The sequence below is a fragment of the Panthera uncia genome, chromosome C2, assembly GCF_023721935.1.
Source record: "Panthera uncia isolate 11264 chromosome C2, Puncia_PCG_1.0, whole genome shotgun sequence".
NCBI lineage: Eukaryota > Metazoa > Chordata > Mammalia > Carnivora > Felidae > Panthera > Panthera uncia.
The window spans coordinates 112492-183683 of record NC_064810.1 but is presented as its reverse complement, the minus strand read 5'-3'; the positions used below and the strand labels follow the sequence as shown (position 1 = coordinate 183683).

Below are 71192 nucleotides of genomic sequence, written 5' to 3'. Positions count from 1 at the left end.
GACTCAAGCAACAGGAAAGGAAAGCATTTGCTTCTGAGTAGGGCTGACCTCACTCTGCTTGCCAGTCATGCTCAGCAGAAACCCTGCTCTTCAGAGAGTTAGGGAAGAAGCAACGTTTGTTAGTACCTTTGCGGAAATGTCAGCAGCCACCTCGAGCCACTGTCCTTGAGGGTTCTCTGATTTGTGGTGTAAAACTCAGGCAGAGTGAACCTCTAGCTGCCTAGAGTTGACGCATTCATGTCCACAAAGCAGTAATAAGGGAAGGAAAACTAAGATAAAAACAGAGACTTATGGCAAACCATAAGAGGCTCTTAAATACAGAGAACTGAGGGTTCTGAGGGTTGATGACGGTGGGGGTGGCGGAGGGGTGGGGGTGGGGGGTTAAGTGGGGGATGGGGGTTAAGGAGGGCACTTTTAGGGATGAGCACTGGGCGTCATATGTCAGAGATGAATCTCTGGGTTCTGCTCCTGAAACCAAGACCACACTGGATGTTAACTAACTTGCATTTAAATTTAAAAAGAAAAAAAGCTCCCCATGTATGAAGTGCTGCCAATCATCCGCAAAGGGCTTTCCAACCTACACCTAGTTCCCACCCCACCCCACCCTCTCGGTTCCCTCAGGTTCTCCCTGAGTGTCCTCACGTCAGTGGCTCCTGGTGGCCGCTCCTGTCACCTCCTGGCTGTGGCGTCCAGAGTGGCAGGAGTGTTGTGGGGCGCCTCTTATTCCTCCCGGGCGGTGGGGCGCGGCGCTGCAGGCCCGGGCAGCCAATGGGGGCGGTGGGTGGGGGTGGGGGCAGCTGGCGGCCAGGCCCGCACACAGGGCCGCTTTGACCGGCGGCCACCCGGGGACTCGCTGGGGAGCCAGGACTGCGCTTGGGCCAAGGAAGAAAATGGCCCGTGGGGCAGGAAGTAGAGAGTCAGCTTTTTGTGCTATTTTTTAATTTATACATGAATACTGATGTTCCTCTAAAGGCAAGGTTGGGGGTGGGGCGAGGAGAGAGACCGAGTAATTGATTCAAACAAAGCAAATGTGCAGCCAAGACCGTGGCGCTTCCAAGGACAGGCTGAACACAAGGACGAAGGGCCCGCGGGCTGCTTTCCAGCGGAGAGGCCCCTGCGCCGTCTGCTGCCTCCCAGCCTTCCCCCTGCTCGCCCCCACTCGCCCTGGCCACCCCAAGGCCGCCTGGACAGCAACCCCCCCCGCCACCCTGCTGAGAAGGGCTGCTCCAGAAACACATGGCAAAGCAGATCCCTGATATTTGAGGGGAACAGCCTCATTTAATGTGATGGAGGACACTTGCCAGGTGCACCCCAAGGCCTCCTCCCTCACCCTGGCGCGACCTCACAGACTGTCAGCCTCTGTTTTGCAGAGAGGTGCTGCTGGTGCTCCCCTCGCTGGGGCCTCACAGCGGCCACAGGAAAGCGGGTCCAGACCCCCTGCCGTCCTCAGCTGTACCCTTCCTGAGCTGTTTCCAAGTGGAACCCCAAAGGCAGCCACTCCTTTAGCCAAATTACACAGAAAGCAGTGGCCTCAAACTCCTCAAAGGACATCTGAATCAGAATCAGGGCCCTTCTGCTGACTCGGGCTCACAGCCGCCACGTTCGAAGGATCAGGATGCAAGATGTCCGTGGTCACAGCTGTTTTGTTGTCATCTGTTTTACCAGGAAATTCTTGACTATTCGATACCTGGAAGTATGTCCTGGAAACAGCACTGAGCTGCGAGCCTTGGGGCTTGAGCTGTCCCGTCCTAGACCCCCAGCCTGCACCCACACCTGCATGAGGTAGGATCTGAGTGGTGTGGTTTGATCCTATGTCCTCGGCTGCCCCACAGGTTGATGCCTGGTGAAGGGTCACATGCATGTGTGTTCTGTAAAGCAGGGGCACTGGGTGGTGTGTGCCAGGCACTAGGCACGGGTTCACCCTGTGTTCACCCTTCAGTGTACACAGAACAGCTTCAGCCCACTCCTGCAGAGAAAAAAGGAGTTTGGAATCTATTCATTCAGCTACTGGATGCCCAAGCAAGGGGCCTGCCCTCTGGATACACACGGCACAGCCTCCTGGGACAGCCAAGTGGGACTTGTGCCTACTGTGTTTCAGGCTCTGTGGGAGCAGAGTTGGGGGAGAGGGGTGCCAGGGCTCACAGGCTGAGAGAGGTTCCACCCTCTGGATGAGAGGGGCTTTCAAGTGCTATGGGGCCCCCGGGGTGGCACCCTGTACCCACCCACAGGACCTCACAAACACAAGACTTCACAAGAACAGGGGAGGGTGCATGTGACCTCACCAGCTGTCAGCACCACCTCTTGACAGAGGAGCTACTTAGGGCAAATAAAAACCATCCTGGGAGAGGGATGCTCATGGCCCTCATCCACAAGGTTGTCTGGGGCCCACGGTTCCTCCTTGGCCTTCACACTTCCAGATGACCCTGGCCCCCTCTCCCAATTCCCCAACTTGGGGTCTCATCTCATTGGACTGGACCCCTGGTCTAGTCACATGTGACCTGCACATCTAGTCCCTACCCCTGCATTCCACAGGAGAGCCCTGCACTAAAGCAATGAGAATTATGCTCTTGAGTAGAACACGTAGGAAGCTCTTCATAGCCTACAGATGACCATGTGAGATGGTGCCTTTGGGACAGGCTTCCTGAATCTCAGTGGGGTGATGGCAGAGGGGCATACCAGTAGTCAGAATGCTTTGGTCCATGGAGATCTTTGGCAGTGGTTGTCTGATTACAGTGTCCCTGGGAATGAGACAGATGCACAGCCTACTCAAGCAGTCCTTAACCCACACGACAGGAAAAACTCCAGGTCTGGTAATCAAAATCTGACTTGAATCACCAGTGTGGAGAATCGCAGCCTGTCTCCCAAGTTTCCAGACTTAAGTTGGGTTGGACCCCGAGTCTCTTGATTGAAGGTGAGGCCAGGTTCCCTTGAGACAAGGCCCTTGTACTTATTGCCAGTACACATTAAGAACCTTCATTTATACCCTCCCCAAGGGACCTGCAGCTACTCCCAAATGTGACCACATAGTGAAAACATTTAGATCTGAAAGGAAACACTTAGACCTCTCCACGGGTTATGAGATATGGGCTCTGAGTTGGTCCTAATTCCTGGGGCAACAAAATGGCACCATGGCCCACTAGTCCATGTAGGAATTTGTGGTGGTCAGGTGATAGAGTCTTAACTAGACCAGCTCACAGTGGGCCCAGGAGGTGCACCTGAAAGTATAATCGAAACAGACATAGTTGGCCACTGGCAGAATCCCCTCACTGGCACTCTTACATACCAGCTGAGGACCATTATGACAGGCAAAGCTAGGGGAACATTCCTAGAACTTCCCCTTCTTATCGTGACAGTAAACTGAGAAACACTGCACCCCTGGGAGAATTCAGAGATGAATGCCGTTCTCAAAGAATTGACATAAGAAGGGGTGGTGATACTAAGCACAAACCCATTTCACTTGCCAGTTTGGCCTGTGCAGACGGCGTGTGGATTAGGGAGAATGGGGACTGTCGCAAATGTGGTCAGCTGGTGGCTTCAGCTGCTGTGCCAGATGCAACATCTCTCCTGGAGAAGATCATCACAGGCCCTGGCACTGGGCATCTGTTACTCAAAACCAATGTTAAGACCCACCAGAAATAGTTTGCTTTTACCTGGCAGGCTGCAGGCAGACCCTCACAGCATTGCCTCAGGGATACATCCGCTCTCCTGCTCAATGCCAGAGTATTGTCTACGGAGACCTTGACCAGCAGCACACTGGCCCACTCTACTGAAGACAGGACGCTGACTGGGTCTGATGCCTTCGTAAGACATCTGCAAACTGGACGGGGGGAGAGAAGGCCCCCAAATCTTTAGGGGCCACCACCTCAGTGAAGTTCCAGGGGTGGTGTCAGTGCTCTGGAGCGTGTTGGAGAACCCCCAGGCACCACCTGCTGGGAAAAGAGGCATAACATTTGGTTGAGGTTTGGGGGCTTTAGACATGACATATACTACATGTGCGTGTGCTACTTCCATCCATGAGGCTGGCATTTCCGGTGGGGACCAGAGCAAGTTTAGGCTGCAGGCCAAGCTGTGTTACCATTGGTTCAGAGGATCCTGCAGATCTGATGATATTTGAAGTGTCTCTGGCACATGTGGACGCAGTACGGACCCTCTGGCAAGCGCTGATAGGAGGGTCCTTCTAGGATTTTGAAGCAAGTCTGTGTCTTGTTTGGCAGCTAGCTATTCCCATTTTGAGAACAGCTTCTCAGGGGCACTTGGCTGGTTCAGTCGGTTGAGCGTCGGACTTCGGCTCAGGTCATGATCTTGACGTTCATGAGTTCGAGCCCCGCATCAGGCTCTGTGCAGACAGCTCGGAGCCTGGAGCCTGCTTTGGATTCTGTGTCTCCCTCTCTCTGCCCCTCCCCCACTTGCAGTCTGCCTCTCTCTCTCTTTCTTTCTCTCTCTTTCTCTCTCAAAAACAAACAAACATTAAAACAATTTTAAAAAAGAAAAAAAGAACAGCTTCTGGTTTGCTGTTAGACCTCAGTGGAGACTGAACACCTAACCCTGGGACATCAGGAAACCATGCAGCTCAAGTGCTGTCTGATCCACGTCGCCATAAGTCTGGGTGTGTGTAACAGTAGCGTATTATCGAATGGAAATGTCTAGGAGGCATGAGCAGGTGGCTCTGAGTCCTTGGACACCAAGTCCTGTTGCATTGCCTCCTTTTTCTCAATCCATGTCTGTGGACTCCTGGGGTATTTCTGTCTTTATTTTTTTTTTAAGTTTATTTATTTATTTTGAGAGAGTCAGAGACAGTGAGCACGGGAAGGGCAGAGAGAGAGAGGGAGAATCCCAAGCAGGTTCTGCACTGACTGTGGGCTTGAACTCATGAAACCTTGAGACCGTGACCTGAGCTGAAATCGACAGTTGGAGGCTTAACCGACTGAACCCCCCAGGTGCCCCTCCTGGGGTATTTTTACAAGCTGTTGACTATGACAAAAGACGCTTGTGCTGGCTCACAGGTGGGTGCGTGTGCCATGCTGGCACCACCTGAATTGGATGGATACAGAGCGGCACCCCGCTCAAAGCTCACCCTGAAGGACAGTGGTAAAGGAATCCTCTCATGGCAGAACTTTGAGCCGTGCCTGTGGTTGTCCACTATGTCTGGAGTGAGCAGTGGCCAGAGCGTGGATCTGTATCCATTTGGGGGCAGTTGCTAGTGATTTGGTTGGTCAGCAACTTGGAAGGAACAGGATTGGAAAATTGGTGACAGGAGGCCCTGGGGAAGGCGTGTGGATGGACCTTTGTCGAGGAGCAGTCTGTGAACACATTTGTGTTCTGAGCCAATGCCCGCCGACGGGCGTGCACTGCAGAAGGGTCTCCTCATAATCAGAAGGAAAATGATCAGCCCCGTGTGTGTCAGCCAGCTCTCGCCACAGCCATGCCAGGGCTTGCTCCATGTGCCCGTGAACAGAGTGGCCACGTGGCAGGGGTGGAGGCGTGCGCGTGCTCGACAACATGGACTCCCCCTCACCGAAGCTGCCCCAGCTCCTGCCGCCCCCAGGTGTCTGGTCTGCCAACACCGAGCCCTGCGGTGAGCCGCCAGGCGCCTGGTGGCCGGTTACCCTGGGCCTCTTCCATCACAGACGGGGCGGAGACTTGTCCTCACTGGAATAGATGTATGTTCTGGGTATGGATTTGACTTCCCTCCACTGTATTGTTTCTGCCAGCACCAAAACCCATGACGTCACAAAAGCCTTATCTACTGTAATGGCGTTCTGGACAGCACTGTGTATCATCAAGGAACTGATTCCACAGCAAGGAAAATGCCGCGATGGGCTCAGGCCCGTAAGATTCACCGGTCTTGTCCCATGTCCACTAACTCAGAAGGGGCTGACAGTGAAAGGCGAGACAGCTTCCTGAAGAGTCAGTTAAGGGAGGTAACATCCTGAAAGGATGGGTTCTATCTTATCGGATGCCATACACACTTGGAATCAGGGTCCATTATGTGCGGCTGTGTCCCCATTGCCGGGATGTGCAGGTCTGGGAATCAAGAGTTGGAAGTACAGGTGTCCCTCTCATTAGTGCACTTCATGACCTACTTGCAGAATTTTTGTTTCTTGTCCTGGCAACTTTGAGATGGTTTGGAGATCTGTCTCCAGAGCGGAGTGCTTCCTCAGGGGTCATAGCAGTGGTCCCACTGAATTAGAAGCTGAGACTGCCACCTAGCCACTTTGGGCTCCTTATGCCTCTAAACTGTCAGGCAAAAAAAGGGTTAATCCACTAGCTTGAGTAATTGATCCCAATCATGGAGGGGAGAGTCAGAGAGGAGAGTCTGGTTACCTACACAGTAGAGGCAGGGAGGACTGGGGACACAGGACATTTGCTGGGACATCTCTCAGTACTTCCATGACCACCAGTAGGGATTACTGGAAAACTACAGCAACCAAAAAATAAAAATAAAGCAGGACTATTGAGGACCCGGGCCCTTCAGGGATGAAGGTTTGGGTCATCCTACCAAAATAAGGAATCCAGAACAGGTTCCTGCTGAGGGCCAAGGACATATGGAATGGGTAGTTGAAGAAGGAAGCCATGAGTGTCAATGGTGACCTTGTGACCGGTTACATAAATGGGCCTGTAGAAGCTTGCACAGCGTTTGCTTGTTACCCACACGTGTTTATTTACCAACCTTTTTCTTCTTTCTCCTTCCTATTTTTTATTTTACAAACAAGCTGTTGGAGGGTAGCATTTCATTCCTCTTTAGGTAACTGAATTTTCAGTGGAACCCTGACTGAACTTGGGGGGTAATTAATAGAGCCAGAGATGGGCACAATGACCGCCCTGGGACTGTGCACCTTCTCATTTGGAGAAGAACCACCAGTAACAGAATCGGTTGTGTCTTTTAAGGTAGAAACAGAGAAGCACTCAATTGTTGCCAGGGGTCCCCATGCATGTGGGTTGCTGCTGATGGATGCTGAGTCGACGAATGGCCGGACTTGCCCATCATTATCCGCCTCTCTGGCCGCCTCAGTGTTTGTGCGCTGCTCGCGGCCTGGCCCTCCTCTGCGCACCTGCTGAGTTCGGCAGAGAGGGCTTTAGCAGGGGCTTCTCCTCCTGCTCCTTGTGGGGCGGGTCTCGCTTTGTCTCAGTCCTGCTTCAGTGTCCTTTACAGCATCTGATGGTGTCCAGCCCCGTGTCCAGAGAGGACAGCCCTCGGTGACTCAGCAGCCTGGCCTGGACCCGGTGGTTACTTTGCCCTGGGTCTCTGACACGGACGCTGTAGAACTTGTGCTCACAGCAGCTCACCACCCCTCTGCGTGTCCCCCGGCCCTCCTCAGCCTGCCTGTGCCCTGGAGGTCTCCTCACCTTCTTGGAACTGTCACTGCACAGCTCAGGCTTGCACCCCAGCGTCCTCTGTGCACCTACCCAGCAGCCTGGGTTCACCTGTCCTCCGCAGGGGTGTGTCAAGGACTGGGGAGCGCTGTGATTTTACCCTGCTTGTGAGCTAAGGACATAGCGTGTCATTGTTTCAGAGATGTCGGTAGGCGGCCCACGGTTCTGGGTCGGAGATTGCTCATGGGCACATCAGCAGCCACAGCCTTATGTTCGCGTTGGTTCTGTGCTCCCAAGTCCACAGCTGCGATGCAGATAGGCCGGGATGAGGGTGCGCTCACGCAGGGGTTGTGTTCGCAGAGGGCGCCCTGAGCCTGAGTGGCTCTCTGCCCTCATTTGGAGTGGCGAGGAGACGACCCTGCCTCATCCCTCCTCGGGGTGCCCCCTGCAGCGCTGGCACGAGGCCGGGGTGGAGAGTGGCCAGGGTCTTGCATGCTTGTGCTGGCAGTAACACACAGGGCCCCATGGGCTGTGGACCGGCTCCAGCTTGGGCAGCCAGCCAAGCCCAGCCTTGGGCAAGGGTCCTTGTCGGTCTGTCTTCCTTTGGACGCTTGCTCTCCCTCATCCCTGGGGAGCCCTTGAGATTTCTCTGTGTAGTTACTTTGTTGTTGTACTTTCATAATTCTTTACATCCACTTGGACCCAGATCAATGCACTAGGTAACCATAAAAATTAAAATGTTTATTAATTTTTTACTATTATATCAGGCTAAGATGGTTTCAAAATAAAAAATTTTAAAGATATTGTATGGAGAGAGTAAGCTTAGCAGAAGGGACAAAATGGAGGAAAACAACAGCACTGTGCCTGAAACCAGTAGCCAGTTTTTTAATGTATAAAATCCGCCAACTGATGTGCTATGATCTGTATTTTACCGATAGAACATGTCTGACACCACATATATGTTTTTTTCCCTACATTGACCAGTTCTCTGACAACGGCTGCGTGTCTTACCGTTCGGTTCGGTTCTCACACAATCTGCCTGGAGTTCGCACAGACATCACAGGTTAGGGGCTCAGTCCCACAAGACTGCCCAGGACCACACATACTTCTGACTGACTGCCCATAAACCGGGGGCTCCCACGACCCCCTCCTCGGGTTCAGTACTTTGCTAGAACGACTCAGGAACAGAGAAATGGAAGAGGTGCACAGGGCGAGGTATGCAGTGGGAAGGGCCCAGAGCTTCCCCGCCCTCTGGGTGCATCCCCCTCCCCACACCTCCACGTGTTCACAGGCCTGGAAGTTCTCTGAACCCCATCCTTTTGTGTTTGGTTGAAGGTTCCATTTTGTAGGGATGATTAATGAACTCATTGGCTACTGGTGGTTGAGTCGATCTCCAGCCCCCCTCCCCTCCCCTCCCCTCCCTGAGGCTGGGAGAGGGGCTAAAAGTTCCCCCTGCTGATCCTGTGGCCTATTCCTTTAGAGTCCAGCCCCCATCCTCAAAGAGTCACCCACCTTATTAGCATAGTCCCGAGTGTGGTTGGAGGGAGCTTGTTATGAACAACAGAAGATGCCCCCCTCACCCCATCACTCAGGGAGTTCCAAGGCTTCAGAACTGGGGGGCACAAAGACCAAACATATATTTCTTATTATATCACAATATCACATGAGGTAATAAGACATTGTAAATATAAATATCCCACTATAAAAGGAATATGTACTATTGCCCAAATAATAAAAAAGCTTAGGGAGACAGTGTACCAACAAAGGGTTGGATGTTTTGGATAACCATCACTATGGGTGTTTTCCAGGGGCTGAAAGGGACTGCTGGTGTGACCCCTGGAAGACAGGTGTCCACTGTGAACAACTGAATCGACTTGTCTAGCTTTGCCATATCGATAGCCAACAGCCATCCACTTGGTTCGTGGTCATGGCGCTACTGATAAATGCCCAACGTTTCAGTCTGCAAAACTTTGGGGATAATTGGGAAAGGGTGAAGGGGGCCCAACCCTAGTGTGTCCACAGCACCTCTCGATGCCAAAGGCACCCCGTGTGACCTAATGGTGAGGGCTCCCTGGCTGAGGGTTCCCAGAATGGGCACTCTGTCAGTGGTCATGGAAAGGGGGGTCCGCTTCCCAGCAAGAGGGAAGTGGATGGAGTGGACGCAGAGGCTAGTGGATCTTTTGGGTGCACAGAGCTTCTGCCAGAGTCTTCCCCCATCACGTAGATGCTCCATCTTCCTTCAGCCACCCTTCGTGCACTCAGCAAACCCTTAGCACCAACTAATTCAGAAACTAGACCCAGGCCTAGCTGAGTCTGCACCGGGGGCAGGAAAAGGCATTCTGGTTTGAGTTTTCAAGGAGGAAAGGCCTTGGACAGAGACATTGTTCTCTGGTACAAAGGACAGTGCCATCCGCCACCAAGCTGCTCACGAGGTCCGTTACAGTGACCCATGTCCGTAGGGAGAATAGGACGCCTGTGTTCTAAAGGGACGTGGGAGAAGGGACAAAAGGCTTCTGTGGTCGTAAATGCAAGTGTCAAGGTGATGAGAATGAATTGCCTTTCCTGGTCTGAAGATCACTGCTACCAGCCAGCAGGAGGCCATGGGGCGATGGTGGGGGCCTTGTCGTGGAGCTCCCTCGGTTTGAGTCCTACCTCTGTGGAGAACCTTGAGCAAGATCTAACCTTCCTCTGCCTCAGTGAAAGAGGGGGCAAGACGCACCCCTGAGAGCATGGCTGCTGGGTAAATGAGATTTTGTACACGCATCACACAAATGCCTGTGCACATGTATGTGCCGTGCAGAGCACCTACTGTGCTGAATTTATCACAAAAGTTACTGTCCTTGTCCGTGGAAAGCTCCTGATGCAAAAGGGTGGAGGGACAGAGATTTCTTTCTGAGCCAACAGATTAGGGTCTAAAAATGCAGAAGGAACTCATTGGCTAATTTTGAATACTTAGAGTCCAGGAGGTCCCCAGTTTGGCAAATTGTGATGGAGTATCTGTATTTCATGGGTATCACATTTTATTATTTTTATACCACATCAAATTCCATGAATCCATTTGGTTTCTAACCAGTCATTTCAAAACCAGTGCTCCCTTCCAGAAGGGCAGGCCCAGCGTGAGCAGCTCTGGCATCCACTCTGGCGCTCGGGTTGGCTTTGGATCCATGGCAACGTTAGGACCCAGCTCAAAACAACAGGGCTTTTGTTTTTGTTTTTGTTTTTCAACTTTTTTTTCTTTCTTTTCTTCTTTTTTTTTTTTTTTTTTTTTTGAGAAGGAGCTGGAGGCTGGAGCATAGCGAGCGTGCCCCACACAAAGCCCCCCATCCCCCACCCCGCCCTGTCCTCAGCCTTGCTGTGTGTGTGTGAGGTCGTTCGTTGCCCGGGAACGAGGTCTCATCTCTGCGAGGAGGGAGAAGGTGTTGAACTGACTCAGGCAAAGGCACCGAGAGAGAACTTGACTGTTTTTCCCTCAGCAGAACTCTGCTACAGGTTATTATCTGATTATACTTTTTATAACTTTTAAGGACTCTTGGAAATTTGCCATAAACCCATGTCAGGTTTAAAGTTTGTAAAAAAAAATCACTGTCTTAGCCTATTTGTATTTTGCTAATGGGAACAGTTTTTAATTTAACTTGTCTGTAAGCATCACACATTTTTACGGCTTTGTGCCCTTGTGGGCCCAGAACAGGCACGCAGTACTCAACCACATGAAGCCAACTGATCAACAAAACCCTCCTCAGTTGATAAAACGAGCTAACTGATGAGGACTCACACACCTCGGTATGAAAATGCCACTGTGGGGTTGAACTGTCTCCAGCAAGAATGCCCATGCAGGTGGGCATGAGTTGGCTTACTTAGCGATTTCAGTGAAAAACAAAATGGGGAAGATGAAAGATACAGACGTGTAAATCGAGACGTCTAACTTCCGGTGGTTTTCTATTGTAGGACAATAATATTCTTTGTTTTTTATTTATCTGTATTTTTTAAGTCTTTATTTTTGAGAGACAGAGAGAATGCATGCTCATGTGCACGTGTGCACACACGAGCAGGGAAGGGGCAGAGAGAGAGAGGGAGAGAGAGAATCCCAAGCAGGCTCTGATGAGTTGGGGCTCGATGCCATGAACCATGAGATCATGAGATCGTGACCTGAGCTGAAAACAAGAGTCGGATGCTTAACTAACTGAGCCATTCAGGCATCCCTCTTTGCTTTTTATTCTATTTATTTATTTATTTATTTATTTATTTATTTTAACGTTTATTTTTATTTTTGAGACAGAGAGAGACAGAGCATGAGCGGGGGAGGGGCAGAGAGAGAGGGAGACACAGAATCGGAAGCCGGCTCCAGGCTCTGAGCCATCAGCCCAGAGCCCGACGTGGGGCTCAAACTCACAAGCTGCGAGATCGTGACCTGAACCGGTCGGACGCTTAACCGACTGAGCCACCCAGGCTCCCCCCTCTTTGCTTTTTAAAAACAAACTTTAAGTTAAAGATGTTGTAAAGAGTCAGCACTGTTTTAAAAATTTTCATATAACTGAAATATATCCAGAGGTATACTTATTATCTAATAGTTCAAATGAATGATAATATAAATAAAAATGTAAAGAATATGTGGATGAAATCATAGGAAGGACAAACTATTTTTGGAAATTAAGGACCTAAAATAATAAAATTGAATAAGTTGATATTAAATTTGTTAACATCTAAAATGATCTCTTCTTAGACTTTTTTTAAAAAATGTTTTTAATGTTTATTTATTTTTGAGAGACAGAGACAGAGCGTGGGTGGGGAAGGGGCAGAAAGAGAGGGAGACACAGAAATCTGAGCTGTCAGCACAGAGCCCAGTGCAGGGGCTCGAACTCACAGACTGCAAGATCATGACCTGAGCCGAAGTCGGATGCTTAACCGATTGAGTCACCCTGGCACCCCTCTTCTTAGACTTTTAAATGTGTCTTATGTAATATTTTTATATCACTAGCTCAAGTGATGAATTCTTAATATGTTGAAACTTTTTTAAAGATTTCTTGAGGAGGGCTCTTGCAGTATGCTCTGGGTGCAGCCTTGGGGGTCCCTGGAATGGCTGTGGCCTCCAGAAGGCCTGGGGTCCTCTGTCTGTCTGAACTGCAGGCTTGCTTCCTCCCTTTTCCGAGCCAGAGGCCAACTAGGACCATGGGAAGCAGAGGCAGACAAGGGCAGTGTTAGTTGCTAGCATAGTTTCTAAAATGCAAATCCCAGCGCTCATCGGGGCAGAGTGCACGTGGGTACGAGCCCCTCCAGGCGGCCTGCTGCCCTTGTTGCTTCCTGGAAACTAAAAGGAGGATGAGGAACCTGAGAGCCATGTTGGGCCAAGACGGTCCTGCAACCACAAGGCGGCTGAAGGGGCTCTTGGTGACTCTCTCAGGCAAACTCCCTCCTGGAGTGACAACCATCCAGCCCCCCCCCCCCCCCCCCCCCACGGTGAATTGCGTGCCCGGTGTTCTCTCACTGGGCAGAGCACTCAGCAGGTCTCAGACTTGGATGTGCTCTGGTGGCCCCGGGAACCGCGTAGCAGTGCGGGGTTTGGGTTCTGGAGGTGGTCGGGGCCCCTCATATGGTGGTCTGAAAAGCGTAGCCTAGGGCTTGTCCCTGGTCGCAGCAGGATTGTTTGAGGCAGAGACCCACCCTTAGTTTAAAGAGAGTGGCCCCAGTAACAGGAGTTACTACAGCGCCCACACGACAAGGAGACCTGAGGTGGGCACATGTGAAGAAACCCTTGAGAAGGGGGAAGAAGCCAGCAGGCGTTCTCAGAATTCTCAGCCTGTCCAGGCCACAAACCTTCTTCATCCTCAGGAAACGGAGGCTCACAGAAGGGAAATAGTTTACCCAGGTTACATCACTGACGAGAGTGAAAGCCAGGATTTGAGCCCTGGTCTGTCTTCAGAGTCCAAGCCCTGACCACACTGAAGTGCTGCCTTCATGCAGGACAGCATATGGAAACGCCCTCCTCTTCAGAGAAGCAAAAGAGAAATATTTTCTCTATAATATTTTGGAGGTAGGTATTTCTTTTTGCAAATTCAGTATCTCTTTTTAAAGTAAGTCTTTGGGGGAACATATGAATAAAAGTGAAAGGAAGATGGGCCTATATGTGATTCTTCAGTCTTTAGTCTTTATTTTCCTAACAGCATTTCTAGAAACAATACTATAGGAAGAGTTTTGTATGCATATCTGAGCTACCAAACTTTCATCAGATTCCTTATAAGTAAAAATCAATCATAATTCCATCATTTAAAAACTACTGTGTTGTTTGTGCTCTCAGTAGCCAAAAGCTTTGTTTATTTATTTTCAGAGAGAGAGAGAGAGAGAGAGAGAGAGAGAGCAGGGGAGAGAGGGAGAGGGGCAGAGGGAGAGAGGGCGAGAATCCTAAGCAGGCTCCATGTTCAGTGTGGAGCTTGATGCAGGGCTGGATCCCATGACCCCGAGATCAAGACCTGAGCCCAAATCAAGAGTCAGATGCCCAATTGACTGAGCCACCCAGGTGCCCCAGCCACAGGCTTTATTAAGAAGTGGCCAGAACTCCATCATCAGTGAATTACATCCTTCTGGATCACACATGTAGGAAGGATACTTTCTTACAGGACAGAATATTCCAGTTACTATTGCTGCAAGACAAGCTACCCCAAAACCTAGTGGCTGAAAATCCCCATATTTTATTAGATCCTACAAGTTCTATAGGTCAGGGTTTGGGCTGGCCTTGGCAGGGCTCTTCTTTTGCCCCAGGTGGTGTCCGCTGAGGTCCTTGCTGGTATTCAACTGGCACTTGAGTTGGTCTGGAGGGCCCACGGTGGCCTCACTCACATGCCTGGTGCCTTGACAAAGACTACTGGAAGGCTGGGCTGAGTTGGGACTGCCAACTTGAGTGCCGACACGTGGCCTCTCCAGCAAGGTGGTTTAAGGGTTGTCGGCTTCTCACACGGGGTCTGCCTTTCCCCAAAGGAAGCACCCCAAGAGAACCAGGTGAAAGTTGCATGGACTTTTTTGACCTAATCTCAGAAGTCACGTGGGTCACTTTTGTCACATTCTGTTGGTTGCAGGCAGGTGGAAGCCAAGCCAGAATCTAAGGGAGGGGTTTAGACTTCACCTGTTGGAGAGGTGGCAGGGTCACATTGGAGAGGATCATGTGGGAAGGGAGAAATTGCTGGGGCCAACACTGGAAAATACAGCCTGCTCTATGGCCATACCCCATGCACATTCAAAATAAACCCCCCGGGACTCCCAAGGCCCCATCCCATTGTGGCGGCTAGATCTCCAGGATCTCACCACCTACAACAGGCCCACGTGCAGATGAGTGGGATGCCTCGGGAACGACTTCTTCAGTGTGTTTCTCGCTCATTTTGAGACAAGTGACCTGACTCCATCCCCTCACCGGTGCTGGCACAGGGCCAGGATGGCCGTAATAAGACACTCCTACTCCAAAGGGGGGTTGTGGGATGTAGAGCAGGCACCGTCCATAGCAGTTCCGAAATCCACTGCGGCTCAGTGCGCCAGTTCCTTGACTAGAGGCCGGCAGTGTCCCTGGGAAAGATTCTCCATGGTTTCCAACTTTGCATTCTGGGGTCTTGGTTCCACCCTCTAAGTCATTGTTCCTTGTCCATACAAAGTAGCCCGTGTTTGCAGCGGAGTAGTTTTCTTAGTCTGCTGCAGGCCTGCCACGGCACAGGGGGCCAAATGCCTCTTTCCATTTTGTGCTATCTCTGGTGGTTTTAGTCCAAGCTGGTGTTGACGTCGTGAGTACAATTTCCCAATAACGGGGTCTTCTCTGACGTTCACTCCATGAGACACAACCCACGCCCAGAACCTCTTTGAAATGGGCCCCTTGCTAGTCGGGGCCTGCAAGACTGTTGTGACCGAATGCCCTTAGGTTCCCGGAAGGCTGTTAAGTGAGAGGGTCCGAGAGGTGCATGCGTAAGGTCCACAGAAGGCCTTGGCTCATCCGAATGGGTCTTTCAGATGCCAATTGAACTTTTTCAGAGGGCTTTACTGTCCCAGCCTGCCCCACTGTCACTCTGAGACCACATTTTCCCAACAGTGCCACAGATTCTGTCTTTGCCCTGAGCTCTCTTCTTTGAGAACGCTCTGTTGGGACGGATGGGGGTGAAGCATAGCTTCATGCTGAGCCCGGCCGCTCCTGACTCCTTCACAGTTCCTGGAAGGTCTATGTGAGCACAGAATCATTTCTTCTTTGGCTGCCCTCTCTCTAACCATTTCTTATTATGTGCAGCTGCAAGGTGCCTCGGGACCCTCCTAACACTGCCTGGAAACCTCCTTAACTGACCCCCCAAGTCAATGAGCCTTTTCTACGTCCTCCACACGGTGGCCGTGGTGCCAGACTTCCCACCACCTGGTAGCTAGAGGCTTTTCCTCTGGCTTCCAGTCACAGTTCCTTGCTCTTGTTGGGGACTGGCTGACGGCCTCTTCAAGCCTGCCCGCCTCACACTGACGCGGTCCACAGGGCCCTTCCAGCTTCTCTCTGTGGCCTGTCCCCGAGCTCCGCCACAGGTCCTAGCAGCATCCCACTTCAAGGTACTCAGTTCTGTTCCAGCTGACAGCACGAAAACCTCAACTGCTGTCTTGGTCTCACTGGGTGCAAGGGGTCGGGGCACAGGGCACAGGGGCACGGCTCAGCCTGGCTCCGAAACGCATGGGGTCTCCTCTGGGAAGACCAAACAGCTGGGATGGCTCAAATGATGGGGGTGGGATCACCTGGAGGCCTCCTCAGTCACATGTCCGCACCAGGTAAGAGACCACCCGAAGGCTGGTATCAGCTGGGACTGCTGTCTAGAGCACTAGGTGTGCTGTCCTCAAGTGGCCTGGGCTCTTCCAGTGACACTGAGAGGGGTGCCCTGAGAGTCAGAGTTCCAGGAGAACCAAAGGAAGCCACGTGGCCTCTTATGAGCTCACCTTGGAAGTCACTACTCGCCTTGTATTCTACTGGTTAAAGCAGATACAGGCCCACCCAGATTCAAGGAGAGGAAACACGGGGCCTGTTTCTTGTTGGGAACGGTGTCAAAGATTTCAGAGCCATTTAAAAAGTCACCACAGCTCACCATCTAACCACAAACTATTTACAAATAGTAGAGGACACAAGTCTTTTTAAAGACGTTGTAAAGATTAATTTCAATTGAGGTGTGCTTTATATTGTGTAAATTTCATAGCATACTACACCAATTTTATCCTTTTAAAGATGTGGAGCATTCCAGCATCCCAGAAGACTCCTTCGTGCCCACTGTCTTTACTCTGAAACTTTCTCGTGCTTGTCTTTGGATGGATACATGCCTGTGAGTGGGATTGTTGGATTACGGGATGGGTGTATGTTTATCTTTATGAGAAACTGTCAAATAGTTTTCTGACACAATTATACCTGTTGACCTCCCCACCCCCAGCAACATATGAGAACTCCGATTACTCAAGATATTCACCAACACTAAGTATTTTTGGTCTTTTAAAATTTAACCATTCTGATGGGGGTGTGGTGACACCACCTTGTGTTTTTGATCAGCATTCATGGATGTATCAGTTAGTGTTTGCTGCATACCAAACTGTCCCAACATTTGTTCTAAAACAAGTATTTATTTAGCTCGTGACTCTGTGCATTTGCCGTTTGGGATTTATTCTTCCAGCCATTTCTAATGCTGGCCTCAGCTGGCCTCACTGTTTTGTCTATAGTTACCATTGGGCATCTAGGTAGTTCTGTTTGTGGAGGAGGCTTGGTGTTAAGTGTGTGTATGGTTGTGTGTGTGTGTGAGTGACTCAGTCAGGAGTGTGACAATGGAAACTGAATGGCATGTTGAGATTACTTTTGCTACTTCTACAGGCACATCACAAGACCAGCCCAAGATTTATGGGCCTACCTTGTGCTGGGAAAAACTGCAGAGTCTTATGGCCATTTTGGCCACACTTAGCTCGCTGGCCACCAAATATTTACATCCCTCATCACAAAGCATTGCTCATGCTATCTCAGGAACCCCCAAAGCCTCCTCCAATTATGGCATCAGGCTTGCAATTCAGGATCTCATGATTTAAATCAGGTCTAGAGGTAGCTGAGGCTCGCTGGGTTCATTTCTTATTCCCAAGGTTTGTGCACAAAGAGAACAAGTCATTTGTGCCTCCTTGCACACACGCACACACACACACACAGCACATGCTGGTGATACACCGGGAGGAAGACACAATGGATGCTCCCATCCAAACAGGGGTATGTACAAAGCACATACTCATCACTGGTCCAGGGAAATCCTGAAATCCTGCAGGGTGGTGTTCCTGGGTCCCCAGGTCCAGGGAGGTAAATAGGCTCTGCTCCTTGTAAGTGGCTCACAAACGCCGTGTTCTCCAGCACTCTTTGGGAGTGGCGTCGCAGTCCACTGTTTTCAGGATGCTGGCCTCTGCCCCATCAGGTGTCCTTCCTTTTCCATAAGGAATGGCCCATGTTTGCTGCTGACTGGCTTTCTCAGAATGATAATTGCCCGTAGAAAGTTGGGGTCCCCACAGGCAGCATTCTTTCTTTCTTTTTTTAAAATATAATTTATTGTCATATCAGTTTCCATACAACACCCAGTGCTCAATGCCCATCACCCATTTTCCTTTCTCCCCCACCCCCCACTAACTCTCAGTTTGTTCTCAGTATTTAAGAGTCTTTTATGGTTTGTCTCCCTCCCTCTCTGTAACTCTTTTTTCTTCCCCCTTCCCCTCTCCCATGGTCTTCTGTTAAGTTTCTCAGGATCCACATATGAGTGAAAACATATGATATCTGTCTTTCTCTGACTGACTTATTTCACTCAGCATAATACCCTCCAGTTCCGTCCATGTTACTGCAAATGGCCATATTTCATTCTTTCTCATTGCCACGTAGTATTCCATTGTATATATAAACCACATCTTCTTTATCCATTCGTCAGTGGACATTTAGGCTCTTTCCATAATTTGGCTATTGTTGAAAGTGCTGCTATAAACATTGGGGTACAAGTACCCCTCTGCATCAGCACTCCTGTATCCCTTGGGTAAGTTCCTAGCAGTGCTATTGCTGGGTCATAGGGTAGATCTATTTTTAATTTTTTGAGGAACTGCCACATTGTTTTCCAGAGTGGCTGTACGGGTTTCACAGCCAGTCTTATTTCATTTTGAACTAGCTCAGTCCCTTTTAGTCCAAGCTGGCAGTGCTTTTGCCAACATAAATTTCCTGAGGTGTGTTCCATTGTATGAATATGCTACACTGTGTATATGCATCCTCCTGTTGACTGGCATTTGTAACGGTACCAACTTTTTTTGCTATTGTAGATAAAGTTACTATGAACATTCTTGGACAAGGCATTTTGGGGATGTATGTTTTCATTTCTCTTGGATAATGCCCTGGGGTTCTTTTTGTGAGCCACAGGGTACATATATGTGTTATGAATTGTAACCACTCATTACTCATATATTAAAGCTCCAACCCCCAATGTGACTATTTGGAGACAGGGCTAATAGGGAGGTAATGAGGGTGATGAGGACATAAGGGTGAGGCCCCCCTCCAATAGGACTGGTGTCCTTTATAAGAAGAGGAAGAGATACTACTAGACCTCTCTCTCTGTTATTTGAGGACCCTGAAAAAGCAGTCATCCACAAGCCAGGAAGAGACACCAGAAACTGAATTTGCTGGCATCTTGATCATGGACCTCCAGTCTCCAGAACTCTGTCAAAATAAATGTCTATCGTTTAGCCAACCAGCCTGTGGTATTTAATTATGGCAGCCAGAGTGGACTTGTGTAGTATGCTGAGCTTTGTAAGAAACGGCCATTTTCCCATAGTGGCTGTAATATTTTACTTCCTCAGCAACGTATGATAATTCTGGTTTCTCCACATCCGTGCCAACATTTGGATGTCAGTGTTTTTCAGTTTAGCTGTTCTGTGTAAAGGTATAGCATTGGGATTTTAATATTTATTTCTCCAATGATTAAAACTGTAGAGGGACTTTTTTAAAATGTACTTATTGACTATTTGTAAAATTTCTCTCACGAAGTGTCTATTCAATCATTTGCCCATTTCTATTTATTTAATTCGTTTCTGAGTTTTAGGGGTCTTATATATTCAGTATACAATTCTTTTGATATGCAAATTAAAAATGTTTTATTTATCTTTGAGAGCCAGAGCACAAGTGTGGAGGGGCAGAGAGAGAGGGGGGACAGAGAATCCAAAGCAGGTTCAGCTCTAACCACAGTTAGAGCTATGAGATCCTGACCTAATAATGTTCAATGGACTGAGCCCCTCAGGTGCCCCTGATATGCAGATGTTTTGCAAACACTTTCTTCCAGTCTATGGTTTCCTTATTCGTTCTCTTAATTGTGTCTTTTGATGAGCAAAGTTTAAAATTTTGATAGTCTGATACTGTGGTCGGCAAATGGATTTGTAAATAAAAGTTTTATTAAAACACAGCTGCACCCAAAATAAAGCGGGGGGAGGGTGCGCCTGGCTGGTTCAGCTGGAGGAGCATGCGACGCTTGGTCTGGGGGTTGTGAGTTCAGGCTCCCTGTTGGGCTTAGAGCTGCGCCCATTCATTAACATACTGCCCGTAGCTCTCTTAATACTGCTGCAAAGGCCGTGTCTAGCAGTCTGACTGACACTGCCTGCAGGGCTTAAAATATTTACTACCTGGCCCTTTACCAAAAAATGTTTCCTGACCCCTGGTCTAATTTCCCATTTTTTAATTTTATTGTTAGTGCTTTTTACATCTAAGGAAACTTTGCTACCTCTAAGTTTAAAGTTTTAGCTTTTATATTTGGGTCTCTGATCCATCCCAAATAAGCGTCTATGTAGTGGCAGGTAGGCATCTAGGGTTATCGTTTGTAAACAAATAGCCAGTTCCTGCAGCACATCTTCCAAGAAGACTTTTCTCGTGAAAATTGCTTGGGCACTTTTATTCGAAATCAATGACTATAAAAGTGTCTATTTCTGGATTTTCTTTTCTGTCCCATTGATCTCTTTGCCTATCATTTTGCCAATACCACACTGCCTTGATTACTGTATCTTTATAACAATTCTTGAAGTCAGAAGGTGTATATCTTACAATACTGTTCTAAGATTGTTTTGCTATTCTAGGTCCTTTGCATTGCTCTTTAAATTTATAAATAAACATTAAAAATTTTTTTCAATAAAAATTTACTCCTAAGCATTTAAGTTGATGCTTGTTCTGCATTGCTCTCAGCCTATCCTTGGGGACGCTATCGACTTGAAATGCCTGGAGACACTCACCGCACCCCCCACCCTGTTTGCCACAAGCCCCCACAGACCCCCCCCCACACTGTTTGCACAAACCCCCACAGACTCCCCCAGGTGCAGCCAATGTGGCTGGATCCGCCCTTGCTATCATGACTGCAAGATGCCCAGCTGAAACCACCTTCAGGGAATTTTGAAAATGTGTGTTACTCACAGTTCCTGGAGGGTAACCGTCCAGCACCCCATGGTGAGGTTGTGGTGGGGGGGCAGGAGGAAGAGGGGAGAGTATGGGCCTGGGGTTCTGCCTTTATTGAGGTCAAGTCCGGTAGCCTAGGGTTTTAGAGGTCTGGTGAATTGTAAACATAAGAGCAGGAATTGAATTTCAGGAAAGGAAAAGCAAGAGGTCAAAAAGTCAGGTCAGCTGGTGCTTTCTGAAAGAGGGAACTTCATGGGCAGGGTGTTGTGGCTTTTCATCTGGTGTGTAGCTGGCGATGTATTTATTGGAGATGGATGTCTGTGAAGTGGAGACCTTGGCACTCAGAAGCTTAACGTTAGGCACTTACATGATGCTTGAAAAAGGTAATTGTCAGGAGCTCACACTACAGTGCTGTTATACGTGGGTTTTAAAAAAGTTCATTTTCGGGGCGCCTGGGTGGCTCAGTCGGTTAAGCGTCCGACTTCGGCTCAGGTCAAGATCTCGCGGTCTGTGAGTTCGAGCCCCGCGTCGGGCTCTGGGCTGATGGCTCAGAGCCTGGAGCCTGCTTCTGATTCTGTGTCTCCCTCTCTCTCTGCTCCTCCCCCATTCATGCTCTGTCTCTCTCTGTCTCAAAAATAAATTAAAAAAAAAAAAAAAAAAAAAAAAGTTCATTTTCAATGTTTTGTTCCTAGCAAATAAAAATACACGTATTTCTCTATGCAGATCTTTATCCTCCTATTTTGCTAAATTCACTTATTTATTCTAGTAGTTTTGTGATTCCTTAGGCCAGTCTATGTGAGCAATCTAATTATCTGTGAATACACACAATTTTCTCTTTCGTTCTAATAGCTATTCCTTTAATTTATTTATTGCTTTACTTGCCTTCTTGTGCTGGTCAGGATTTCCTATAAAATGCTGAACTGAAGGAGTGACAGTGGATACATTTGCTTGTTTCTAATGAGGATTTTCAGTATAACATCATTAAGTATGATTTTTGTGTTAGGGTTTCTAAAAGATGCCTTTTTAGAGATAAAGATGTTCTACTTTTGCTGATGAGGTAGGGAAGCTGAGGAACTCCATTGTAGAAAGCCTCCATCTCTGCCGTTTTTCTGCCAGGTCCCATTTACTCATGTCCCATATTTTGCCTTTGAAAAAGCCAAAGAAGCTTTGTTCCCACTTGAAGGGGGAAGCAAAAAAGTTAATCTTTCTGAGTCTTGTCCTAGGCCCTGAACACCTGATAACATCTAAGAAGAGCCAGATCTCAAACATGTTCTGGGACATTAACTTTGAACAAACCTTGGCTGACACTGGCATCAATGCCCCCTACCTTTGGTGATTCATGGAATAACACCTATCATTCACCTGACACTTGCCTTTGATGGGACCCTACCCCGTATTCCTGAAGGAACACCTACATACCCTAGACCCCTTTCCAATATAAACCCCTAGCCCCCGGCGACGATGAGACTCCTTCTTTCTGAGTCTCCCAGACACTCCATCTCCTCTTCTCTGTCACTCACACTGTTCAGTAAAGTCTGTTTTCACTCCTTCACTTTCCGGCTCACATTTGATTTCTGTCCTGCAGGAAGCCCAAGTCCCTCTGCTGGACTCCCTCCTCTGGGTCCTTGGATCTAGCCTGCCTGCGTCGCTGATGTTTAAAAACATCATGATTGAGTATTGAGTTTTGTCAAATCCTTTAAAACATTTTTAAAGGATTGAATGATCATATGTTTCCTCTCCTTTATTCTGTTGAGATTGTAAATTGCATTGATTTGCAAGTGTTATAGTCCAACTTGGCACTACTAGGGTAAACTCCAGTCCACCTTAATAATGTATCACCCCCTCCACTTATCATTGGGTTTGATTTTCTAAGATTTTATTGAGGATTTTTGTGTCTATTTTTATGAGAGATATCAGTCTGTAATTTTCTTTTATTTGTCAGGTGCTTGTATCAGAGTTAAGTTTCCCTCATAAAACAAATGGAAAGTGTCCATCCCCTATTTTCTTAAAATTTTGTTAAATGTTGGTGTTATATCTTTTTACACATTTAATAGAATTCAGCAATGAAACAATTTGCGTTTGACATTTTCTTTGTGGGAAGGTTTTTAACAAATTTCATTTATTATATGTATTTTTCATTTTCTTTTGTGTCACTTTTGATAAAGGTAATGCCTTTAAAGGAATTTGTCCATTTCATACAAATTATCAAATGTGTTTGCATAAAGTTGGTCATGGTCTTCTAATTTATCTTTTTAAAAATGTTTTCTTTATTTTTTTAAGTAATCTCTATGCCTAACATGGGGCTCGAATTCATGACCCCAAGATCAAGAGTTGCATATTCCTCCAACTGAGCCAGCCAGGCGCCCCCCATTTTTTTGTTTTTGTTTTTTTTTGAAGATTTTATTTTAAGTAATCTCTGCACCCAATGTGGGCCTCCAACTCACAACCTGAGATCAAGAGTTGCCTACTCTACTGACTGAGCCAGCCAGGCCCCGCCCCCCCCCCCCATTTATCTTTCTAATATTGGTGTGATCTGGGAAGAGGTCCCCCTTTTTATTTCTAATATTGATAGGTTTTTTTTCTTTTTTTCTCTTGATAATTCTTGCTAAAAATTGATCAATTCTATTTTTTTTTTAAAGAACCAACTTCTGTCTTTGTTAATTTTTTCTGTTATTTCCTAGTTCACAGACTTGTTTATTTAACTTAACATTTATTTAGTTAATATATTTTCTTTCTTTGACTTTGTTTTTAATTTGCTTTTCTTTTTTAATTTTAGCTTCTTAAATTGGAATTTTATTTTTTATTTTTTATTTAAAAATTTTTTTTCTAATGCTTATTTTTGAGAGAGAGTGCAAGCAGGGGAGGGGCAGAGAGAGAGGGAAACACAGATCCAAAGCAGGCTCCAGGCTCTGAGCTGTCAGCACAGAGCCTGACGTGGGGCTTGAACTCACGAACCATGAGATCATTACCTGAGCTGAAATTGGACATCCAACTGACTGAGCCACCCAGGTGCCCCTTAAATTGGAAATTTAGATCACTGCTTTTAAATTTTCTTCCATTCTAGTGTAAGCACTGAAAGCATCAATTTCTTTCTAAGCTCTGCTTTATTTGCATCCCCCAAACATTAATGTACATGTTAGTCCATTTGGATAGTAATAACAAGGATACCATAAACTGTGTGGCTTACAAACAATAAACATTTGTTTCTCACAGTTTTAGAGGCTGGGAAATCCCAGATCATGCAAATTCAGTGTCTGGTGAGGGTTTACTGGGCCACAGAAGGCGGTTTTTCCCCATGTGTCCTTGCATGGTGGAAGGGGCAAGGAGCTCTCTAGGTAGTCTTTTATAAAGGCACTGATCCCATTTTTGAAGGCTCTGCTCCAATGATCTAATCTCCTTCCCCAGGCCCCACTTCTGAACACCATCCCAATGGGGGTTAGGATTTCAATGTAAGAATTTGGGGGACACAGACTTTCAAACCACAGCAGTACATTTTCATTATCACTCAATGAAAAAAAAATTTTTTTTAATGTTTATTTATTTTTGAGAGAGAGCGCGAGCAGGGGAGAGGCAGAGAGAGGGAGACACAGAATCCGAAGCAGGCTCCAGGCTCCTAGCTGTCAGCAGAGAGCTGGATGTAGGGCTCGAACTCACGAGATCATGATCGTTAAAGTCGGGCACTTAACTGACTAAGCCACCCATGTGCTCCATTAAAAAAATTTTTTTTTTAAATCATTAACACTCAATTTTTTAAAACTCTCTGGTTTCTTCCTTTGACCCATGGATTATTTAGATATATGCTGCTTACTTTCCAAATATTTGGAACTTTGCTAGATTTCTAATTGTATTTCATTACGGTCAGAGAATATACGCTAAGATTTCAATCTTTCCAATTTATTGCGACTTATTTTACGGGTCAGCAAGCATATTGTCTATCTTGGTTAACATTCCATGTGATCTTAATAAGGTATATTCTGTAGTTCTTTGGTGTATTACATGATGGTTAATTAAATCATTGGTGTGATTGTGTTTAGATCTACATCCTGTGTGTGTTTGTCCAGTTGTCAGTTACTGAAAGATGACATTTGATGTTACTTGGTACTATTATACATGGAATTTTTAGATTGCAATTTCTGTTGATTGCTACTATATTGGTCCTTCATCTCCAGCCTAGGATATTCACTTATTAATTATAATGCGTTATTTATAGATTATTTTGGATTATCTGCATACACAATCATGCCACCTGTGAATTGAGTTTTACTTTTTCCTTTGAGTCTTTACACATTGTCTTCCTTTTGCCTTCTTGCATTGGGGTAAGATCACCCTTCCACTGTTAAATAGAAACGATAGAGGACATCCTTCTTTTCTTCCTGAATCCAGGAGAAAAGCACACACTATTTTGCTATGTTATCTGTTTTTAATAGATGACTAAGATTAAGATACTCCTTTTTATTTCTAGTTTTGTGAATTTAGTGGGTGTCAAGTTTTATGAAATGTTTTTTTCTGCACCTATGTTTTTCATCCTATAACCTGAAATGTGGAAATAATTTTGATTTTTAAATTTTAAACAAGCTTTCATTCTTAGAGTAAACTACACTTAGTCATGATATGTAATTTTATCTTTCACTGGATTGATTTATAGCAGAGTTATGCTGGCCTCATTGAACCAGTTAGGAAGTATTGCACTTTTCTTTATTTTCTGGAAGAAAATGTTTAACACTGATATCATATTCTGCTAATATGTTTGGAAGCATTTACTAGTGAAGCCATCTGGGCTTCTTTGTAAGAAGGTTTTAAATGATAAAATCAATTCCTTTAACAAATATGGAACTATGCAGATTTTCTAATGTCTTTTTGAAATGTTTATTTATTTATTTTGGGGAAGAGAAAGACACACACACACACACACACACACACACACCATGAACGGGGGAGGGGCAGAGAGAGAGAGAGAGAGAGAGAGAGAGAGAGAAAGAATCCCAAGCAGGCTCCACACTCAGCACGTAGCCTTACACAGGGCTCAGTCCCACCACCACGAGATCATTACCCCAGCAGAAATCAAGAGTCAGTTGCGAACCGACTAAGCCACCCAGGCGCCCCATTTCGAAATATTCTTGTTCAGTTTTGGTAAGTTGTTTTTCAAGGAATTTTCCCACTTTATGATTTGCTAAAATTTTTGACATATACCTTCATCATATGTTCATTATCTTTTAAAAATTCACAGAATCCAGGGGAGCCTGGGTGGCTCAGTCAGTTAAGCTGTTAAGCGTCTGATACCGGCTCAGGTAATGATCTCAGTTCCGGAGTTTGAACCCACATCAAGCTCTCTGCTGTCGGTGTGGAGCCTGCTTCAGATTCTCTCTCTTCTCTCTCTCCCCCTCCCCTGCTCATGCTCTCTCTCAAATAAATAAACATTAACAAAAAATCTATAGAATATGTACTTAATTCCCTTTTCATTCCTCAGTTTGTTTTCCTGCTTTTTTTTTATCGTGGTCAAATGCACACAAAATTTACCACCTTCACCATTTATAAATGCACAGTTTAGTGGTATTAAATATATTTCCCTCGCGTGCAACCATTGTCAACATCCATCTCCCTAACTCTTTTCATCTTGTAAAAACGCAAACCCCATACCCATCAACTTCACCTCTTTACTCTCCTCTCCTCCCCTGGGCAACCACTACTCCATCGTCTGCGTGATTTTGACTACCTTTTCCTACCACCTCCCCCCGACCCCCCACCCCTACTACAGTGCTGCTACCTGCCCACCTTGAGACCACCACACAGTAAGGGCACTAACGTTTCCCTATTTCACTTCTAATATCAAACTTCTTGGTGAAATGAAAACTTAAATCAATGTCTGATTTGTCAAGTGAAAAGAATGTCAAATGGTTCTCACTTCACAGCATGGATGGGAAAGCTAACTGAATTATTACAGAAAAGCAGAAAAAAGGAGGGCCTACTCCAGAAATCTGCCATTTCTGTCACCCACAATGGGTTTCTGTTCCCCACTCCAGGACCGGCCGCAGCCCCCGCTGCCCCACCCCCTAACCCTGGTCCGGCCCTGGCCCCCGCTGCCCCACCCCCTAATCCCGGTCTACCCGCAGTCCCCGCTGCCCCACCCCCTAACCCGAGTCCGGCCCCGGCCCCCGCTGCCCCACCCCCTAACCCGGGTCCATCGCAGCCCCCGCCGCCCCACGCCCTAACCCGGGTACGGTCCCGGTTCCCGCTGCCCCACCCCCTAATCCGGGTCCACCAACAGCCCCCGCTACCCCACCCCCTAAACCCGGGTCCGGCCCTGGCCCAGGCTGCCCCACCCCCTAACCCGGGTACGGTCCCGGCCCCTCCAGCCCCACCCCCTAACCCGGGTCCATCCGCAGCCCCCGCTGCCCCTCCTCCTAACCAAAGTCCGGCAGCGGCCCCTGCTGCCTCGCTCCCAACACTGGGTGAGGCCTCCACTGTCCCCCCTCCACTAACTCGGGTCCGGCAGCCACCGCTCCACATCCCCAACTCGCGTACGGTTCGGGTCTCCGCCACCCACCGCCTCAACCAGGCTGGGGACCCACAACGGGCTGCAACCCCACCGCTGACCCCGCCCCTACAGGAGGCTCAGCGGGCACAGAAAGGGGCTCCGTGTTCCCCGTGCGCGCCACTGCGGGAGACGGGACTCGTGAAGTGCGCCTGCGCGACGCGCTTGGCCCAGAACTGGTCCTTCTCCTAGACGGGCCTGAGCGACTGCGCCTGCGTGGGGCCGAAGACGGTGGCTCCATTACCCGGACTTAGGGACGAGTGCGGACTGCGCAGGCGTAGGGAGCGGGGCCTAGGGAGGGGTTCTGTCCGCTGCCGGCCTGCGCGTACTGCGCTTGCGCGGGCCGAGGGCGGTGGCTCGGGCTCCTGGTAAGCGCTGTCTGCCCCTCCGCACCGGCGGTGTGGACGCAGAACTCAGCGGAGAAAGGCGGCTGAGGTAGGTTTCTTGTGGGCAGCTCAGGCGGCTGGACCGAACTGAGGTAGGACGTGCCAAGTGAGGGTCTTCGCCGGGCGTGTGCGTCAGTAGGCCGACCGAGGCCTCTATCCCCTTGAAGACCCCCGAACCTCCCTCTTATGTGCTAGGAGCTCTGGCCGCTGACTGCAAGCTCGGCGACTGCAGGGCCACGCCCCTTCCCGGCCACGCCCACCACCCTGGTTCCTCCCCCCCCCCCACCACGCCCAACAGCGCGGTGCCGCTTTCCCCAGCCACGCCTTCTCGGAGAGGTGCCCACCTCACTTTCGTCTGCGCGAGCCCTCATCTTCTGTGAGCCCCCTCCCTTTCCTCCTTACCCCTGGTAGTACTCCTGCATCTAAGCCCTGTGTTTCCCTTCATATCCCCCTCATTCTTTCTCCTCCCATCCCCTATTGCCTTTGGCCACTAGTCCCTGATCCTGGGTCGTCTACCCGCCCCCGCCCCCCCCCCCCCCCCCCCCCCGCCGCAGGCTGGTCAGCCCACCTGGCCCCGCCCCATCAACCGGATCCAACCTCACCCTCCCCAGCCCCTTCCAGCAAACCAGCCCTGTCCAGGCTCCATCCCGCCCTGGCCTCAGTGCCAGTGTTTTCCAGTGAAAATACAATGTATATATATTAGTGTTTGTTGTTAACCCTAAAACAAAAACAACAAAACCCTGCTAGGTATTTTGCCAGCAAAATTGGGTTTATTTAAGAATGGCAGATAATTACAATCCAGCATAAGCAGTCTATGGCTGAGAGTTGAAAGTGTAGTGGCTTCTGATTGGTTGGGTTGTGATAGTCTCTCATTGGTTGTACTGTTGCTGGGGGGAGGAGGAAATCCTTTCTGCTGCTAGAAGAGTGTAGTAGTATCCACTGCGGGATCTGCTCTTTCTGGTGGGTCTGCAGGTAGCACTCATTGCTGGCCTCCTCTGACTCCATTCTAAACGACTCTGTTCTGTTAATTTTCACATTGTAATTATAGATCCCACAAAAATAAGTATTAAGTCATGAATAAGTGAAGCATGCATTTTAAACAAAGAATTGTTATGTAAGAAAAAACACATTCATGTTGGAGTATAGTATGGATTATACGGTCACGGGGAAAAATGAGAACTGAGAATGAGAAGGGAAAGCCTCTGGAAGATGTAGACTTTTTGGTTCCTGTTAGTGGAAACACTTGAAAGGCCCAGGTGCTGTTGACCTTGAAAATAAAACAACCAGTTATTTTACCAGAAAAGTGGGTTTATTTGGAAATGACAGAGGAATTACAATTTCAGACCTGCAAACTATGGGGAAACTACTGGCAAATGGACTAGTGTAGGAGAGGAAGGTTACTTTATATAGAGAAAAAAGAGGTGGGGCACCTGGGTGGCTCATTCTGTTGAGCATTTCACCCTTGATTTGGGCTCAGGTCATGATCACAAGGTTGTGACATCAAGCCCCAGGACCCCATCATGGGGCTCAGGGCTGAGCGTAGAGCCTGCTTAAGATTCTCTTTATCTCCCTCTCTCCCTGCACCTCCCCTCCTCCTCTGCTCACCTTCTCTATTAAAAAAAAGAAAGAAAAGAAAAAAAGGAGGAAGTTGGGAGGAGCTGCTTTGAAGGAAAGTCCATTGGAGGAAAGTGAGTGTGGGTGGTCACCCTTCCTGATTGGCTGGGCTAAGGCTGTTTGGCTGTTTCTCATTGGCTGGGCTGCTGCCTGGGTAGGAGACCCTTGCTGTGGTAGGAAAGTGAACTTTTTCCTGTCTGGTCTATAAGGAGTGGTAGGGTGTGAGAGCTCCCCCTGCTGGTCTCCAGACTACATTTCAAATGAGGTTTCCTTGATTTTCACAGTAAGGAATTTTAATTGGAGTGAAGGCTATCAGGGTTCCAAGAAAAGATTTGGCATTAATTTGTTGTTTTAAATCAATTCAGTAATCTAACAGAAACTAACAGTATTCATTCAATAAATAAGATCAGCATCTTTGTAGACTAGTGAAGAAAACACACAGAAGTTCATAAATTTCAAATGCTTTCTATTGTTTTCATGAAGAATTTCATTTATAAATTTGATTTCTGTTTCATTTTTTAAAAACCAGTTTTACTTCCTTTTGGCATAGGATCTTTATCATGGACCGTAGAAGTGAAGCAAACTTAATTATTATGCAGGGTAACAAAGTATTTTCTCATTGTCTCTCTTTTCAAAAGTAGAAATGGAGGGGAAAATGAAACATTAAAAGCGGCAGCTATGCGGCAGATCCTAAGAGAACCATGGCAACGTCGGATGACTGCCCCAGAAGTGAATTGCAGGTAATTTCAGGTCTGGTATGTAAGAACCTGTATTTAAAAACTATGAACATTGCAGAGAGCAGAGCTTAGCCACCAACCATGGGATGCTTAAATAGAGGAAATTACAGATGGCATTCTGAATTGGGCATCATAAACACCTCCCAGGAAACCTACCTTTGGTACCTGTGCTGGTGAAGCAAGCACATTGTTTTAGTTGTTTAATAAGGTCCTAGGCATAATGTCTTACAAGCAGGTTAGACACATTAGAAGTGATTTATATATTCATACTTTTTTTTCTGCCTGTAACACATCTAGTTTCATTCAACTTATTAGTAAAAAGAAGATTACCCTACATTTCAAGGAATGTTGATTATATCAAATTAAAAACCAAATGAATACTCAAATAATCTTTTTTAAAAAATCAAACATTTTTAGATCTGTGATGTCCAATTTTAACATTTCTTTTTTTTCTAGCCTTCTAATGGTTGTTCTAATTTCATTTGGGTTTTCATATATAGATTTGATTCATAGTTGTGTCATTAATCTTTCTTAATCATAAAACTTTTTAATTCCATGGATGTCCTATTCTTTTGAGAAATTTTTAAAATGTCGGAACTTTATAGAATAATATTGCAAACATTATTTGTACATGCCACACAAAAGTGAAAACTTGTTAACATTTTGTCGTATTTGCTTTAGAATGTAAATATATATACATATATGTATATATTTTGAAGGAAACCATAGATAAAGTTTGTGCCCCAGCCCCATTCTTCTTCCTCTGTTTCCACAGGCAAATACTACTGTGAATTATAAATTGATCTTTGTGCTTCTGCACCATTTTTTTACGTTTTTATACCTAGTATAGGCATCTTTGACCAACATATGATACTCTTTGTGTGTGCTTTTTAGATTTTACTTAAGTGGCTTCATATTCTGTGTCATCTGCTGCTTGCTTTTTCCACTAATGTTACTGAAAAAAAATTTTTTTAACATTTATTTTTGAGAGAGAGAGAGAGAGAGAGAGAGTGTGTGCACGCTAGCAGGGGAGGGACAGAGAGAGAGGGAGACACAGAATCTGAAGCAGGCTCCAGCTCTGAGCTGTCAGAACATGAACTGAGAGATCGTGACCTGAGCTGAAGTCAGATGCTTGACCAGCTGAGCCACCCAGGCGCCCCTCCACTAATGTTACTTTTGGGGGATTTGCCCTTGATGTATGCAGGTCAGTTGCAGTCTTACTGTTATACAGTAGATGTATACCACATTTTATTTATTTCCCTTTTGTGGACACTTGATGTTTCCAGTTTTTGTCTATTTCCAGCAGTGCTGCAGTAAATATCCTACACATCTCCTTGTGCATACGTGCTCTCTGGTGTATACTTAGTAATGACATTGCAGGGTGGAAGGGATTGCATATTTTCAGTTTTACTAGATAGTGATCAGTTGTTCTCCAGTTTACGGGTCTGCCAGGAACCCATATAGTGCTTGGTAACACTTGAGAGCATCAGACTTTGAAAGTTTGCTCAGTCTGATGAGTTAGAAATGATATCTTGTTATTTAGTTCTTAATTACTTGGGCATCTGTCATGGAAGTATTTCTGTACTGTTTGTGTTCATCCGGTTAATAGCGCTCTTCATTACAGAAGAGATGCCTGCTATTCAAAATTTGTGTTTTATCTTTCCTTCCCCTGATCACCTTTAAGGGGTTTTATCACTTTCATCTTTTCAAAGAACCAGTTTTGTCTTTGTTGAATTTCTCTGTGTTCATCTGTTTTCTATCTCATTGGTTTTCTCTTTTCTCTTTTCTCTTTATCTCTTTTATACTTTGGGTTTCATTTTCTATTTTTATAGCATCTTGTGATGGAAGTTTGGATCACTGATTTAAACCTTCCTTCTCTTTAAGGGGCGCCTGGCTGGCTCAGTCGGTTAAGAGTCCTACTTGGGCTCAGGTCATGATCTCACAGTCTGTGAGTTCGAGCCCCGCGTCTGGCTCTGTGCTGACAGCTCAGAGCCTGGAGCCTGCTTTGGAATCTGTGACTCCCTCTCTCTCTGTCCCCTCCCCGCTCATGCTCTGTCTCTGTCTCTCAAAAAATAAATAAATGTTAAAAAAAAAACACACACACAAAAAAAACCTTCCTTCTCTAATATATGTTTTTAAAGGTGTAACTTTACCTCTGACCGTCAGTTTGCTGTACCTCACACACTTACATACATCATATTTTCATTGTTGATCAGTTAAAATACTTTCTAATATGTTATAGTGGAAATTAGAAAATTTCTGGGCTATTCAGACATGCGTTGTCTATTTTCAGACATTTAGGAATTTTTGCTTATCTTTTTGTTATTTAATTTTGGCTTGATTATGTTGTTCAGAAAAGATACTATTTAAAGTTTCAGCGTTTGGAAGTTTATTCAGGCCTGCTTTGTGACCTAGTCAGATGGGCTGTTTTGGTGAATGTTCCACATGCATGTGCAAAGAGCATGTTTGCTGTGGTTGTTGGTTTTCTATAAATGTCATTAAGGTCAAATGGGTTATTAGCGTTGTTTAAGTCTTTTGTGTCCTTTCTGACTTTTTGCCCGTTTGTTGTGTCAGTTACTGAGAGAGATGAGCTTCAAAAATGTCCTTTTTGATTGTGGATTTGTCTTTTTTTTTTAATTTCCTTTTGAGTCTATCACTTTTTGCTTCATATATTTTGAATCTGTTACTTGGTGCATGGATTTAGGGTAGATTTTACTTTCTAGATTGATGGATTTTTATGAAGTCTTTCTTTTTACCTATTAATATTTCTTGCCCTGTGTCTATTTTGTCTTATGTTAATACAGCTGTACCAGCTTGCGTGGTACACATACACCAATATTTTGAATCTATTTTAAATCTAAGTCCATATATTTAAAATGTTTCTCTTGTAAAGAGCCTATAGGTATGTCATTTTTCCCCCTTGTTGGGTAACTTCTGCTCTTAAATTGGAGTATTTAGTCTGTTAACATTTAACATAATGACTGGTATGGTTAAGTCTAACATCTTGCTGTTCTTCTATTTCTTCTTTGCATATTCTTTGTACCTTTCTCCATTCTTGCCTCCTTTTAGATTAATAAAATATTGTTTGCAATTCCACATTATCTCCTCTATTGGCTTTTCATGTGTATCTTTTACTGATATGTTAGTGGTTACCCAAGAAATTGTGATATGCATCTTTAACCTATCTCAGTCTTTTTTTTTTTTCCGACCACTTCATGATGCAAGATTCCCCCAAATTACTTGCCTTTACCAGTCCCCATTTTTGTGCTATTTGTACTATTGTTGTAACATACTTTACTTCTTTATATGTCATAAGCCCCATAATGAATTATTGTTTCCGTATACTGTTTAAGTCTTTCTTATAAAGGATAAGAAATAGTCTTGTTTCCCTACATATTTACTTTTCTGGTGTCTTTATATCTAAAACTCTGGAAAAAATTAAAGACTGTGATAATGCCGGTTGCTGGTGAGTATTCAAGCAGAGAGCACTCGCTGCATTGCCGTGAGGCGTGAAGTGCTGCACCTTTGATGGAAAGAATCTGGCAAACGTGTGAATGAAAACCATGCATATTCTTCAGCCCTGATAATCTATCCCACAGAAGGAAGATATCATTACATAAGGGTAAATGTGTAGAGATGTTTGTGGCCACGTTGTTTATGGTGGTAGAAAGTTGGACACCAAGAGAAAGTCCATCAATCAAGGGTGACTGAAGAATCAGGAAGAATTCCTTTTGTAGAGTATTATATAGTCATTGGAAATTATAAATTAGAGTTCTAAGAATTGGGGAGTTTTTTTTGCAAGTTATAATGTGAGTAAGAAAAACCCAAAATTAATAAAAGGGTTTGTGACATTCTTCACAAACAACTATGTCAGAAGAAAAACCGCATGTGTGTGGGTGTATGTGTGCATGGATGCGTGTGTGACACGAACATGGAGAAAGTGTGGGAGGATGTGCCAGGTGACTGGTAAAGGTTAGGGAGGGCGGTGAGAAGCTGATGATGTAGGTGGAACAGGGGCAGGGGAAGGGGAGCAAGCTAAAAAGGAAATTATACTGTGTAAAATGAATCCGATTACTGTAGTAAGAAAATGTGCAAAGGATACAGATAGGCAACTAACAAAAAAGATGACCAAAAAGTACTTGAAAAACATGTTTGACCTCGCTAAAAATTAAAGGCAGATGGAACCGGAGCACCTGGGTGGCTCGGTCAGTTCAACGTCTGACTCTTGATTTCGGCTCAGGTCATGATCCCAGGGTCATGGGATTGATCTCCAGCTTGGGCCCTGCACTGAGCGTGGAGCCTACTTAAGATTCTCTTTCCCTCCCTTTGCCCCTCTCCCCTGCTTTCTGTCAAAAAATAAAATTAAAATAAAATAAGATAAAATAATAAATTGTAAAATTATTAAAAAAATAAAGGCAAACGGAACTAACAAAGACAGTGTCTCCACATCAAACTGGCAGAGTTGAGTGATGATGCGTGTCCACTGTTGATAAGGGTGTGGGAAAACCATTCACTGTTTTCTTTTATGATTATTCAGAGACTAGAGAGTGAGAATGAGCGGGGGAGGGGGAGCGAGGGGCAGGGTGGAGAGAGAGCGAATCCCAAGCAGGCTCCATGCTGTTGGTGCAGAGCCCAGCACGGGGCTTGAACCCACGACCGTGAGATCATGACCTGAGCCGCTATCAAGAGTTGTATGCTTAGCTGACTGAGCCACCCCGGTGCCCCTCTTTTAGTCTTATGTAGGTCTGAGGAGCTACCTTTCTGGAGGGTATTTGGTGGTGATATCAGAAGTTATAAAAGTGGGGCACCTGGGTGGGCATCTGACTCTTGGTTTTGGCTCAGGTCATGATCTCACGGTCCGTGAGTTCGAGCCCCACGTCGGGCTCTGTGCTGACAGCTCAGAGCCTGCAGCCTGCTTCGGAGTCTGTGTCTCTTCTCTCTGCCCCTCCCATGCTCATGCTCTGTCTTTCTCTGTCAATAATAAGTAAGTGTTAAAAAAAATTAAAAAAAAAAGTTTGTCTTACATAATTTGTAGCGTAAAAACTGAAAACAGTTTAAGAATACATAATGAGATTAGATAAATAAATTAAGATTATTCATAGAATGGAATACTATCAGATATTAGAAATGTATTTAGAAGTAATTTAATGAGGAAAATACAATTAAAAAAATTTTTTTAATGTTTATTTATTTTTGGGACAGAGACAGAGCATGAGCAGGGGAGGGGCAGAGAGAGACACACACACAGAATCCGAAGCAGGTTCCAGGCTCTGAGCTGTCAGCACAGAGCCTGACGCGGAGCTCAAACTCAAGAACCACGAGATCATGACCTGAGCCTAAGTTGGACGCTCAACTGACTGTGCCACCCAGGCGCCCCAAATACTCACAATTTAATGAGTGGGAAACTTGTCACAAGGCAGAATTATATGATCTCCATAAATACCCTATATGCACATATTATATGTACACTTAAAAAAAAAAGCTGGAAAGAATATAAATGTTAGTATGTTAATCATTATCCCTGACCAGTGAGCAAGATTACAGATGGTTGTAATTTTCCTCTGGGTACACTTGTGCTTTCACACATTTTCCAAAGAATGTGAATTACATTTATGTTTAGGAAAATTTGTTTAAAATGTATATATGGGGACAGGGTTGCTTCATTGAACTGGAATGTGTGGTTGGAGGTTCTCCCACCCCCAATGGGTGTCTTCCTGGCAAGTCTGTTCTGATGGAAAGTGGAGACTGGGCAGGTGCACTCTAGGGCTCCCCTTCTGGGTCCTGAGCAGCGTGTGACAGCAGCAGTGCAGTCTGAGTGAGGCTGCGAGGGTTGTGCCGGTCCCTAGCACCTTCCTGAGGCCCGCCCAATTCTGCAGTTCTGCCCTCGGGTCTGACAAGGCCCCCAGAGCGTGATGCCCAGGAACAGGTCGTCTTTCTCTTAGGGCTGGTCACTACTTTGAGGATGATGTTCAGGGTCAGTTACCAGGTAGATGCTAAAAGTGCCTCTTATTTCTTTCTTTGATGTTCTCTTTAGGATGTATTAATCATTTTGTACTAGAGACATGAAGGTAGAGCGAAGGTGAGATCCCTTGATCCTGCTACTGAAGATGACTCAACTCGTATGATTAAATCTGGTCACACGAGTCTTCATTTGAACCCAAATGAAATAACCAAAAGGCTACAAGTTATTAGGATGGACAGAAAGAGAAGCACCATAGTCATCTCCTGTTCTTTCCTTTGCTTTGAGCAGGAGGGAGAGGGTCTCATGGAATGTGGTGGCCAGGAGCATCTCCAGGAGAGTGCGCACCCAGAAGAGTTTGTGGCCATTGCAGACTATTCTGCCACTGACCAGACGCAGGTAACCTGACGCACTTGCTCACGTGCAGTGGCCATGGGCCTCGGTCCGTGTTTTTTTTTTGATTCAGTATGCTAAATGACAGAAGTAGATGTGATATTTGAAGAAGTCATACCAAAGTTAAGTAAAGAGTATTCAGACGTTTAGAGCCCAGTGAGACCTGTGAGTGACCCTTCTCTTCCTACCCTAACAAGTTCCAGTCCCAAGCCTTAGGTGAAAGATACCTGGTAAGGAATCGGGGGAAGCACCTGCTCCAATTTCTGTTTGGAAACCTTGGTTTAGAACCTATTCTAGTTAATGAAAAATAAGGCTATAAGATAAAGATACTGACTTGAATGTAGCTTTTCCTACTTTGTAACCCAGTAAATGAATCACCTACCACATAGCTGAATTACTGTGAAGCGGCTGTTCAGAAATTCTGTCCTAAGCCATTTGAAAATGTTTCATCTTTCCTTTAAAAAATACCATGTGCTTTTCTTTCATGTAGATGTTCCATAAAAATCTCTAAACCTTGGTATCATTTTCACAAATTGTGAGTTGGTATAATTACCTGTTGGGTCCTTTTTGAAATAGCTGTGATTTGGGCCCCAGTTATGGGGGATTTATGACTGAGCCACAATTGAAATACCACTTTCAGGTTTTTCTTGAATTTTGACTTCTGTGTATGTTTTTTTCCAGCTCAGCTTTTTGAGAGGGGAAAAAATTCTTGTCCTGAGACAGACAACTGCTGATTGGTGGTGGGGCGAGCGCGCAGGCTGCTGCGGGTACATACCTGCAAACCACCTTGGGAAGCATTTGGAGGAGTGTGATCCTGAAGACACGTGGCAGGATGAAGAGTACTTCGGCAGCTATGGAACCCTGGTATTGCATTCCAGATCCCTGTTCAGTTGGCCAGGTGCTGGTATTGCATTCCAGATCCCTGTTCAGTTGGCCAGGTGCTGGTATTGCATTCCAGATCCCTGTTCAGTTGGCCAGGTGCTGGTTTCTTCTCTCTAGTTTAAAGTTAGCTTCACCTGGACTGCTGCTTCTCATGGTTTAGAGCAGGGTTTGCAGACTTTTTCTCTGGCTAGTAGACCATATGGTTACTCAGCTCTGCCATTGTAGTGCAGAAGCAGTCATAAAACCATAAGCGAGTATGGCATATTCTTTTGATTTTTAAAAACCATTAAAAATCATTCTTGGCTTGCAGGCCATACAAAAACAGGTGGTAGGCTGGATTGGCCCATGGTTGTTTAGAGAGATTATCTGACCAATGGGATTATGAATTTTTCTCAGCATTTAAAAAAGAGTAATACATTTTACTTTAAAAATAAAATACAAAAAAGTTACACAAGTCAACAATAATACCTTTATGAATAACTGACTTACTAGTGTTTGTGTGTGTGTGTGTGTGTGTGTGTGTGTGTGTGTGTGTTTTCCCAATTTGGATAAAGACCCATAATCCTATAGTCCAGACAGCTCCTGTTTATATTTTAAAGCTAGATGAAAACAGATGCCTGCAGAATAAACATTGTAGACCTAATGTTGAGTGAAAGAAGCAAGACATCAAAGAACTTTTGATTCAATTATATAAAATTAGAAAGTGTTAAAAGGTATCGTTTATGAATGTAAGTGGTGAGACTCTAAAGGAGATCAGGGACCTGGTTCCCCTGAGAATCAGGATGGTGGTTACTGTTAAGAGGGGGGGGCCTGTGATGGTGTCAACTTTGAAAATAAAATCGTTATTATACCAGCGAAGCCGGTTTATTCGCGAATAGCAGGGGAACCGCAATCCAGGGCAGGCAGGCTGTAGGGAAGCACAGGCAAGTCTGGAGAACCAATCAGTAGGGAGAAGGGGTGGGCGGGGCTGCTTGAAATGAAAGCCCATTGGAGGATGGCGGCTGCTTCTCCTTGGCTAAGTTTGGCAGTTTCTCATTGGCTGGGCTGCTGCTCAGGCCAGGAGAAAATCGTTCTGGTGCTGGGTAGTAAAGTAGGCTTCTTCCTTCAGACTGCTGGAGTGGTAGCGCAGGAGCCGCACCCTTCAGAGCTTCCCTCTCCTTTTCAGGGAGGTTTTCCGCCCTCATTTTCGTATCAGCCAGGCTGGGGTGGAAAGGTTGGGGGGGCTGGCAGTATTCTGGTATTGGCTGCACAAGTGTTTGCTGGAAAACTATATTTGACAGACTGTAAGGCAGTTTTTAATACACTTTTTTGGTTAGGTGTGTTATATTTGACAAAAATGTTACAATAAATGAAAACCACCTGTGTATGTACATGATGAGAGCTTTCAAATTATCAAGAAAGAGTATTTTGTTGATTTTAAAAGAGCCATATTGGTGGTTTATTTAATGACTTTTCATTATGATAAGCCATGCTGTAATGGACTTCCTTTTACATAAATCTTGTTTACTGTTTGCTAGATTTCTATTGGGTAAATTTGTAGGGTGTATGTATGGTGTTTTTTGCTTTGGTGGATCTTTCCAATTTGCCCTCCAGAAAGATTGGCTGATTATACACCTACCAGTAGTATGTGGAAGCTTATATCACAACCACAATTGCCACAGTGAAAACAGATTTCTAATCCTAAAAGGGAAATATGTTATCTCTTGATTCTGGTTTCTGTTTGTTAATTTAATTTAATTTAATTTATCCTTAAAGTTTATTTATTTGTTTTGAGAAAGGCAGAGACAGCTGAGTGGGTGAGGGGCAGAGAGCAAGGGGGAGAGAGAGAGAGAGAGAGAGAGAGAGAGAGAGAGGAAGAGAGAGAGAGAGGAAGAGGGAGAGAGAGAGAATATTCCAAACAGGCTCTGCACTGCCAATGTAGAGCCAGACATGGGGCTCGAACTCACGAAACAGACCATGACCTGAGCCGAAACCAAGAGTTGGTCGCTTAACCAACTGAGCCATTTAGGTGCCCTGTTATTTTTATTTTTTTTTTTTAATGGTTATTTTTGAGAGAGAGAAAGAGAGAGGGAGTAGGGGAGGGACAGAGAGGAAGACAGAATCTGAAGCAGGCTCCACAGTGTCAGTGAAAAGCCCCATGTGGGTCCAAATGTAACCTCTAGATCACGACCTGAGTCGAAGTCAGCTGCTCAACTGACTGAGCCACTCCGGGGCCCCCAGTTTCTTTTTTTTAAAGTCGGATTGGTCACCTTTTATATTTTGTTGGCCTTTTCTATTTCTCCATTTTTTTTAGGTAAACTTTCATATAATTTGCTCATTTTTCTTTTTATTTGTGTCAGTTTCTCTGTTGAATAAGCTGGTTAGCCTGGACTTACACTCACCACTTGCCTCTCATCTTTTCCCATGGAACTCTAAGTTTTATGGTCTGATTTGTCCTTTTTCTTTGTGGCTTCTGGATTTTGTGTCCTACTTTGAAGACCTTCACTCCAAGATTATAAATATCCATACTTTCTTTTGGACTTTTGTGACCCCATTTAACAATGAAATATTTAAATCAATCTGGAACTTACTAGTTGTAAAGAATAAGGTAAAATTACAACTTAATTTCCCCACAAATATTCAGCTGTTCCAGCATCAGTTATTGGATAATCCTCCTTTTCCTGATGATATGAAATGCACATTTATCATACGTTACATTTCTAAATTCTATTTGTGTAATCTCTGTTCTGTTTCATTGATCTGTTTATTTCTTCTGCAGCTCCAGATGCTTTTCATTATTGTAGCTTTTAAACATCTGGGAGGCTAGGTCTCTAGCAGTCCTCCTGTTTTTTAGTGCTTTCATGGCTAGGCTGGTCTCTAGTGTTTGAAGCTAATTTTATTAGCATTTGTTGTACACCCTTCCCCAGGCCAAATTGGCTGGCGTTTTAATTGGTATTGCATGGAAAGTTTACATTAATTTAGGGAGAAGTGACATGTTCATCACATCACACTCACTTTCCCCATTTCTTGAGCATTGTTTTATGTCTCTCAGAGTTGTAAGGTTTATTTTATTTTTTCTTTCTTTCTTTCTTTCTTTCTTTCTTTCTTTCTTTCTTTTTTTCTTTCTTTCTTTCTTTCTTTCTTTCTTTCTTTCTTTCTTTCTTTCTTTCAGTTTTGATCATATTGGGTGCTTTGCCTTTCTTGTTAAATCTATCCCTAGATGTTTTTATGTATTATTTTTGTAAGTGGTTGGGTGAAGTGTTCTATAAATATCAGATTAAGTTGGTTGATAGTATTGTTTGAGTCTGTGCCCTTACTGATTTTCCTTCTACTTCTCTCTCAGCTACCGAGAGAAGGATATTGATCATAATTGTGAATTTGTCTATTTCTTGTTGCATTTCTATTGGTTTTTACTTAGTGTATTTTGAAGCTTTGTTATTAGATACAAAAGTGTTTAGAATTATTAGGTCCTGTTGCTAAAGTGATTCCTGTGTTACTATGACCTGACTCTTCGTTGCTGGGAATATTCTTTGATCTGAAATATATTTTGTGTGATGAAAATGCCACCATCTAACTTCCTTCTCCTGGCATCAGCATGGTGCACCTTTGCATGCTAGTTCTGACTTTCTGTTAAGGTGGATCACTGCAGGCAGGATGGCTGGGTCTTGACTCCATCTCCTCTGACCCTCCAACCCTTTGTGTTTCAGTCTTCAGTGTCTTTATGAGGAGCCACGATGGGCTCATGCAGGCACTGTCCAGACTTCCTGTTTGTGCTGACATGGTCTGGGTAGCTTGACTGTCCCCCCCTCAGCCATGCGGGTTTTCTGCAGCTTGAGATCTAAGAGGTGAGGTGTGAGGGATGGTGCTGTGGGTGCAGCCGCTCTGGGCTCTGACTGCCACCTGTGGCTTCACGAACCATCTGGAGGAGGCTTTCTCTGTTTCCCTGAGGATTAGTGTGATTCCTGTGATGTCTTATGTTATCTTGGGTTTCATGTGTTTTCCTCCCTCTGGACATGACTGGGGGCCTCGAACTCACCCTCTGAGGGTCAGCGAGGTTGTTACCTCCCTCCAGAGCTACAGTTTTGGGTGGGGCCCTGTGTGCTCTTCTAGCATCTCTGCTGGTGGCTTGTCCACGGTCTCTCTTGATGGATAGTTGGCCAAGTTGTATCTGATGGGGAATTTGGTGGTTCCTCCTGTCTCATGTGGGAACAGTGGTCAGGAGGGTAATGTCTGCACCATCTCCTCAGTGATCCACCCCTGCTTCTCTGCTCTCCTGGCTCTTGGGGAGGTGAAGGGAGAATCTCTAGGCAGCACCACAGTGAACTGAAGGATTCTAGAAACTTCCATCTCATTCCTTCACTGTTTTATTTTTGTCTAGTGGCGTATTTGTGTCCTTTGATTTTTTTTTGTCTTTTGTTTTCTCTATGTTGCTCATATTTTTAGGCATGGGGTGGTGGGGTCAAGAGGGTTAGCTCAGTCTCTGATCTTCCTTCTTAAACCAGAGCTCAGGATAGCTCAGATTGTAAGCAGTGATTCCGAATGTGTATTTCCTCTAGAAACTTCACTTGGAAATGTTGGCAGACCAGCCACGAACAACTAAATACCACAATGTTATCCTGCAGAATAAAGAATCCCTGAAAGATAAAGTGATTCTGGATGTCGGCTGTGGGACTGGGATCATCAGCCTCTTCTGTGCACATCATGCGCAGCCCAAAGCAGTGAGTAGGAGGCAGCTGTCCCTTCAGCGGCTTGTGAGCTGACTCTTGGTGTGGTCCCATGTGCGAAGGCCCTGTGTCGGTGAAACGGGCAGTGTGCTCTGGCAGGCTGAGCCTATTGGACGCTGTGATGTTGGCGTAATGAGTCACAAACAGCACAGAGTAGAAGAGGAGGGAATAGAAAATATCTGAGTGAGTTGCATGTTGTGGGATATTTTTTGGTAAAATGTTTATTTCAGTTGAATAGAGAAACATATGTGTCCCTGTGTTGGGGCTGAGCCACTGGTGTGGGTCACTGTCCAAGCGATATCCCTGCACTGAGCAGGGACCACCTGGCAGGGACAAAACAGACCACTTTCCGTGACACAAGGTGGCTTCCCTTCGTCCTCTTCCCTTTAAAGTATGTGGGGTGGGCCGTGCAGAGCTGAAGCCCTGCGACGGCCCCCGACACAGGTGGGTGAAACTCCTAGTTTATAAGTGGAGCTGTGGTGCAGTGACCACTGGAGTTCAGGTGCTGTCAGAACCGAGACGTATGCACACACGAGCTTCCTCTGACAACCTGGATTTGAAATGGTCTCGGCCACTGATATCCATAAAGTCTGACTCTTCTCAGGCCAATACTGAGAAGCTCCTGCATCAGTTATGGGTTGTGTTGCTGCGTGTGTGGGAGCTGGGCCACTGGGTCGCACCCGGGGAGGGCCCCTGCGGTGGGTGCCCAGTATGGGTGTAGGGCCTTCCTCTCACCTGCAGCCCCCTGTCTGTTTTAGGCAGGAGGTGGAGTGAAGGTTAGAGGTGGCTCCCTTGCCAGGGCTCCGTCCGTTGGAGGTAGCACGGTGTGGCCCAGCTGCCATTCCTGCTGTCCGGCACTGTCGCTTCCGTCTGTCCTTGTTTTCTCTGATGCCGACTCTGACTCAGCTGAAGCAATGGGCTCAGGGAGAGCAGATGACAGGCCGCTTTGCAGGGTGGGACATGCACTGATGGCACTTCTCCCATATGCAGGTGTATGCAGTGGAGGCCAGTGAGATGGCCCAGCACACGGGGCAACTGGTCATGCAGAATGGCTTTGCCGACATCATCACTGTGTTCCAGCAGAAGGTGGAGGATGTGGTGTTACCGGAGAAGGTGGATGTGCTGGTATCCGAGTGGATGGGGACCTGCCTGCTGGTAAGGGGCACTGGGACATGCGGGTGGCTGTGGATTGCACCAGGGAAGTTCAGATTCCAAGCAGGGGCCATGGACTGGGTCCAGAGGGGCTGTTGTGAGCAGAGCTTCTAGGGGAGAGCTGCAGCTGTTTCATGTTAAAGTGAATACACCTGGTGCCTTTCCTGGCGCTGACCTCTGCTTAGTGCAGGACAGCCTCGAGGCCACAAAATCCACCACTTGTGACAACGGGACGGGGAGACCTTGAAGGCGATATGCTAAGTGAAATAAGTAAGAGGCATACTGTATGATCTCACTTACATGTGGAATCTGAAAACAACAACAACACAAAACTCACCCACCAAACTCCTAGAAAAAGAGCAAATTTGTGGTTAATGGGGAAAAAGGGGGTTGGGGAGAAAGAATTGGAAGACCATGGTCAAAAGGTACAGACTTCAGGTACAAGAAAATGAGCAGTGGGGTCACGATGTATAGGGTGGTGACTACAGTGACATACAGGACAGACGTTAAGAGCGAACAGTTGACCCTTGAACAATGTGGGTTTGAACCATGTAGGCCCACTTACACATGGAGTTTTTTTTAATTAAAACAATTTTTTTAATGTTTATTTATTTTTGAGAGAGAGAGAGAGAGAGAGCATGAGTGGGAGAGGGGCAGAGAGAGAGGAAGACACAGAATCTGAAGCAGCCTCCAGGCTTTGAGCTGTCAGCACAGAGCCCGACGTGGGGCTCGAACTCATGGACTGTGAGATCATGACCTGAGCCGAAGTCGGACGCTCAGCCAACTGAGCCCCCCCAGGTGCCCAAAGTGATAAATACTAACTAAACTTTTATGGTAATCATTTCACAATACATGTAAATCAAGTCATTGTGCTGTACATCCTGAACTTGTAATTATCTTAGAGAAAGTTGGTGACAGGTTGGTGGTTTTCTAAAAACACAAAAAAGCATGTACAATATGATTCCAATTTTTTTTAAGTTTATTTATTTATTTTTGAGAGAGCATGAGCACAAGGGGGGAGGGGCAGAAAGAGAGGGAGAGAGAGAATCCCAAGCAGGCTCTGCACTGTCAGCACAGAGCCTGATGTGGGGCTCGAACTCACGAACCATGAGTTCATAACCGGAGCCGAAATAAAGAATCAGATGCTCAAATGAGCCACCCAGGTGCCCCTAGTTTTGTTTTTAAAAACTGTACATGGCAAGAGTCCTGGGTAGCTCAGTTGTTTAGGCATCTGACTTTGGCTCAGGTCATGATCTTGCAGTTCCTGAGTTCGAGCCCCGCATTGGGCTTTCTGCTGTCAGTGGGGAGCCCACTTTGGATCCTCTGTCCCACTTTCTCTCTGCCCCTACCCTGCTTGTGCTTTCTCTCAAAAATAAGTAAAAAACATTAAAAAAAGTTCATAGGTAGCAGTGACCTAGCCGGCTGCAGGTAGGATGTTCCAGGTATGGTGGGGAAAGCACACCCCACCCTGTGTGTCTCAGTGAGTGCAGCTATAGATCTAAGACAGCGTGCAGGGAGAAGCTATTTGAGGACTTTGAAAAGCATACAGTAGCTGGAAGGTTGAGAAAGAAGGCCAGAACTTGAAGTACACCGACCTGGTCTTAAGTTTATTGTTACTCCTCCTGTGGCTCTGTCTCCATACGTAACTTTAGTAATTTAGATGAAAAAGACCAATTCTTTTGAAAAGTGCAAACTTCTACAACTAACCCACAGTGAGGTAGGTAACTTGAATAATCAAGTAAATACTAACAATATTAATTTATAGTTGAAAACCTTCTGTGAAGAGAAATCTGTAGGCCTAAATTATTTCACTGGTGAAATCTACAAACACATTTAAGGAAGAAATAACACCAGATCTGAGCAATGTCTTTCAGAAAATGGAAGAGGAGAGACACTTCCTAGCTCATTTGGTGAGACTGGTATTACCCTAATACCAAACCCAAACCAAAAAGAACTCATGTTCATAAATGCAAAAATCCTCCAAAATATTAGCAAGTATAATCCTGCAATACATAAAAGGAATAACACTACAACAAAGAAGAGATTATCTTTGGAATTCAAGGCTGAGTAATTTACCATATTAACAGTCTACAAAAGAAAAATCACATGATGCTATCAACACACAAAAAATTTGACAACATTCAAAATAGTTTTAAAATTTCTGTTGAGATTTCTTATTTGGTCTGTGTGGTTTTTTTTCAGAAGTGTTGTTTAATTTCCCAAGTATTTTTTGATTTTCCAGCTATCTTTCTGTTATTGATTTCTAGTTTAATTCCACTGTGGTCTTGAGAGTAGACATTGTATGACTTCTGTTCTTCTAAATTTGTTGAGATGTGTTTTATGGCCCAGAATGTGGTCTGTCTTGGTGAGTGCTCCACGTGAACGTGAGAGAAAAGTGTGTTCTGCTGTTGGATGGAGTGGTGTATAGATGTGCATTGTATCTAGCAGATAAATGATGTTGAGTTCAACTATGTCCTTACTGATTTTCTGCCTGCTGGATCTGTCCTTTTCTGATAGAGGGATGTTGAAGTCTCCAACTATGATAGTGGATTCATCTGTTTTCTCTTGCAGTCCTATTTGTTTTCACCTCACACAGTTTAATGCTCTATTGTTAGGTATATACATGGTAAGGACTGTTATATCTTCTTGGAGAATTGACCCCTTTATCATTATGTTATGCCCCTGTTTATCTTTGATAACTTCCTTCCTCTGAAAGCTGCTCTGAAATTAACATAGCTACTCCTGCTTTCTTTTGATTAGTGTTAGCATCGTCTATTTTCCTCCATCCACTTACTTTTAGTTTGTAAGTGTCAGTATATTTAAAGTAGGTTTCTTGTAGACAACACTTAGTTGGGTATTAGTTTTTGATCCACTCTGACAATCTTTGTTTTTTAATTGGTATATGTAGACCACTGACATTCAAGTGGTTATTAATATAGTTGGATTAATACATCTACCATATTTGTTACTGTGGTCTATTTGTTATTCTTGTTCCTTGTTCCTGTTTTTTTCTTCTACTCTTTTTCTTCTATGATTTTTTTTTAAGGAAATAAAGTTAGGTAATTTAATGAGCATAAATTAAGGGTGAATTAATTTAATGCTCAGAGGTATATTGGTTTAGAACCTGACATGAACATGCTGATATTGTAAACTTAAGATTCATATTTTTGTATGGAGAACTATCTATCATGCTAATGGTCAACAGAAGAAAGCTGGAGTAGCCATACTTATATCAGACAATCTAGACTTTAAAATAAAGACTGTATCAAGAGATGCAGAAGGGCGTTATATCATAATCAACGAGTCTATCCACCAAGAAGACCTAATAATTGTAAACATTTATGTGCCAAATGTGGAAGCACCCAAATATGTAAATCAATCACAAACATAAAGAAACTCATTGATAGTAATACCATAATAGTAGGAGACTTCACCATCCCACTCACAGCAATGGACAGATCATCTAATCAAAAAATCAACAAGGAAACAATGGCTTTGAATGACACACTGGACCAGATGGACTTAACAGATATATTCAGAACATTTCATCCTAAAGCAGCAGAATGTACATTCTTCTCCAGTGCACATGGAACGTTCTCCAGAATAGACCATATACTGGGACACAAATCAGCCCTAAGTAAGTCCAAAAAGATTGAGATCATACCGTGCATATTTTCAGACCACAATGCTATGAAACTTGAAATCAGCCACATGAAAAAATTTGGAAAGGTAACAATACTTGGAGACTGAAGAACATGCTACTAAAGAATGAAGGGGCTAACCAAGCACTTAAGGAGGAAATTAAAAAGCATATGGAAGTCAATGAAAATGATAACACCACAACCCCAAACCTCTGGGATGCAGCAAACATGGTCATAAGAGGAAAGTATATAGCAATCCAGGCCTTTCTAAAGAAGCAAGAAAGATCTCAGATACACAACCTAACCTTATGCCTTAAGGAGCTGGAAAAAGAACAGCAAATAAAACCCAAAACCAGCAGAAGACAGGAAATAATAAAGATTAGAGCGGAAATTAATGCTATCAAAACCAAAAAACAGTAGAACAGGTCAATGAAACCAGAAGCTGGGTCTTTGAAATAATTAACAGAATTAATAAACCACTAGCCAGCTTGATCAAAAAGATTCATATTTTTGTAAATTGATGGCGTATTCACTTTGTAGACCATTTCCAATTTATAAAAATATTTTTCAGTTGTAATCTCTCTTGAAGCTCACTTTATCTGTAATCTGTTATCTATCTTCACTTGTATTAAGGTATAAAATTATAAGATATTTAAAGTATGCAATATGACTATTTGATAGCTTCCCCCCGTTGAGTTAACCCATTCATCACTCACAATAATGGTGTCATCAGTTATAGTCACCGTGGTATATAATAGATATTCAGACCTTATTCATTTTATAATTGACAGTTTGTAGCTTTTTACCAATGTCTCTCTATTTTCCTCACCCCTGAGCTCCTGGTAACCACTTTTATACTCTCTGTTTCTATGAGTTCAACTTTGAAAAACTTTTTTTTTTTAAAAAAGATCTCACATATAAATGATATGATGCAGTATTTATACTGCACTATATTTATACTGCCACTATCTGTGGCTTATTTCATTTAGCATAAGGCCCTCTAGGTTCATCCATGTTGTTGCAGAGGTTTGGATTTCCTTCTTTCTCGTGGGTGAATAATATTCCATTGTATATAAGTGTATCTATATATATATCTCATATGTATCATATATACATATCTATTTCACTTTTCTTTTATCCATTCATCTGTCAGTGGACACTTTGGTTGTGTCCATAACTTGGTTATTATGAATAATGTTTCAGTGAACATGGGAGTGCAGATACCTCTTTGAGATAATGATTTTGTTTTCTTTGGCTATAAACCCAGAAGCAGGATTGCTGGATCACATGGTATTTCTGGTTTTAATTTCTTGAGGAACTTCCATACTGTTTTCCATAGTGGCTGTACCAGTTTACATTCCCACTAACAATGTTCCAGGGTTCCCTTTTCTACATGTTCTTACTAGCATTTGTCACCTTTGTCTTTTTGATAATAAACATAGCAAGGGTGATCTGATACCTCATTGTGGTTTTGATTTGCATTGCCTGATCATTAGTGATACTGAGCATCTTTCATGTACCTGTTGCCCATTTGTATATCTTCTTTGGAAAAAATGTCCTTTTGCCCAATTAAAAAGCTTTTTCTATTGGTTTGTTATGAGTTCCTTGTATATTTTGTGTTTTCACCCCTTATTAGATATGTGGTTTGCAGATATTTTCTCCTATTCTACGGTTTACCTTTTTTGTTGTTGATGATGGTTACCTTTGCTGTGCATAAGCTTTTTCATTTGATGTGGTCCTACTTGTTTATTTTTGCTTTTGTTGCCTTTGCTTTTGGTGTCTAATCCAAACAATTATTGGCAAGATCAGTGTCAAGCTTATTCATTGTGTTTTCTTCAAGGAATTTTATGCTTTTAGGTCTTATGTTCAAATATTTAATCCATTTGCAGTTGATTTTTGTGTGTGTTATAAGATAGGGGTCCAATTTCCCAACACCATTTCATAGCGGTTATCCTCTACCCATTGCATATTCTTGGCTTCTATGTTGAAAATTCATTGATAATTAATGCATGGGTTAATTTGTGGACTCTCTGTTCTGTTCCATTGGTCTATGTGTCTGTTTTTATGACAGTACAATGTTGTTTTGATTATAATAGCTTTGTAATATAGTTTAAAGTGTGAGGTCTTCAACTTTGTTCTTCTTTCTCAAAATAGCTGTTTATATGGAGTTTTAGGATTGCTTTTTCTATTTCTGTGAAAAATGCCATTGGAATTTTGATAGGGATTGAATTGAATCTGTAGATTGCTTTGAGTAGAGTAGACATGTAAACAATTTTAATTCTTCCTATCTGTGAACTCAGGATATCTTTCTACTTGTTTGTGTCTTTAATTTCTTTCTTCATTGCCTTTCACCTTCTTGGTTAAATTTATTTCGAGGTATTTTATTATTTTTGATGCAACTGTAAATCGGATTGTTTTCTTAATTTCTCTTTTTGATAGTTCATTGTTGGTGTATAGAAACACAACTAGTTTTTGTATATTTATGTTGTATTCTACAACTCTACTGAATTTGTTTATTCTGACAGATTGTGTGTGTGTGTGTGTGTGTGTGTGTGTGTGGCGTCTTTAGGATTTTCTATGTATGTCATCTGCAAATAGAGACAGTTTTACTTCTTTCTTTCTTATTTAGATGCTTTTTATTTCTTTTTCTTGCCGGATTGGTCTGGCTAGGGTTTCCAGTACTGTGTCGAATAAAGTGATGAGAGTGAGTGTCCTTGTTTTTCACTTTATCTTAGAGGAAAGCTTTCTGTTTTTCAGTGTTGAGTATGGTGTTAGCTCTAGGCTTGGCATATGGGTTTTATTATGTCGTGATATATCCTCCCAATACTCAATTTTTTGAATCTTTATCATGGAATGTACTTGAATTTTATAAAATGCTTTTTTGCATGTATTGAGATGCTCGTATAATTTTCATCCTTCATTTTGGTAATGTGGTGTATCACATTTATTGATTTGCTGTGTTGAACCATGTTTGCATCCCAGGAATAAATCCCACTTGATTATGGCATATGATCCTTTTAATGTACTGTTGAATTCAGTTTGCCAATTTTTATTTGAGGATTTTTCCATCTGTGTTCATCAGGGATGTTTCCCTGTAATTTCCTTGTAAATTTTCCTTGTCTGTCTTTGGGTAATGCTGGCCTTGTAAAATGAGTTTGAAAGTGTTCCCTCCTCTTTGATATTTTGGAAGAGTTTGAGATTTGGTGTTGATTCTTTAAATGTTTGGTAGAATTCACCTGTGAAGCCATCTGGTTGTGGACTTTTGTTTGTTGGGAATTTTTCAGTGACTAATTCAGTCTCCTTACTGGTAATTGATTGGTCTGTTCAGATTTTCTTATTTCTTCACGATTCTGTCTTGGTAGGTTGTGTGTTTTTTAGGATTTTAGGTATTCTTCTAGATTGTCCAATTTGTTGGCATATAATTGTTCATAGCAGTCTGTTGTGATCGTTGGTGTTTGTGTGATGTCAGTTGTAATGTCTCTTTCATTTCTGATTTTATGTATTTCACCTCTTTTCTTCGTGAATTGGTGAATCTAGCTGAAGATGTGTTTATCTTCAAAAAAAATTAGCTCTCTGTTTCATTGGTCTTTCCTGTGCCTGTGTAGTCTCTATTTCATGTATTTCCACTCTGGTCTTTGTTATTTCCTTCCTTCTAGTAACTTTGGGCCAGTTCTTTCTTTACTTCCTTAGGTGCAAAGTTACATTGTTTATTTGAGATCTGTCTTTTCCCTTAATGTAGGCATTTATTTCTATAAACTTTCCTGTTCAACCTGCTTCTGCTGCTCACCATGAGTTTTGTTCTGTTGTGTTTCTGTTTTTGTTTGTCTCAGGATATTATTTGATTTATCTTTTGAATTCTTTCACCCATTGGTTGTTCAGGGATACGTTATTTAATCTCCACATTTTTGTGAATTTTCCCTGTTTCTTCTTGTTTTTGATATCTAGTTTTATACCATTATGGTCATAAAAGATGTTTGATATGATTTCAGTCTTCTTAAATTTATTAAAACTTGTTTTCAGTGTCCTAACTGAAATGTTCCATGTGTACTTGAGAAGAACGTGTGTTCTGCTGCTGTTGGATGGAATGTTGTTTGTATGTTTTATTCGGCCATCTGACCTCATATGTAGTTTAAATCTGGTGTTTCCTTATGATTGTTTGTCTGGATGACCTACCCATTGTATATTTGCTTTATGTATTTAGGTGCTCTGCCTTTTGAGGTTTTGATTGGACTTTTTATATGACTCCATTGTCATGCTCCTTTCTGAGCATATCGATTACACTTTTTTTTTTTTAACTTTTTAAGTGGTTGCCCTCTAGTTTGCGATACACAGTTACAACTGATCCAAGTCTACCTTCATGTAACACTATACTACTCTATGGGTAGTGTTCCTTGCAACAAATAATCCTGATTTATTCTTCCTGTCCCTTGTAACATCATTGTCATGCATTTCACGTATATATAAGTAAACATTATACATGAGCATATGTATACTTACATACATAAGCATACATGGTCAAATACTGTGTTGCTATTATTTTGAACAAATTGTTAGATCAATTAAGAAGAAAAATTTTTTTTAATTTTGTTTAATGTTTATTATTTTGAGAGAGAGACAGAGACAGAGACAGAGTGTGAGCAGGGGACGGGCAGAGAGAGAGGGAGACACAGAATCCAAAACAGGCTCCAGGTGCCGACCCGTCATCACAGAGCCTGCCTGACGTGGGGCTCAAACTCACAGACCTGAGCGAAGTCAGATACTTAACCGACTGAGCCACCCAGGCTTCCCAAGAAGAAAAATGTTTTAATGTTATCATCACTTGTTCCTTCTTCAGTGCTTTTCTTTATGTAGTTCTAAGTTTCTGATCTATATCATGTCCTTCCTTCTAAATAACTTCTTTTTAACATTTCTTGCAAGGCAAGGCTACTGGCAACAAATTCCCTCAGTTTCTATTTATCTGAGAAAGTCTATTTCTCTTTCATTTTTAAAGTAATTCTAGATTGGTGTTTTTTTTTCTTCAACACTTAAAAAATTTTTTTTAATGTTTATTTATTTTTGATTGCGAGAGAGAGAGAGACAGACAGACAGACAGACAGAGTGTGAGTGGGGGGAGGAGCAGAGAGAGAGAGAGACAGAATCTGAAGCAGGCTCCAGGCTCTGAGCTGTCAGCACAGAGCCTGACATGGGGCTCAAATTCATGAACTGCGAAATCATGACCTGAGCTGAAGTCAGATGCTTAACCAACTGAGCCACCCAGGGGCCCCCTCTTTCAACACTTTTAATATTTCACTCCATTCTTCTCTTGCCTGTGTGGTTTCTAAGAAGAAGTCAGATGTAATTTGATCTTTATAACTTTGTGGGTAGAGTGGTTTTTTTTTTCTCCCCCCTCTGTCATCTTTAAGAATTTTTCTTTATCTTCGAGTTTCTGTAGTTTGACAATGATATGCCCAGGATACTGTTTTGTTTTTTTTTTTTTTAATTTTTAAAAGTTTTCATTAATTTATTTTGAGAGAGAGTGAGCAAGCATGAGCAAGGGATGGGCAGAGAGAGGGAGAGGGAGAATCCCAGGCAGGCCTTGATCTCGTGAAGTTATGACCTGAGCCAAATCAAGAGTTGAATGCTCAATGGACTGAGCCACCCAGGTACCCCATAGGTATATTGTTTTTAAGCATTTATCCTGCTTAGTGTAATCTGAGTTTCCTGGATCAGTGGGTTGCTATCTGACATTAATTTGAGGACGTTCTTAGTCATTATTGCTTCAAATATTTCTTCTGTTCCTTTCTCTTTCTTCTCCTTCTGGTATTCTCATTTTGTGTATGTTACACCCCTTGTAGTTGTCTTACAGACCTTGGATATTGTGTTCTGTTTTTTTCTTTGTTTGTTTATTTGTTTGTTTGTTTGTTTTTTGTCTTCGTTCTCTTTGCTTTTCAGTTTGGGAGGTTCCTGTTCTCATATCTTCAAGCTCAGAGATTCTTTCCTCAGACATGCCGTGTTTCCCACTAAGCCTAACAAAGGCATTCTTCATTTCTGTTACAGTATTTTTTTTTTTTTTTACTTTGAACATTTCTTGGGTCTCTCTTAAGATTTTGATTTCTCTGTTTACATTGCCCATCTGTTCTGGCATTCTTTCTACTTTATCCATTAGAACTCTTAGCATGTTAATCATAGTTGTGTTAAATTCTCAGCCTGATGATGCCAACATCCCTACTGTATCTGAGTCTGCTTCTGATGCTTGTTATGTCTCTTCAAACTGTTGTTTGCCTTGTAATTTTATTTGAATTTTTTTTTTTATGTTTATTTATTTTGAGGGAGAGAGACAGGGCACGAGCAGGGGAGGGGCAGAGAGAGAGGGAGACACAGAATCTAAAGCAGGCTCCAGGCTCTGAGCTGTCAGCACAGAGCCCAATGCAGGAAAACCAAGAGATCATGACCTGAGCTGAAAGCGAATGCTTAACCAGCTGAGCCACCCAGGCGCCCCAACCTTGTAATTTTTTTTATTGATAGCCTGTGTGATGTGTTGGGTAAGGGAATAGCTATAAATAGGCCTTTAGTAATGTGGTGAGGTGTGGGGGAAGCAGAAGCATTCTGTGGTCCTGTTAGGTCTCAGTCTTTTAGTGAACTTGTGTTTCTAGAGTGTGAGCTTCACAAAATTTCTCAATTTCTTTTCTGGCTTTTGGGTGGGACACGATGGCTAGAGGGGTCTGGAGTTGAATGTTGCCCTTTTCCCGCTCAGTTAGGCTAGGCTCTGATTAGCTGGTTTCTCCAGAGAGCAGATCCTGTTAAGAAGAACAGAATACTCTGGCATGTTTCAAAATGGTTTTTTTCCCTCTGCTCTGTCAGAAGCATGAGGGGATTTTTCTCTGGTTGCTGTGGAACCTGGTGGAGGTCCAGGAGGGAAAACTCACTAACATGTGGGGGTCCCCCTTATGACTTAGCCCACCTGGAGTTTGTAACACTCAGAGTTGTCTACACTGAGCCTCCAGCAATTCATCATTGTTGTTCGTGTTGTTCCAGGAGTTAGGGTTCTGCTCCAGTAATTTGTGATTTTCTGTGTAAGCTTGTTGATTACTCTGATTTTGGAGGGAGCAGATTGCTCTGTGACCTAATATCTCATACATATCTAAGAAGAATTGTGGATTTTTCATTTGCTTTTTACTTGTTAGGGCAGAATGGCAGCTTCTAAGCTTCTTATATGCTGTGCTGGAAAATTCAGCTTGAGTTCATAATTAAATTCTCAACAAACTTGGAATAGAAAGGAATTTACTCAACCCGATAAAGGGCATCTATAAAAAACAAAACAAAACAAAAAAACACCTATAGCCGCCTAATGGTGAGAGAATCAGTGCCTTCCTCCTAAGAGGAGGAAGAGGTAGGATGGCTACTCTGCAATTCCTATTCAACACTGTGCTGGCAGTCCTAACCAGTGCAAAAATGAAAGAAGAAATAAAAGGCACACAGATTTAAAACAAAGAAATAAACCATCCCTGTTTCCAGACCACATGATTGTTTTTGTAGAAAGTCCCAAAGAATCTCCCCCCAAATTTCTTTGAACTGAAAGGCAAATTAAGATCACAGAGTGATCAAAGTGAACATACGAAAGCCAGTTTTAGTTTTTTAATTTATTTTTTGAAGGCAGTCATATTTTCGTGTGCTAACAATGTACAATAGCATTTACAAAGCCCCCAAAACATGAAATACTTAGGTAACAAAACATGTCCAAGTTTTGTATGTGAAGAACTAGAAGATGCTGATGAATGAAGTCACAGAAAACCCAAATAAATGGAAAGGCAAGGTGCTCATGGACTGGAAGACAACATAGTAAAGATACCTCTTCTCAAACTGATCTGTAGATTTAATATAATTCCAATCAAAGTCTAAGCAGGATTTCTTTTGTGGATATGACCAGCTCATTGTAAAATTTTTGTGAAAAGTAAAGAAAATAGAATAGTGGATACAGTTTTTAAAAGAAGAATAAAATTGGAAGAATTACATACCTGATTTTAAGACTTGGCATAAAGCTATAGTAGTCAAGACAGTTTGGTATTGCTAGAAGGATAGATACATAAGTCAATGGAACAAAATAGAGAAATAGATTCCTAAAAATACAGTCAGTTGATTTTTAACAGGGGAGCAAAATCAATTTAGTGAAGAAAAGATATAGTCTTTCCAACAGAAGATATTGGCATAGTTGGCCATCCATATGCCAAAAAAAAAAAAAAAAAGAAAGAAAGAAAGAAGGGAAAAAAAGAAATTCAAGGCTTATACCTTCTACCAAAAATGAAGTCAAAATTGATTCTAGATCTAATTGCATAGACTAAAACTGTAAACTTTCAGAAGAAATCTTGGGAGAAAATCTTCATGGGTTAGGCAAAGAGTTTTTAGTTGATTCTTAAAGCATGATCCATTAAGAAAAAAATTGATATACCAGACTTCATCAAAATTAAAGGTGTCTATGTTAAGAAAGTGTTAAAAGACAGTGTTAAAGATATAGTAAGATTAGGAGAAAATATTTGCAAATCACATATCTAATGTGTATTCTGAATATACAAAGTATATATACAAAATATACACATTCTAATGTGTATCCTGAATATCCTCAAAATTCAACAGGAAGAAGGTCAACAACCTAATTGAAAAATGGGCAAAGGACTCGAGCAGATACTTTACCAACGTGGGTATATGGATGAGAAATAAGCATGTGAAAAGACATTAAACCTTGTTAGCCATCAGGGAAATATAAACTGAAACCATAATGAGGTAACCCTACACACCTGTTGAAATGGCTAAACTTTTAAACAATAATACCAGGTGCTATGGAGTGACTAAAACTCATAGGAATCACACAGCCGCCCTAGAAGATGGTTTGGCAGTTTCTTATAAAGTTATAGGTACACTTACCGTATGACCCAGCACTTGTACGTCTGGGTATTTACACTGGAGAAGCACAAGCTGTGTTTACACGGAAACCTGTATGTGAATGATCGTACTGGCTCTAATTACAATTGCCAAAAAGCTGGAAACAACCTAAGTGTTCTTCAACAGGTGGTTAGATAAACAGCTGTCTACATTCGCACAATGGGGTCCTACTGGGCAGTAAAGAATGAACTATTGTGGGGCGCTTGGGTGGTTCAGTTGGTTAAACATCTGACCCTTGACTTTGGCTCAGGTCATGATCTGGCAGTTTGTGAGATCGAGTTCTGTGTTGGGATCTGAATTGGGCGTGGAGCCTGCTTGGGATTCTCTCTCTCTCTCTCTCTCTCTCTCTCTCTCTCCCTCTCCCTCTCCCTCTCCCTCTCCCTCTCCCTCCCTCCCCCACTTATACGTGCATGTTCTCCCTCTCTCTCTCAAAATAAATAAACCTAAGAGAATGAACTATTGATGCACAAATGGATAAACCCCAGAGACATTATACTGGCGTAATTAAAGTTATATGGAGTAAATAAAACAGTGTGGTATTATAATAAGAAAAGACAGATGAACAGAACAGGATAGAAGGCACAGAAGAGAACCTTTTAGCATATGAAAAAGTTGATATTACGAGTGAAAGAAGCCAGTCTCAAAAGATTATGTACTGTATGATAACATTTGTATGTCTTTCTCAGAAAGACAAAACCACAGGGATAGAGGCCAGTTAGTGGTTTCCAAAGGTTGGAGGTAGTGGGAGGAGGTGACCACAGAGGATATCATGAGGAGTGTTTTGGGGTAATGGGGTTGTTCTGTATCCTGATTGTGGCTGTGGTTACACAGATCCATACAAGTGTTAAAATTTATGGAGTAACTGATTTACTATTGGTAATTTTTTAAAATACAATTAAAAATGATCTGTATATAATTTTCACACGTGTGCATGTATGTGTATGTGAGGAGAAGGCCTTGAGCATAAACCACCAGGCAAACATTGGTTCCTTTTGGGCGCTGGGTTTACTCATGACTTTTATTTTTGTTTGTGCTTTTCTGAATTTTCTAAATTTTTCCATACTGAACATACTATTGCTTCTATAATAATAATGCCTGAAGTTACTTAAATAAAACAAAACCCTTCTGGGGCTTCCCTTCAGCTGCAGGATGATGTGCCCCTGGCCTGTGCCCCACTCTTTGGTTCAGACACAAAGGCTGGCCTCTTGGGGCTTTAGCGGCCCCTGTTCTCTGTCACAGGCGTCACATGCCACCTGTCCGGGTGCGTCCTCAGGGATCCGTGGCACTCCTCCTTTAATGTTCCATGTTTTTAAGAAGTGATTTCAGTCAACTTCCAAGGTTATGAAAATTCTGAGAATCCTCCAGACCAAATTTATACGGGTTGACAGTTAAAACTCTGTAATACTGAGGGAGATGGCGAGAGTGAAGATCTTTCCTGTCGGTGGGGCCCAGTTCTGAATTCATTCTAAAGTGAACCGGTGTCACTCCACCCCAGGCTGTGGTGGGAATCTGTGATGTCACTGGTGTGGGTCCAAGATAAATCCTCCCAGACTATGCATCACAGACACAGGCCTCGGTCACCATGTCCCCCGTGTGTCTCCCTGCTGTGCAGTTTGAGTTCATGATTGAGTCGATCCTGTACGCCCGGGACGTGTGGCTGAAGGAGGACGGGGTCATCTGGCCGACCACGGCCGCGCTGCACCTGGTGCCCTGCAGCGCCGACAGAGACTACCGCAGCAAGGTCCTCTTCTGGGACAACGCCTACGAGTTCAACCTCAGTGCTCTCAAGTGAGTGTGTGCTGCTGGGAGCGCAGACGTATTCCGGGGCCTCCTGGCTGTGCGAGCTGCGGGCTTCCTAAGACCGCATAACTCGTTGGTGGTAGAGCATGCCATGAGACTGATCTGAATTCACTCACATGCCTTGGAATTTTGCACGTGTCTTTCAGGCCTTTAAACTGGTAGCAGATGTGATGGGAATTGAAATGTCTTTTGCCATCTAAGTTCTCAAATGTAATGGGAAAAACATGGTCATGTTTCAAACCAAGGCCCTTTATAAATATGTGGGCCGTTAGCATACAAATAGATCTTCCTACTACGAGCTGTAAACTTTTAAGGGATCAGAAAATTTATTATGAAGTCATTCCTGACAGTTTGCAAAGGAAATGATGCTGCAGAATAGTTGATTTCCTAATTTTATATTATGGATGCACTTGTATAGTTGAGCATGAGGTTTAACTATAAAATGATTTCCTGATAGGTCCTTCACGTTTTAAATGTTGCCTCTTCTAAGAAGGATGGTGACAGAAGGTGGCTGCTTCCCCTTCTGAGTGTGCCGTGGGAGTTAGGAGAAACCAGCAGCAGCCCTGGAAGTTAGGTTGAGGGGCCCACTTGTCAGAAACTGTAGGAAATTTAGCTTATGCGGTGAGTGCCAGGTGAGCCCGGACACCTGCTTGATGCCCACTTGGGCAGTTGACAGCAAGATGGTGGCCTTGGGCGTTTTTGGTTTTTGTTAATTCAAAAAAAGAAAGGATAATGCAAGGGTAAGAAGTCTGCCCCAGTTAACATGTTGAATCATTGTACTCTCAACCCAAATCCCCAAAGGGATGGAGAGGAAATGTCCCCAGCAGAGCCGTTCTGTAGTTCATCTAGGGAGAAGTGGGTAGGAAGGGCCGGGGAGAATTAAAATAGAGCCGTAAAGAGCTGCCAGATATTAACATCTAAGCTACAGAGACAGGCGTGAGGGCAGGGTACTCCTGAGACCAGAAAAGACAGAGCAATGGACCAGGATGGACACACACACAACATGTGGGGAAAGTTGGGGTGTGAGGGGCAGAGGTGGCAAAGTGTCCTGGGACCATAGATGAGCCCCTTGAAACTTCTTTTCTCCTCATACCATACACTGAAATTTAATTCCACATGGATTTAAGAGTTTTGTGGTAAAACATCTGCATCAGCTGTAGGAATCCGTGGGTCCCTATGTGTCAGGTCTTAGAAAGTCAACAGGAACAAGGAGGCACTGGACATCAGTCTATAAAAATTGACAGCATCTGTATATCATCAGCATAAATACAATTTAAAAAGGCAGTGACTACTTAGAGAAAGTTACTAGCTGACAGATCCTAGAGTCATTTAGGAAAGATGAGTATCCAGTGAAATTATAGTCAAGTCATGGAAATACGCAAGTCACAAAAACCAAATAAAAATTACGGATAAATATTTGAAAAAAATTGCAGGATCATTAGTGGTTAAAATGCAGATTAAAATGAAATGCCATTTTTGCCTACCAGATGAGCAAAGATTAAATTAAAACGGCAGTTCTTGCTGCCTGAGCTGCAGGTGTGATGGCGGGGAGACGAGGCCGTGTGGCCAGAGCTGTGAGTGTGGCTGGCATCCACCCCCATCACCCTCTGCCCCAGGGCCACGGCACGCTGCTGTGCACACAGTGTGGGAAACAGGCACTTATCTGTAAGAATGCGGTTAAATTGCTATGTATCCATCAGATGGATGAATAGATGGTAAAACTGGTGGGACGCAAACCATGTGTATAAAATGGCTTCTGCTTTGCATAAGAACATGTATAAATGTATCTCTGGGGGAGAAAATGACTAAATAGATCAAGGTACCAAGGCACAGTTTTCAAGTTCTACAGATTCAAGTTTCTTCTTTAAAAAAATTTTTTTTATGTTTATTTACTTTTGAGAGACACAGAGCACAAGTCGGGGAGGGACAGAGAAAGAGAGAGGGAGACACAGAATCTGAAGCAGGCTCCAGGCTCTGAGCTGTCAGCACAGAGCCTGATGCGGGGCTCGAACCCATGAACCTTAAGACCATGACCTGAGCTGAAATTGTATGCTTAACCAACTGAGCCACTCAGGTGCCCCTCACATTTTTTCTTTATACTTTTCTATGTGTTCCCAATTCATTATAAATGTATAACTATTTTATCATCAGAAAAATATTAAAAATATGTACATATTGTGGAATCTTTATTAAAATGTTTACCTTTATTTGCTATTTCAGAAGTCACTGCTGCACTTAAGTTTTGAAACATTTCCGTGGTACATAGTAGGTTACTTTGGGCAAGTCTGGCAGTCAGCCAGTGGAGTGGGTGGGCTGTTGGGCGACAAGAAGATGACCCTGCAGGAGGCCCAGCGCTTGTGTCTTGTTTAACTGACGCAGCACAAGCCCTTCTCCAGGGGGCACCTGCAGGCCTTTATTGCAGAGTGACCTAGAACAGGAATATCTGTTTTATTTGCTGTGGGATATCTTACTATCCTGTACTCACCCTTCTTATGCTGTGAGATGAAGTGCCTGCGTGAGGAGGTGAAGTCAGGTGAGTGACGGAGGCCTTGTGAGGTAGCGTCAGGCTCCTGCTGACCTTCTGTCGACCTGTCAGGAGTGGGGGGGGGGGGTCACCTCTTGGACTGCGGTCTCCAAAACCACAACTGCACAGAGCAGACTGGGTCAGGGCCCTGCTTTGTGTGCTAGAGGTTGGTTTCCACGTGTGCAGACCCCATGAATAGGATGTAGGCGGGAAGTGCTCACGTTGCTTGCACACTTGCCGGTCCATCTGCAGGGACTCCCAGCCCTGCCTCAGTGCCCTCGCCGCAGGTGGTGGCTTGGAATTCCTGCTGATGCTGAAGAGAAAAAGCGAGAACCGTTGTCATGAATGTGTGTGTCAAAGCCTGAGATGCTGGTACCCGACTCTGAGCGGTTCCTTTGACTTTTTCCCTAGATCTTTAGCAATTAAGGAGTTTTTTTCGAAGCCCAAGTATAACCACATTTTGAAACCAGAAGACTGTCTCTCTGAACCGTGCACAATATTACAGTTGGACATGAGAACTGTGCAGATTGCGGACCTAGAGGTGAGAGATGAGTCTTCCCTCTCACATTATGTAGGCGATGCACACACCCCAGAACTTGCTGTGCAGATAAATGAATTCATGAACTTTGCCTTTGATTTTTCCAGTCTCTTTTCTTTATGTTCTGATTTTGTATTTTATATTTTTATATTATTTTCTTTATAGTTAACCTCTTTAACATCATGAGCTATCTTTATATTCACATACAATATTTTCAGTATCTTCAGATTCTAATTTTATCCAATTTTATCATGGACTTTGAATTTAAATTTTTTTCTAAGTTTTTTTAGCTACTGTTGATGACAAAGTTCTTCATACTTTCACTTACCCTGTGTTGCCACAGGGTGGCATTTGTGGATTCAGGATGTCTCGTTTTAAGGGTGCACTCTGACGTGCGGGAGCTCAGATGGGCCAAACAGTGTGGGGACTGAACTGTTGAGTCTGCAGTTAGTTTTGCAGTATAGAGACTCAGCCTGGAACTTTCTATCTATGCAAAGAATTGAGAAGAAAAAGTATTGCACTCAAATTTGGGGGCAGAAAATTAGGGACGTGAGGCCCAAATTGCTTGAAACCTTTTGTGATTACCTGCAGCACTTGAATTTATGATGCAAGTTTTAATCCTTTCCTGAGGAGGAAATTTTATGTGGTTTTTGATATGTTCAGCCAAACTAGCAAGTTACAGATTCAGAATGGCTGAAACGGGTGGTAGGGCTGCCTACCGCAGTGCAGTGTTGTGGGATTCGTGAAGTGAGTTGCTAATTCTTGCTCACACAGAGAGAGCCCTTGTGGCGTGGTGTCACATGCTTACTGAACCATGTCCCTCTTTTATCGTTTGCTCGAACACAGACAATGAAAGGCGAGCTGCACTTTGAGATCAGGAAAGCCGGCACGCTGCATGGATTTACAGCCTGGTTCAGTGTTCGGTTTCAGAGCCTGGAGGAGGACGAGCCACAGCTGATGCTGAGCACAGGCCCGTTCCACCCGTGAGTGTGCACCTCCCGTGGGGAGCGCCACAGCCCTTGGAAGAGCTGGGGCGGTTCACCTGCCTTCAGGTTGTCGGTATGACAACCACATGGCAGAGTCACGGATTTAGAGATCTGTCAATACTGGGTTGTTGACCTAGACTCTCTCCAGACCAGGCTACCCCAGGCGTGGAGCACGGTGTGCACGCGGTGGGCAAGTCAGGGCTGTGCCCCACCTGCCCCTGCACTGGGCTCCCTAGGCTGCCCTCTGACCCCTGCATGAAGAGGAGGAGCAGACTTCATCTTCCTCAGTGGCTCTGGACGCTGCTTCTGCTTTCCGTGGTCTAACACAAACACGGTCAACAGAATTCTAGGGGCTTTTGACTCAGACTCTTGGGGAAGGTCAGTGTTTCTTGAGGAAAATTTTGTGTGCAGTAATGATGCACACTTGCTTGTGCGTCCTGGGAAGCTGATGTCGTCTGCTTCAGTGCTGGACACAGCGGCCCCCGTGGAAATGCTGCCTTCAACTGGGGCCTTTGTAGCCCTGTTCAGTAACTGCCCTGGACCAGGGGTTAGATGCTGGCTGTGGCAGTGCGCCTAGAGGGACCCTAGCTGTCCTCCTGTAACATGGGAGCAGGGCTGAGGAGCTGTTTGGCCAGAGTGTCCTGTGGAGGTCCAGGGCTCCGTCAGCTTTCCTTCTAGATCCTACTGGCACAGATGAGAGTAGGAACACTAAAAACCCAGTGGACGGTCGTGTGCCTGGGCAGTCTTCCACTGGCGTGTCCGTACACAGCTAGTGTGGGGCAGGCAGGGCGCAGAGCCTGGGACATCCGCTCTCTGAAGCCCGGGGAGAGACCTTCACGGTGGTTGAGGCAGGAGGGAGCAGGACCTCCCTGAGTTTGACCGTGGGGCGCAGGCCCAGCGTCTGGCAGAGGCCACAGTGCGCAGTGGAGCCATGCTGTCAGAGCCGGTAGAAAGTGACGAGCTCGGGAGTGTGACCGTTTCCCCCAAGTGTTACAGTTGCCATGCTCCCCTTCAGCCTGACTCACAGGAATGACAACTTATTTAGGCTGCAGACTAGACCTCGGGCCCTGGCAGCTTAGAGACCGAGCAAAGGGCTCTGGGTGGATGCCTACTGTGCCAGGGTGCAAGGGGCCAGGTACCCTCTGCCTGGCCACCCGTGTGTCCTTGGGGCCACCAGGGCAAGCCTCCTTCACCCTTCTGGAATCTGGGCAGCCTCCAGAAGCTGGATCCTGGCTGGGCTGTAACTCAATCCTGGCAACCCATAAAGGCCGTCTGGATCATGGAGTCGGGGGATGTCTGTCCTGCGGTAAGCCTGAAAAACCAGGCTCCAGAGAGGTGACCCTACATCCTGTGTCTTGCAGCACCACCCACTGGAAGCAGGTGCTGTTTATGATGGATGAGCCTGTTTCTGTCCTCATGGGAGATGTGGTCACTGGCTCAGTTGTGTTGCAGAGAAACCCCGTGTGGAGGAGGCACATGTCCGTGGCGCTGAGCTGGTCTGTCACTTCCACACAGGACCCCACATCACAGAAAGTAAGATATTTAGCTGTAAAATCAGGTGCTAGGGTGCTGGTCCTGGGAGACGGGTCTGTGGTGATCACAGTGGCCAGACCACATGGCCTTGTCTGTCTGTGTCACTTTTCTAACCTTCCTGAGGGGAAGTGGATGCTGTTATTTGCAGAACAGGAAACAGAGGTGCAAGAAGGCGAGTCTGTGGGGGCCGAGGCCCGGCCCAGGCTAGGGCCACCCCTTCCTGTGTCCAGGAGGCCCCGGTGGAGAAACAGGGCTGGGGACCGACCCTCTGCGGGGGCCTTCAGGTGGTGGGTGATGTAGGTGTGTGGTGTGAGTCACCTTCCGACCCTGGCAGCAGTTTGAGGCCTGAGGAGCCGTCCTTCCCACAGTGAAACGGTGAGGCCTGGCGGGGCCTTTGGCATCATGTCTCACAGAGGCTGCTGAGCAAAGGATTCTCTTCTCAGACTCAGGGTTAATGTAGGACAGAAAAGAAAATCAAATGGCTTCTCTTTATGTGTTAGTACCTGTTTTATGCTTTGTTTTATGATAACTTTTCAAATTTAACTTATTTTTTAAATTTACATCCAAGTTAGTTAGCATATTAGTACAACAACGAATTCGGGAGTAGATTCCTTAATGCCCCTTCCCCATTTAGCCCATACCCCCCTCCGTTTTATGATAATTTTATGTTAAAATTTTAACGTTTGTCATTAAAAAAAAATTGTCTCTGAATGTCATTCTTTTGTACAATATTAAATTACTTTTAGGAAATCCTGCATGTTAATCAGACTAAAGTGATTTATTATTTGATTGATTTGTTTTCTTTTTCAGGTTGGAGAAAAAGTCTTTCCCATCTGGAGATGACAGTTGAAGTTCTGTGGGAAGCAGCGTGCAGATAGTGCAGGAATGAGCCTGAGTGAATGAAGATGTCCTTGGATGCGAGCACATGTTCTTGTGAAAGCCGTGAGCTCTGTCGGCCTGACAGGGGTACCCCCCGGAGCTGTGGGCTTAGTCTGTCCGTGGGGTCCTTCACAGACGGCTGTGCTTGGGCTCGGCGGGAACTCCCTCACCACTGTCACTGCCCGTGTCTGTCCTCTAGAAGTAGGCTGTGTTTCCAGGTGTCCACAGTGCTGGCTTGTGGGTAAGTTGGTGGCACAGTGTCCCTAAGCTAGGTCTAGTTCACAACTCGTAGGACACACACACACATCAATCTTGTACGCCTGTGAAAGTGTTCACGCATCATGTGTTCATGGTGTCTTTGCTGCCCTGGTTCCTCCCTCACCATGCGGAATGTGGGACTGCACAGAGCCGTGCAGGACCTGCCGGTGGCCATGCATGTGACGGGACTCTGCATGGATAGTACAGTTGTAGAGATGTCTTCCAAATAAATTATGTGTTGGCACATAGCACGTGCTCAATAAATATTTTTAAATAAATGAATGTTGGCGTGTGTCCTGTTTCTGTGTACACACGTTCTTTTTACAAGCATGGGATCATGCTATATGCATTGCTTTGTAACTTTTCTCATCTAATATGAAGAAACTTCCATGCTTGTAGGTATGTGTCTACATTTTTGTGTGTGTATTGTTTTGAATTTTAATTAGCTTTTTATTGAACTATAAAATATATACCCCAAACTGCATAGGTCACATGTGTACAGATGGGTGAAATTTCTTTCTTTTCTTAAGTTTATGTATTTACTTTTGAGAGAGAGAGAGTGAGAGAGCGAGCGAGCGCATGAGCAGGGGAGGGGCAGAGAGAAGGGGGAGAGAGAGAATCCCAGTGAGGCTCTGCACCCTCAGCTTGGAGCCAGACATGGAGCTTGAACCCACAAACTCTGAAATCCTGACCTGAGCCAAAATCAGGAGTCAGAGTCTCAACTGACTGAACCACCCAGGTGCCCTGAGATGGGTGAAATTGCACAGAGTGGACATCCATGTAACTCGCACTCACTCCAAGACACTTCAACCCACTAGGGACCTAAGTGCCCCTTCCACTCAGTACCCTCCAAGGGTTATGCCTAACCTCTAACAGTGTAGATTGCTATGCCTGGTTTTGAACATTATATGAGTGGAATTATAAATTGTCTATTTTCTAAAGAGTATTCAGTCAGTTTTTGTCTTCCTAAAATTCATAGGTTGGACACTAACCCCCAGAGTGACAATATTAGGGGTCAGGGCCTTTGGGAGGTGGTCAGGCCATAAGGAGAGGCCCCCATGATGGGATCAGTGGGGGATCAGCCCATCTAGGAGAGTGTCCAGAGGGCACCTCCCCCTGCCCCCACGTGAGGGCCCAGTAGGAGGAGGCCGTCTGAGAGCCAGGAAGCAGGTCACCAAATGGGCTTGTGCCCTGATGTACGTCCAGTCCCCAGACCATGAGAAATAAGTTAATGTTGAAGCTGCTCAGTCAGGGTGGCCTGGTGTGGCAGCTTGTGTGGTGTAAGACGGTACCCTTTTGTGTCTGCCTTCCTCAGTTCTCATGATGTTTGTGAGACTCGTCCGTGGGTTGTGTGCATGCGTGGCCTTCACGTTGCCGTGTGGTGTCCTGCTGTCTCATGTACCACTCTCTATGGGTCTTCCTCCACCGCTGGACAGCTGCATTGTTCCCCGTGTTCAGCTAATGGGGTCTGTGCAGGTGTGTGTTTGGAGCACGAATGTATGTGCACGTTTCTATTGGAGGCACACCTGGACTTGAGCTTTACCAGGTACGAATGGCCGGATTGTCCTTCACAGTCAGAGAGCCTTATGTCCATACGGCAGGCCTGCAGGGCACTGCGATGCACATGTCAGTCCCTGCTGTCATCTGGGGTTCTCATCTCCACCGGCCTGGTGGGTGTATGGATGTAGTGGTTGAGTGTCTGTTTCTCATTAATTTTGTGGGGGTTCTTGATGTAATCCGGCTGGGAGTCCTTCAAAGATTTGTTCTGTGAACTTGTACTCTGGCTTCTTCTTCCCTCTCTTTGGAGTATTTTGATCAACAGAAGTCTTTCTTAAGTTTTATTTTGTTCAGTTTGACATTATTTTTCTTTATGAGTAACACCTCCTGTGTCCTGTTTAAGGAATCTTCTCCTATTCCAAGATCTATAAGATGTTCTCCTGGAGTCTCTTCCATAGCTTCTATTGTTTTTACCTTTGGCACATAAATCAGCACTCCACCTGGCCTTGGTTTCTGTCACTGATGTGAGGGAGGGGGTTGACATCAATTTTCCCCCATGAGGTAGATGCTTAGATCATTGGTTTTCAACTTTTCCTTTCCGACACTTGAATTTTCCTCGAGAGCTGCTTCAGCTGCCACAACTCATCTCGATACACTTTTAGCGTCTCCTGGTTTCAGGTATTTCCTAATTCCAATTCCAATTCCAATTTCTTCTGTTGTACCATGGGCTTTTTTTTTTTTTTTTTTAGAAATTTTGGCTTAATTTCAAAAGATGGGATTTTCTAGTTATTTTTTCTTATTAATCTCTAGCTCAATTTCACCACAGTCAGAGAACAACCTGAGTGATTTCAACAACCTGAGTGGTGTTCGCAAGTTTTTGAGAAGAAGGTGTGTCCTGTAAGAGGACATGGAGCTCTCAATACACCATTAAGGTCACGTCTATCAGTTGTGTTGTTCAGACACTTAGATCTTGACTGATAGTTTTGTCTGCTTGTTCTGTCAGCAGGATTTAAAGTCTCTTAGTTTGCTCAGGTGTCCACAACAGAACACCGCAGGCTGGGTGGCTGAAACAACAGGGATTTAACTCTGGAGGCTGGGAAGACCGAGATCAAGGGCCAGGACAGTTTGGTTCTAAATGGCCACCTTTTCCAGGTGTCCTCCCATGGCGGGGAGAGGGAGCATGGGCTCTCTGGTGTCTCTTCCTGTAAGGACACATCCAACTGGGTGAAGGCTTTACCTCAGTGACCTCATTTAACCTAACTGCTTCCTTAAAGCCCCCGTCTCCAAATACAGATACATCGGGGGTTAGGGCTTTGATATGTACTGAGTGTTGGTGTCCCTCCAAAGTTCCCATGTTGAAATCTAATCCCCTAATGCAATGGTGTTAGAAGCTGGGGCCTTTTGGGGGTGATTAGGTCATGAGGATGAAGACTGCATGAGTGGGATTAGTGCCCTCATAAAAGAGACCCCAGAAAGCACCGGGTCCCTTGCTCCAAGTGAGGGCACAGTGGGAAGGCCGTTTGGAAACCGGAACAGGCTCTCACCAGACACCATGCCGTCACCTTGATGTTGGACTCCCAGCCTCCAGAACCATGAGAAATGACTTTAGCCACCCAGTCTGTGATCTTCTGTTATGGCAGCTGGAGCAGACAGGCTTCAACATATGGAATTTGGAGGACACCGTTCAGATCATAGCATCCTGCCTCCTGACCCCCAAAATTCAGGTCCTTTTGGTATGCAAAATACATTTGTTCCGCCCCAACAGCCCCAGAGTCTCAACCTATTCTAGCACCTGCTCCAAAGCCACCTCTACGCCAGACCTTGGAGCAGAATTCTGGAACGGCGACGGGACAGGCACATTGTAGACACTGCGTTCCAGAGGAGAACTTGGAGGAACAAAAGGGTTAAAACCCAGTGAGGTAAATTCCACCAGCTCCTCAGGACCCTTGACCCTCCTTGGTCGGATACCCACTGGGACAGCAGCCCACCCTGCTGCTCTCTGGGGAGGGAAAGACGGTGGTGGGTGTGAGGGCCCTGGTGCCCTTCCCTTTCCTGGCTGGTGGCTCTGCCACCAAACCCACCTTCCTCCTGCTTTTAACACTTGCTCTGCGGCTTCGGTCTTCAGCAATTTTATCACATTGTTTTCTGTGTAAACTTTTTATTTTATTGTATTTTTAATTTTTTTTAATGTTTATGTATTTTTGAGAGAGAGTGTGTGAGCGGGGGAGGGACAGAGAGAGAGGGAGACACAGAATTCAAAGCAGGATCCAGGCTCTGAACTGTTGGCACAGAGTCCGAGGTGGGGCTCGAACCCACGGACTGTGAGATCATGACCTGAGCCGAAGTTGAATGCTTAACTGACTGAGCCACCTAGGTGCCCTGCAAACTTTTAATTTTAATTTTATTTTTTGTCTTTATTTTATTTTATTTTTAGAGAGAGAGAGAGAAAGTGAGTAACTGCAGGGGAGGGGCAGAGAGGGAGAGAGAGAATCCCAAGCAGGCTTTGTGCTGGCAGCACAGAGCCTGATGTGGGGCTCGAACTCACGAACCGTGATATCATGACCTGAGCTGAAATCAAGAGTCAGACGCTTAACCAACTGTTGCCCCTCTGTGTAAACGTTTAAAACAGCCTGGAGTTCACAGAGCTTCTTGAATCTGTGGGTTGGTATTATTCATCGGTCTTAGAACATTCTGGAGATTTTTGCTTTACTGGTTTCTGCCCTGTTTTCTCTCTTCGTATTGGCTTCCAGTCACACATTTGCTAGCAGACTACTTGCTGTGCCCCCGCCGACTCTACAGCCTTTATTTTTCATTCTTCTTGACACCTGTGCCGCCACTTCGCTGTGTCCCATGACCTCTTCTCCACCTCCTGCTGCCCTCTCTTCCATGTCTGACCCTGGGCTCCTGGGGTGCTTCCCTGGCCATGGCCATGGTGAGTATGGGGTACTCAGGGTGCAGAGCCCCTGGTTTTTTTCAATACCTGGGAGACACCAAGCAGATGGTACAGATGAGCTTCCACCCTGGAGGACAGGAGGAAGGGGAGGCAGACCCAAGCCAGCAGGACGGAACATCCCTTGGAGCACCAAGTGGGAGGTGCAGCCCAGAAGAACTGCCTGAACTTGCCGAGTCACCTGTTGTCATAGGGTGTCTGTGGCCATGGGTTCCAAGGAAACTGAGTGTCAGTGTGGCTCCTGGAGCAAACACATGGTTGGGACGGCCAGGGACCACTGAAAACCAAGTGGGGGATGGGTGAGCCCACAGGCTGGTGCAGTGGAGCAGGATGGAGACTGTGCTTGGGTGATCTGGTGCGGGAGGGGGAGGTCACTTTGCAGATATGGTCGGAGCTTGTCTGTAAAATGTGGAGATCTCCCAGGAGGAGAGGCTGAGACTCCAGCCCTGTGAGGATGCGCAGGAGGCTTGGGTCCATGAAGCCCCACCGGGCCACTGTCCTCTGGGCATTGGAGGTGAGTGGGCAGACGGCGAGAAGGGCCAGGCTGGGGGGGAATCCAGGGAGAGGGTGAAGGTCCTAAGTAACAGGTGAGGCACCATCAGGGAAACAGCTCTGTCTCCAGCTGGCTCACCAACTGGGGCAGGGCCACAGTGGCATGGAATTGAGGGTCCCCCTCTCACCACCTACCCCTCACCACAGCCATGTCCTAAATGGAGAGAAGTGGGTGCCAGAGGGCTGGCGGAAGTTGCAAAGGGTATCTCCCTGGCTGATCCTGTGACTTAAGGTTCCTATCGCAACCAAAGAACAAAGGCAGTGCTCCCCAGAAGCCCTGACCTGCCCAGGGGCGCCAAGCACAGAGCCCTTGTGCCAGGCGGGAGCCCAGTCTGGGTGCACGGGGGCTTGGTCCTCACGGTGCTCCCTTCTCGTCAGTGGGGCTTGCTGTCTGCAGCACATCTGGAGTCTAGCCAGGGCTCTCTCTGCAGCACGTCTGGAGTGACAAGGAAAACCTGTGCGGCTCTGACTGCAGTCCTTGGAAATGTAACTGAATGAAACACCCCCTCGTCCTTTCGTTAAAGAATGGTAAACTACTTATCTAGACTTAAAATGCACTTTTTGGGGTGCCTGGATGGCTCAGTCGGTTCAGCACCCTACTCTTGATTTCGGCTCAGGTCATCTCACGGTTCATGAGATTGAGCCCTGTGTTGGGCTCTGCACTGACAGCGTGGAGCCTGCTTGGGATTTTCTGTCTCCCCTCTCCCCTGCAAATAAGTAAATAACCTTTAAAAATGTGCTTTTTATCTTTAGTGAGAACATGTGTACATACTTACAAACCTAAAACTGAGGGTGGAAGAAATGTGTGGCTACATTACAATAAGTTTTAATTAGATAATAGATGCAATCTAAAATTTTTCCATTTCTAAAAATGATATTAAAAAAAGACTTAGAAGAGACGCCTACTCATGTTACACCAAATCGAATATTCAAATGTTTCTAAAATATGGTTTCTCATTCATGGTAACATTACACCAAACATGTTTCTGGGTCTTTTGGGGTCTGGTCGGGCCAGGACCCATCAGTGGTGTCACCACTGCACACCTGCCCTCCTTGAAGCCCCAAGTCTGAGCTGATGGCCATGCTTTCTATATCTATCGAGAAAACAAAGCAACCATAAGAGAGCTTCTACACTCTGGAGAACAAAGCCAACAAACTCAGCAGGTCAGGTGATGGTAGAGCTGTGAAGAGAATGTTCTGGATGCTTACATCAGGAGTGAGAGACGCTGTCAGTCTGGGTGTAGTTCAGAGGGCGGGTAGAAGACACGTATCTGAGGAGGTGGCCTGAGGAAAGTGGGGTCTGCAGGCAAAGGGTAACAGTGCAAAGGCCCTGTGGGGTTGGGGTCTCTGCAGCCTCTGGGCACTGGTCCTCCCAGGGCCCTCCTCGCCTCAGCCCCTCAGAGTCTCTAGCTACAGCCGAAAAAGCTGCAGAGCCCCATCCTATGTCATCCAGCGTGCGAGTAGCTTTCCAACGCCCTGACTCCCAGCCCTTCTCCAGAGTCCTAGCTGCCATTCCTTTCTGGCTCTGGAGCTGGGCAGACAAGCAATTGGCCCTTGCTTGGGGCAAGTTGTGTTTAGGAATACCTGTCTGCTCACTGGTCCTGGTCCCCGCTGTGTGGTTTCTGTGCACCGAGTCCTTTGCATCCTTGAACTGACAGCTGTGAGCATCTGACCCCAGAGGCCACGAAGCAATCTCAATATTGTGACAGGAAGACCTCGTGTGAGATGCATTTGGCTGGTTCTTTACAAAACATGCTTGGCACACATGCAGATGGCGCCCCAGGGGTCCAGACCGGGTGCACAGGGCTTCTTTCTCTGGAATTCAGCTGCCGACTCCATCAGCAGCCTTTTTGCCCAGCAGGGAGCTAACTAATGTGTGTGCAGCCATGTGAGCTCAGATGAGACCCCAGGCCGCAGGACTACCAGCCACGGTGATCTCTCTGCCAGGCGACGGCAGGTTTGCAGCAGCAGGTTCTCGGCTCCCCCTCGCCTCAGGCAGACATAGGCTGGGGCGTCTGAAAGGCTGTCG

The 71192-nt window shown here is 45.0% G+C and overlaps 2 protein-coding genes across 4 annotated transcripts in view; one reads left to right on the top strand and one right to left on the bottom strand.

Moving 5' to 3' along the window:
- Window positions 1-865, bottom strand: part of S100B (S100 calcium binding protein B) — a 7072-nt gene extending 6207 nt beyond the window's left edge. The window contains exon 1 of the mRNA XM_049627659.1: window positions 643-865. The gene's annotated coding sequence lies outside the window, so the exon portion shown is untranslated. The remainder of the gene's footprint in view (window positions 1-642) is intronic.
- Window positions 866-27426: 26561 nt separating this feature from the next.
- On the top strand, window positions 27427-64446 carry PRMT2 (protein arginine methyltransferase 2). 3 transcript variants are annotated; one of them, XM_049627656.1, is made up of 11 exons: window positions 27435-27698; window positions 29905-30018; window positions 36251-36358; window positions 37034-37216; window positions 41770-41931; window positions 42928-43092; window positions 57259-57434; window positions 60382-60511; window positions 61355-61491; window positions 62856-63027; window positions 63838-64446. In XM_049627656.1, the coding sequence occupies exons 2-11, from the start codon at window positions 29965-29967 to the stop codon at window positions 63868-63870; spliced, it is 1320 nt and encodes a 439-aa protein (XP_049483613.1). In that variant the 5' UTR covers window positions 27435-27698; window positions 29905-29964; the 3' UTR covers window positions 63871-64446. The 3 variants fall into 3 exon arrangements, with proteins under 3 accessions (XP_049483615.1, XP_049483613.1, XP_049483614.1); XM_049627657.1 differs by having other exon boundaries at window positions 27442-27698; window positions 29905-30003; XM_049627658.1 differs by lacking the exon at window positions 62856-63027 and having other exon boundaries at window positions 27427-27698.
- Window positions 64447-71192: the final 6746 nt, after the last annotated feature.

Excerpts from the sequence above, each read along its gene's own strand:
- PRMT2 (XM_049627656.1), top strand. The coding sequence starts at position 29,965 with ATGGCAACGTCGGATGACTGCCCCAGAAGTGAATTGCAGGTAATTTCA. Across the intron at positions 30,019-36,250 it reads TGCAGGTAATTTCAGGTCTG|GAGGGAGAGGGTCTCATGGA; the intron begins GTATGTAAGAAC and ends TGCTTTGAGCAG. Across the intron at positions 57,435-60,381 it reads TTCAACCTCAGTGCTCTCAA|ATCTTTAGCAATTAAGGAGT; the intron begins GTGAGTGTGTGC and ends CTTTTTCCCTAG.